The sequence below is a fragment of the Halichoerus grypus genome, chromosome X, assembly GCF_964656455.1.
Source record: "Halichoerus grypus chromosome X, mHalGry1.hap1.1, whole genome shotgun sequence".
Taxonomy (NCBI): Eukaryota; Metazoa; Chordata; class Mammalia; order Carnivora; family Phocidae; genus Halichoerus; species Halichoerus grypus.
The window spans coordinates 5,542,749-5,610,582 of record NC_135727.1 but is presented as its reverse complement, the minus strand read 5'-3'; the positions used below and the strand labels follow the sequence as shown (position 1 = coordinate 5,610,582).

The following is a 67,834-nucleotide window of genomic DNA, read 5'->3' as shown; positions in this document are numbered from 1 at the left end:
CATTCTGCAACACCCCTTCCTTCTCAGCACCAGGCAATCCCCTTTGGGGAAGAAAGCTGGGCAGGACCATCCTGAGCATGTTAGGGTCAAGGGACAACCTCTGCCCAAGCTTGAAGGCACAAGCTTCCTTGCCGGTACACAACCAGGTTTTCTCTACCACCATTTTCCAGAAATGCCTGGCCCAATCGGTGCCATCTAACCATAGCTGAAAGGACCCCATCCCCTAACCCACTGCACAAAGCACACACCCACACCTAGAGGTCCCCAGACATACCTGGGCAAAGGCATTCTGGAAGAGGAGGCTGTGGGATGCCAGCTGGTCGATGTTTGGGGACCTTACGAGCTTGTCCCCGTAACAGCCCAGAGAAGGGCGCAGGTCATCCACGATGATTAGAAGGACATTCAGAGGAGCTGTATGGGAGGGAGGAGCTTCAGTGAGATCACCTGCACTGACAATGAACCCCCAGCCACGGTTGGTGCTAGGGTACTGAGTGGCCGTAGGCTGGCCCCTGCACCCTGGACAGCCCCGCCAACCAAGCCAGGGAGGGGGAGACTAGGGTTGTGCCTCAGGGAGGGTGGGAGTGGGTGCACAGAAGAAGCTCCAGTCCCGGGTGGCAGAATTAGGCTCTGAGCATGGCCTCAAGCCTGGATGAGGGAGGGAGGGAAGAATAGAGGAAAGGAAAGAAGAATTTAGGGAGGGAGAGAAGGATGGGGGGAAGAAAAGATCGTGGGAGGGAGGAAAGGAAGGATGGATGTTATACGGAATAGTAGACGGGGCAGAGACAGGAAGTTAAGGATGGACGTAGGCAGAGGAGGAGGTAGGGAGCCCGCAATCTGAGCGAGGGCTAGGGCTGCACCTATGGTCCAGTTGCCAGGCGCCGCAGACTCCAGGGAGGCGCAGACCGAGGCCAGGACTAAGCCAAGCCAAAGCAGGCACCAGCCGGCCAGCAGCATTTCTGCCCCGGCGCGGCCACTCCGGGGCGACGGTGACAGGCTGCGGCGGACGGGCCGGACGCGGGCCCCACGTCGCCGACTCCGTCTGCGCGAAGCGGCAGCCGCCGGCCCCACAGGCCCGGGCACCGGGGCCCGAATGCTAGTGCGCCTGCGTGCCTCGTACCCGCCCCGCCCCCTCGGGGGGCGGGGCCTGCTGGCCCGCGAGGCCCCTGCGCGTGATCCCGGCTACAGAGGGCGGGGCCGGGGTTCGAGCGCCGAGCCTGGAGCGCGGACCCGGCACCGCCCAGCTGAGCCGTCCGCCTCGCAGACCCGCCAGCCCGCCGGGAACTACCGCCTTGGGGAGCTGCCCTGAGAATCTTTCCGGGTGTTTCCAAAGATTTGCGATGCAACCACTGTCCTTAACCAGCAGTTTTCTGCCTCTTTGCCTTTGCTTGTGTTATGCTTTCCACCTGGAAGCCCTTCCCTTCACCGTAAATGTCACACTTCCTCGCAGACCAGCCCAAATGCCATTCTCTCCTCCATCTAAAAGGACCCCCCTTTTTTTGAAGATTTTTTTCATTTATTTGACGGGGGGGGGACACAAGCAGGAGGAGTGGGAGAGGGAGAAGCAGGCTCTCCGCTGAGCAAGGAGCCTGATGTGGGGCTCCATCCCAGGACCCTGGGACCATGACCTGAGCGAAGGCAGACATTTAAACGACTGAGCCACCCAGGCACCCCTAAAAGGACCCCCTTTTAAAGCATTTGTTCAACAAGTACTTATTAAGTACTGCAGATATGTATACCAAGCTCTGCTGGTGGCTCAGGAATTCTAAGTCCCTGCCCTGGTGGAACTTGCCGACAATAAATAACCAAATAAAAAACGGCAGTGGGCATGCCCAGTCTGGACAAAAATAAGGCAAGGAGGAGTTGCTTGTTATTGTCTGTAGGGTGGCCAGGCAAAGCCTCCTTAGTAAAGTGACATTTGAACAGAAACTTGAAGGAGGTAAGGGAGCAAGCCACACGGATGTCTGCAAGAAGGGTGCTCCAGGCAGAGCGAGCAGCCATTGTGGAGAGCCCGTGTGATGGTGTTAGGGGACAGCACAGAGGCTGGGGTGCTTGGCAGTGAACTGGAGATGGGGAAGGCATAGGAGATGGGAGGAGTGAGGGTCCTAACTCCTTCCATGGCAAGAAACCTGAATTCACCGTCTGCCTGGGACTGAAGGTTGAGAAGGACATCACAGTCCCTCTCTTCCCATCTCTGACTCACCCCCCACCTCCCAGTGAAATTACCTAACACAATGCCAGGGAGATTGCAGATCTCTCTCTCTCTCTCTCTCTCTCTCTCTCTTTTTGCATACAGGAATGCGTAAATACTAGTATTGTTATTGGGGGCTTCCTATAACCCAGGCAACATGCTTGCTTTCTTCTCACAGCAACACTGTGAGCTAGATGCTACTACTATCATTCCTATTTTGTAGCTCCAGAAATTAAAACTCAAAGAGGCTACATCACTTAACGAAGCACACACAGGCAGGAGGTGGAGGATCAGGGAGGTTCTCCATGAGAGGCCTGCTTCCTCAGGAGGGAACCAGAGCCCGGTCATCCCAGGGAGCCTGCTGCCAATTGCTGCCCCACCTGCTTTGCTCTTTCCTCAGGGACCCGCGCGGGCGGCTGTTCACACCAGAGCCTGGAAGCCACGCTGCAGCGTCTGCCTGCACTCCCCACACCAGAGCATGCCGAGTCCCTCAGGGTAGGCCAGCTCCAGCCAAGGACCCAAGTTGTCAAGCCTCAGGTGGCACCATCAGCTGTCCCTCCTCATCCTGACACTTCCCTTGTATCAGTGGCTGCTCAGGGTCTTACCCTTTCCCTCTCAAAAGTATGGCCTTAATGTTTCAGGAAACTCTGAGCCTGATGTCAACAAAGACTCCGGTGGATGTTTAGAAAATTTCTCTTACCCTTATTTCCTTTCCTTGGCATCTGCAATACTTCCTCATAGCAACAGATGTCTCCCGTGAGCTTGTGAACTGAGGACCTCATAATATCATACTTGTCTTTATTGAAAAGCCATTAATAAATAATTATTCACCAAGCCCCAGGGTTAACCAAAGAAGGGAATGAGGCAAGTCACACACAGTTCCTGCCTCCAAAAAACGTCTGTTCTTTTGTGGACTCCTTTCAAGTTGGCAAACATTTCCTGAGCCACCCCATCCAGGCCCGTGGGCATGGGGCGGGGATATATGAGGAAGAAGGAGGCAGACTGGCCCTCGCCTGCTCCCCACCCTCCACCCCTGGGAGTGCACAATCTGTGGGGAGGACAGCAGCATAACCAGATCGCCATCATACAGGTGGACTTCTGATTTGTCAGAAAGAAAAGTTTCTCCAGAGGAAGCAGTTGGATGTGAAGACAAGTTCATGCACTCCAACATTGATTCAAGTGCCCTCTGACATACTGTTGAGTTGTTGGAGTACATCAAGCTGGAAAGCCTGTTCTGTTGAAGAGCTGGGCCTCTACTGGCAGATATGAGGGACCAGATATGGGGATATATGATGCATTTGAGATGGAGGCTCATCTGGATCTTTCTGGGAGAGTTTAGATTTGAATAAGGGTGAACAGCTAGCATTCATGGACAGCTGTGGTGGACATACCTGAAAGTAACCCCCAAGGAGTCACACCCTTGTATAATCCCCTCCCTTTGGGTGTGGGTAGAACCTGAGCTTCTAACCAATAGAATATGGCGAAGGTGAGACAGTATTTCACATCTGTGACTACATTTTGATGTACGTATAAGTCCATCTTGCTAGCACACACGAGACTTCTCCTGCTGGTCTTGGAAAAGCCATATTGTAACTGCCCCTGGAGAGGGCCACATGGCAGGGAACTTTGGAGGGTCTTTATGACCGGAGGGTGGCCTCTAGCCAACAGCCAGTAGGAAGCTGAGAACTTGGTCCTAGAACCACAAAGAAATGGATTCGGCCAACAACCGCGTGAGCTTGACAGAGGACTCTGGACTCCAGAAGGGAATGCAGCCAGGGTATGTGATGGCTACCCAATTCTGGGCAGAATGGATGGCCTCTCTGTCCTCAATCTAGCTATGGCCATAATCAAAGAAAAGACTGAGGGAAAAGGGGATGTCTTCCATGTTTCAACAAAGCCCAGGAGGCCACAGACACAGCTGAGATTGAACTTGCAGGGCAACTGGAGAGGCTTGGAGGAGGAAATGCTGAACTAGAGGGAGATACGATGCAGAAGACCTGAAAGCAAAAGCTGAAGACTCACTCTGTTGGCCACGAAGTCCCATGTAAGGAAAAAAAAAAGCAGATTTTTTTTTCCCAAGTAGTTACTTATCCCAACAGACCAAAATATGAAACACCCTCCTAAATATCAAGGCCATTCACATGGTAGCTTCAACTCACTGAGAAGTTTTTAAGGGAGCAGATTGGTTTCCCTAAAAATGAAAATATCTTGTCTCCCATGTCTCCAGATTGGCACCACTTTGTAACTCTGTGCCTACATGAGATTTAATAGGGGCATCCAAAGAAAACAGCCCCAGTCTTTCTATACCGAATATGTACAAGCAAGTAGTAAATACGTTTCTGGAATATTAAAGAAATAATTATTGGTTCCACCCTCCAGTTCGAGTTAGTGAACCAGACATAGGCATTTATCATCTTGTATGGTCTGCGTTCCTCAGAAAGCTGACTAACACACAGTTAAGTGTGCGGGATGTCTGTCGGCGAGTGCCTTTGGGAGAAATCCATGTAGAAAGGATGAGAAGGGAGCAAGAGTGGGAAGAAGCGGCAGTTGAGCTGTGATACGGGCCCTGGCTAACCCCGTGGGCCAGTCTAGAACTAGAGCAGCCCTTCAGAGTCGTCTCAAGTTAGGCCAATATGGCCAGATATTTATACATCACCTTCATAAGTCATTGGACGCAGCTACCCTGGGAGGGGTCCAAGCTTGGGCAAGGTGGCTCTCTGCAGCTGCGGCAAGCCCTAAAGGGGTGGACAGCCTTGAAGGAGGTGCCCTCTCAGCAACTGGAGCAAGAAGGCCTTCGCCGGAAGGGGGTTTAGGTGGCACATCCCTCTGCCCACCACACCTCTTCCTCCTTTTAAAATAATCATGAAGGAACAAAAACAGTATAACCTGACAGCAAGAAAGAATGGGAAAAGATGCTCAAGTTCATCAGTTCTTAGGGAAATGTAAATCAAAACCACAAAGAAGTAGCACTTCATACCCACTAGGATGACTATTATCAAAAACTCTTACAATAACAAGTGCTGGTGAGGATGTGGAGAAAAACCGGAACTCTCATACATTTGCTGGTGGGAATGTAAAATGACTCAGCTGTGGCAGAAATAGTTTTGCAGTTCCACAAGAAGTGAAACATAGAATTATCATAGGCTCAGCAGTTCTGCGCTTAGATATATACCCAAAGGGTTGGAAAACTGGTACTCAAATTTGTGTACATGCATGTTCATAACAGCACTATTGACAACAGCCAAAGCTAGAACCAGCCAAAATGTCCATCACCAGATAAATGAATTGCGGTCTAGCCACACGGTGGAATATGACACAGCCATGAAGAAGGCATGGAGCCCTGGTGCGTGCTGCAATATGGAGGACTCTAGAAGGCATCATGCTAATGGAAAGAAGCCAGACACAAAAGGTCACATATTGTATAATTCCATTTACATACAATATTCTGAGTAGGTAAATCTATAGAGAGAACACACATTGATGGTTGCCAGGTGTTGGAAAAGGGGTTGGGGAGCAACTGCTGAACATGTACGAGGTCTCCTTTGGGGCTGACAGAAATGTTCTGGAACTAGATAGAGGCACCAATTGTACAACATTGTGAATGCACTAAATGTCACTGAACTGTTCACTTTAAAATGGGTAATTTTGTCTTACATTAATTTTATCTCAATTTAAAGAAAGGAAAAGATGGAAGGGAGCCTGCAATGGCTTAAGAATTCCACCAAATTCCTTGAAGCTGCCACAGTGGAGACCAATGAAGCCACAGCTTAGAATACCTACAAAGGGACTTCAGCTAAGGAGGGGGCAAACTCAGGCTAGCCAGTCCCCCAACTCACAGAGAACAGGTATCAGAGGGTAGAAGTAAGGAATGGGATTAAGACCAGAGAGATTAATTGAAGGTTTCTTTTTTTTTTAAGATTTTATTTATTTATTTGAGATAGAGAGAGTGAGAGAGAGAGAGAGAGAGCCGGGGGAGAGAGGCAGAGGGAGAAGCAGGCTCCCCACTGAGCAGGGAGCCCAATGTGAGGCTCGATTCCAGGAACCTGGGATCATGACCTGAGCCGAAGGCAGATGCTTAACAGATGAGCCACCCAGGCGCCCCTAATTGAAGGTTTCTATGTGGATGTTAATCTCACGCCATTAGGCCCAAAAGCCAGTATTTAACCCAAGAATGGAAAAAAGAAGGGTTCTTCTCTAAATAAATTGAATAAAGTGTCTGGGGAAGACTAGGAAAGCTGAGTGGGTATTGAAACCACCAGAAAAAACCCCACCTCTCCATATTATTACATTTTGGTGGGCCCCCACAAAACTATCGGCTTACTGCTTCTTCATCTTACAACAAGGCCTGCAAATCAATAAGTCCCATGGCCACAGAGCTGCCAGTCTCATTCATAAGCATAATCAGACAACAAAGAAAGGCTAAATATTTGAGGATGGTATACAGGATGACAGAGAAATATCAAGAAGTAGAAATAGCAAAGCTGGCCCTAGAGGAAAGAGATGATTAAGGGACAGAAAAGAACAATTTAAAAAGGACAAACAAAAATACCTTTTATTGGGCAGGTTCAGTATCCAAAATCTATAAAGAACTTCTTAAACTCAACACCCCCCCCAAAAAAAACAAATAATCCAGTCAAGAAATGGGCAGAAGGCATGAACAGACATTTCTCGAGAGAAGACATACAAATGGCCAACAGGCACATGAAAAAATGTTCAACATCACTCATTATCAGGGAAATACAAGTCAAAACCACAATGAAATACCACCTTACATGTTCAGAATGGCTAAAATGAACAACTCAGGAAACAACAGATGTTGGCGAGGATGTGGAGAAAGGGGAACCCTTCTACACTATTGGTGGGAACGTAAACTGGTGCAGCCACTCTGGAAAACAGTATGGAGGTTCCTCAAAAAGTGAAAAATAGAACTACCCTGCAACCCAGCAATTGTCCTACTAGGTATTTATCCAAAGGATACAAACATAGTGACTCAAAGGGGCACATGCAGCCAAATGTTTATAGAGACAATGTCCGCAATAGCTAAACTATGGAAAGAGCCCAGATGTCCACTGATGGATGAATGGATAAAGAAGATGTGGTGCGTGCGTGTGTGTGTGTGTGTGTGTGTGTGTGTGTGTGTGTGTGTATGTGATGGAATATTACTCAGCCATCAAAAAGAATGAAATCTTGCCATTTGCAACAACATGGATGGAACTAGAGTGTATCATGCTAAGTGAAATAAGTCAAACACCATATGATTTCACTTATATGTGGAATTTAAGAAACAAAACAGATGAACATAGAGGAAGGGAAGGAAAAAGAAAACAAGACAAAATCAGAGAGGGAGGCAAACCATAAGAGACTCTTAACTATAAGGAACAAACTGAGGGTTGCTGGAGGGGAGGTGGAGGGATGGAGTAATTGGGGGATGAGCATTAAGGAGAGCACTTGATGATTTGTGCACTGGGTGTTGTATGCAACTGATGAATCAGTAAATTCTACCCCTGAAACTAATAATACACTACATGTTAACCAACTTGAATTTAAATAAAATCTTTTAAAAAATACTTTTTCTTTTATTAATATCCTCAGAAAGATTTGAGAAGATATGGAATATATAAAACAAAAACAGATTGCTGGGCCCCTGGGTGGCTCAGTTCGTTAATCGTCTGCATTTGGCTCAGGTCATGATCCCAGGGTCCTGGGATTGAGCCCTGCATCAGGCTCCCTGCTCAGCAGGGAGCCTGCTTCTCCCTCTCCCTCTGTGTGCTTTCTCTCTCTCTCTCTCAAATAAATAAATCTAAAAAAAATTTAAAAAACAAAAACAGCTATGAAAAAAATACCATAGAACAGGAAAGATCACTTGAAATTAAAACTATAATTGCAAAATTAAAAATTCAATAAAAGAATTAAAAAACCAAGTTGAGAGGAACTTCAAAAACGTACAACAGAAATCCAGGAAAGGACACCACCACAAAGTGCTGACAAGAATGTGGTGTACTTCAAACTCTCCTACTTGCTTGCGGCAGTGTGAATGGATACAACCACTCTGGAAAACTTTGTGGCAGTATACCAAAGCTAGAGCTGAACATGCGCCTACCCTATGAGCCAGCAATGCTACTCCAATGAATATACCCAAAACACATGAGTACTCATGGCCACCAAAAGACACATACAATTCAAAGTAGCATTATTCATAGTAGCCCCAGACTGGAAGCAACTCAAAGGTCCCTCAACAGTATCCAATGATTTGGATAGACCGACTGTGGTATGATCACAAAATGGAATACGATACAGCAATAAAACAGAATAAACTACCCATATGTGCCACAATATAGTTGAATTCCACAAATATGCTGACTGAAAGTAGCCAAACATAAAAAAATACCTAGTGTGCAATTACATATATATGAGGTTCTAGAACAGCAAAATTGATCTATGGTGATAAGGTCAGAATAGTGGTTACCTTTGGGAAAGGTACTGACCAGGAGTGGGGCATGAGGACATCCATAGGGGTGCTGGAGATGTTCTAATATTTTATCTGATTAGTGATTACATGAGTGAGTACATATGAAAAAAAATATGCTCTATACCTAGGATTTATACACTTTACTGTACATTATGCCTCAATACAATATGGTAAAATACAGTCTAGGAAATATGAAACAAAATATGAGTCATTTAGGAAGACCAACATCTTCTTAAGTTATAGAAGTGGAAAAGAAAAAATGGACAGGAGGAAATTATTAAAGACATATTAGAAAAAAAACTTCAGAGCTGAAGAAAAAACTGAATTCAGACTGTAATGACTTCTTTGAGTTCCTAGCACAATGAATGAAAGCATACCCAAGGTTATGCATAGTTTTGTGAAAGTTCAGAACACCAAGGATAAAAAAAGCTTCTAAAAGCTTTCAGAGATTAAAAAATTATATAAAATTTCAGTGTAAGTTCTTATATATAGCCAAACTGTCAAACAGGGAAGAGAATGAAGACTTTTCCAGACATGCAAGAATTCAAAAACTTACCCCCTACTTGACCCTTTCTTACAAGGCTTCTTGAAGATGCACTCTAGCAACTGAAGGAAGTATGGAAGAACACCATCATTACTACCACCACCATAGCTAATATATATGTATATAAAATTAGGAAATTATAGATACTAATTACATTAAATATAATTAGGTTAAGTTATTAATCGTACATATTTGTTTAGGAAATTCTCCAGTATGACAACTGTGCAGCATACCTAGAGAGTAACCAGTCCCGACTGAAACAGAAGGTTAGAGACTCTGGGAGGAAGATCTCCAGGAAATAAAGGAATTGCATCCAATAGATAATGTAACTGAGACACTAGAAGAAAAATATATGCTAAAAGCATAGAGTGCCTAAAGCAAAACAAAACACCAAAAGTCTCTAAAAGTCTCTGTCCAAATATTAAGCAACCAGTTCAAATTGAAACAGAAGTCAGTGACCTTCAAGAAGAAGAATAGGAGGGATTTCAGGACATACATAGAAAAAGAAGCTAAAAGATATTAGGGCTATGGCTAGAAGAAGAAGGCTTTTGTTCTTTCTCCCATCTACAAATAAAAATTCAGTTAGCAATTCCAGGAAAAACAAAAACTATAAAAGAAAGTCACGGTTTAATATAACACAAAGGAGAATGTGGTAAGATTTGGGACAAAAAGTAAAAGGTACAAAAGAGGAGACTCCATTTGAACATTGTCATTTGAGCAGCAAGGGGGTCATGACTAACTATAGAAATGGAATCAGAAACAAAACCAATGAACAAACAAACAAAATAAAAACAGAAGCAGACTCATAAATACAGAGAACTACCTAGAGGGGAGAGGTGGGGGGATGGGCGAAATAGGTGAAGGGGATGAAAAGGTACAAACTTCCGGTTATAAAATAAATAAGTCATGGAGATGAAAAGTACAGCATAGGGAATACAGTCAATAATATTGTAATAACCTTGCATGGTGACAGATGGGGACTACGCTTCTCGTGGTGAGCGCTGAGTAATGTATAGCAATGTCCAATCCCTACGTTATACACCTGAAACTAATATAACATTGCTTGTCAAATGTCCTTCAATTAAGAAAAGAAATGGGAATAGTATCCTAACCCTACACTGAACTGTAATGAATAATATGACCACAGTCAAAATACTGCACTGCTGTTTGCTTTTCAACTTTGAGAATCAAGCTGCAACAAAGCCCAGAAGACTTAATTACAGTTAACGAGAAATGAACAATGGAAAAGTACAAACACATCTGTGGTGGTGCTGTGATGCACTGCTCAGAACTCCCTTAAGACCAAAATTCTTATTTCCCTAGCTGGCTTGAGTGCTGTCAGCTGCTGTCAGCCCTCCTCAGGAATTGCGTTGGATAAACAGCCACCTCGACTAAGTCACACCAGTCCTCAGGAAGCCCACCTGCACATCGTTGCAAGGCCACCCCAGCTTCAGAGCTCCCCAGGGGATGGGCCAGAGCATGTTTTGAGACTGCATCACAGCCCACCTTCTCCATCCGCACAATCTCTTCCCTTCCCTTCAACAGGTGTTGATCCTGAGACAACTCCCTACAAAACTCCTGCACATTCATCTCCATCTTAGAGCCAGCGCCCCTGGGAACCTGACCTGCACCAATTGTCAGGGAGTTGGGAGGAGGAAAGGAAGAAGAGAAGTGGAGGGAAGAGCTGGCACAGTAATATCATCCTTACAAAGTAGAAAACCAGTAGTTATTGTCCCCGGTTGATGGGAAGAAAAATCAAGGTATAGAGATATTATTTAAAGATACAAAGGAGCCAACAGAAAACCTGGAAATAGTGATCTATCTATATATTAAGAGAAGGGAGAATGGTAGGGAGAGAGGAAATTGGTCATGAGTCAATAACTGGTAAATTTCAGTGATGAGCACTGGGCTTTAGTATACTACTTTATGTACTTCCCTATATGTTGGCTCAATTACTGCAGTCAAAAGTTTAAAATGTAAGAGGAAACAATGAGTGAACTATAATCTCCTCTGTCACCACAGGAAGTCAGCTGAGAATGTCTAAAGTTAACATAAAAAGTTGAAATAAATGTAAGCATAGTGTTTTACCCAGAGGCAAACTACCAGGAGAACTGAAACTAGAAATATTCAAAATGAGACTAGAGATGCTGATGGGTATGGCACGGGCCCTTTGCTTTGTATTATATGCTTTTTGTTCTCTTTGACTTCTGTTATGGGTTGAATTGTGTACCCCTACTCCCACCCCCCCAAAAAAAGATTTGTTGGAGTCCTAACCTCCCAAACCTCAGCATCTGACCCAATTTGGAAATAGGATCTTGACGAGGTCATCAAGTTAAAATGAGGTCGTTAGGTGGGACTTCATCAGACGGCGATCCCTATAAAAAGGGGAAATTTGGACACAAACACAAGCACACACAGAAGGCAGATGTTCACGTGAATGTGGAGGATTGGAGTGGTGCATCTCCAAGCCAAGGAATGGCGAAACTTGGCAGTAAGCCAGCAGAGGCTGGAAGAGGCAAGAAAGGATCCTTCCCCTAGCAGTTTCAGAGGAAGCATGGCTCAGCCAACACCTTAATGTCAGACTTCTCGCCTCCAGAATTGTAAGACAATACATTTCTGTTGTTCTAAAACACTTAGTTTGTGGTACTCAGTCACAGCAGCCCAAAACACTAATACGACTTAAAAACATTTCGAACATGATGAGATGGATGGGCTGTGCAGAAGGTCGGCAGAGGTAGAAAATTACATGCAACAGTTGGCACAACACGGGCCACGCGTGCGTGTGTTTTGTAGGGCAGGAAGGAGCAGCAGCAGGACCAGAGTGACAACAAGTGGAGAGGGCCAGTGAGAGCAGTTTGGGCGACAACGGTTAAGACTCAGGGTGTAAGAGAACTGGTTTTGGTCAGTGGGCTCCTGAAGTTTAAGACATGTGAGGTGGAGCAGATCCCAATGACGAAAAGGTCTAAGCTATGGCCTTGAATGGGGGAGGCCAAGGTGGAGAGGAAGAGAGGTTGTCAGAGGTGAGAAAGAAATCAAGGGGCTGCCCAGGTAGACGCTGAAGTCGCCCAGGATAATGGCAGAGCAACAAATCACCCCAATCTTAGTGGCTGGAAACAACACCCATTTCGTACCTCATAGTTTCTATAGGTTAGAAGTCTGGGGGCAGCTTAGCAGGGCCTTTTGCCCAGCTCAGTTTCACATGGCTGTAATCAATATGCCGGCCGGGGCTGTGTTGTCATCGGAAGCTCTGGGTTCCCTTCCAGGCTCATGCTGTTGGCAGAATTCAGTTCCTTGTGGATGGAGGGCGGAGGTCCCCTTTGCCAGCTGGCCATCGGCCCAGGGCCACTCTCAGGTCCTAGAGACTAGTCACAGTTCCTTGCCAGACGACCCTCTCATTGGTGCTCTCACAACCCAGGGGTTTACTTCTTCAAGGCCAGCCAGGGGATTGCTCTAACTTTGGCCTCTTTTGAAAGGCTCATCTGATTAGGTCAGACCCACTCAGGATAGTCTCCCTTCTGATTAACTCACAGTTAACTGATTAGGGGCTTTAATTATATCTGCAAAATCCCTTCACCTTTGCTATGTTCTATTCCTTTTAAGCAATAAGGGAGGGGATTATACAAGGACATGTACACTATGGGAATAGGACGCTTGAGGGCTATATAGACTTCTGCCTACCACAGATGAACCCCATCTTGAGCCTTAATTCCATCAGATAACAGACAATTTAATCTAGTCCATTCCATATTTTTCCAGTTACCTCAGGGTTTTCTTACTAATTTCCAATTATCATTATCAAGCAATTCAGGATTTTCTGCTTCTTGACCCCAGGCTATCACCTAAATTCTGTGAGGCACCTAAATTCTGTGAGGCAGAGTTTCATGGCATTTGGAGAGACAGCGAGCAAGCACATTTGATCCTTGTCCTTGGTAATTGTCCGTGCCAGCATCCACCGCAACGTGCAATCCCACCCCGCCCTGATGTAGCACCCCTTCATGCTGGCTTCCAATGAGGGGTCAGCCTAACCTGGTATGCAGTCCACACTACTTTCTACTGTGACATTCTTTGGAGGGTGACTCTCTCTCTCTCTCTCTCTCTCTCTCTCACACACACACACACACACACATACATTTTCAATGCCCTTCTTGGGGAACAGGTAAATCCAGCCACTTTCCCGTGCCACTTTAGTACCACAAGAAGGTCGGGGGGGCTGCCTCGGGCACGTCTGCAGCTGAGCCCTGGTGATCCGGTGTAAGGAGAATTTTAGGGCTCTGTGCACTTTCCAGGGGACGGTCCAGCAAGGGAGCACAAGTCCCTTGCCTTTGGACTTCTACTGCACTCCCACCTTTGACCCTAACTCCAGGGGCTGAGGGCAGCACACATCAGTACGTTGGTAAATACTACACAATACCTTGCCACAGCAGAATGGTGAGGATTCAGGGGAGAGCTCGAGGCTTCTCTCTCATTCCAGATCCAGGGTCTTCAGGTGGGCCCTCCTTGAGGGCAGGCTCTGTGCCTTCGACTCACTGCTGTGTCCCCGGGGCTAGCACTGTTATTGGGTTCCCAAGGATCATGGGATGAGAAGCGTGATCAGAATTATCTGGATGAGAAGACAGAGCAGCCCAGGCTGTACCCAGCCTGCTGCCAAGAAGGGCTCTCTCACTCTGCACAGAGAGGCAGGCAGGGCCCTGGTCTCTGTGAGTGTGTGAAATGGTTCTGAGGAGCCTGATGTGGGCTGTGACTGCCACCAAATATGCCGGGCACCAAGGGCCCTGGTCCCGGAAGTGGCCGTGTCAGGGTGTGTGAGGCAGTTCTGGGAATCTGTTCTCCAACCGCCTGAGGAGGGCCAGATGGACAGGGCTGGGTCTGGGCTGCCCCCAGGTTTGTGATGCAGCAGGAACAGCCTGGCCCCTAGCTGGGAGCCCAAGGGGGTGAACGTGAATCGGATCACAACCAGCATCTGATTCTGTTGAAGTAGAAGCCCCGTGGAGCATGCCCCATGGAGCATGAGGGGCAGCCTTAAGAGTTGCTGAGCTTCTACCCTGGGTCACACACTGAGCCAAGGACTTTATAAGGCAAGATGATGTTCTCAAATGGAAGGGGTTAGTCATAGTCCCATTTGCCTCTGGACATCTTGCATTATCCTGTAAGCAATCTTTCCCTTCCCTCCCCTCCTCTCTCTTTCTTTTCAAGCCCAGACTCTTCCATCTTGCTATCCGTGGATTCTGCCAGCACAGCCCAGGTTGGGTGGACAGGCAGGGCTTGGAGTGAGCAACCCTCCTGCTGTTGGAGCCAGGAAAGACTCCACCAGGGGTTGCCCAAGCCGGGGTTTGCTAGCGCAGCTTCCTAGGTGATTCATTTGCTCAAAAATACGCATTTTGTGTAAAGCATAAGCTTAAAACAAAATGAGTACAACGGAGATGCCTAATCAGATATTTGTAGGCATCGCTCTGTCACTCAGTGAGGTATGACTGGTTCTTTTCCCATTTGCGTTGCATTCATTTGGATGAGGAGTTTACATTTGGTCACTCCCTCTCTTCCTGGCTTCCCGTTCCTCTTGGATTCAGGGAGAATTTCTGCGTATTCCCCCAGGTCCAGCTTTACAAAGAACCTCAGGGAAGGGAAACAATGACAGCTCTTTGGGAATAAAAAAGGACTCTCATCATGGAAGGCTTCCTGTGCGCCGGGAGGGGCTTCTGGTCCCTGGGTCTGCAGGGAGTTCACCAGGCATTGCCAGCCTGCACTCTCAGGCTCTGACAAACAGATGCTTCTTGCAAAGGGGAGCCCACAGCTGGATGGCCAAAGTGACCCCCACTGCCTCCTGCACTTCTGAAGTAAAAGCCAGAGGACAAGTCAGACTGGGAAACACTGCAAGGCTTTGGTGATGTTCCTCCAGGGGCCCTTCTCCTGGTGTCCTATGAAACACACCTCAGGATGAATCCATGTGTTGATAGAAGGGACAGCTAAAGACAGCCTGAACTCTGACACCACCAAGGGATAAAAACCAGAAGCACAGAAGAAATCTTCGGAGGTGCACCAAATTACCACGTGCCTTGTGCGACAGATGACTTCATGAAGCTAATAGTTGACACCAAAAAGGTGGTAGGAGAGCAACTTTGCCAGCTGGATGAGGAAAATCAGCCCTAATCTGCTATGACAGGAGGTTAATTACTGACAGGGATGACATGTTTTGCCAAGAATTTCAATTCTGTCTTTACCAAGACATGACGTCTCTATTTACCACATGCAGTCATCTGCTTTTTACTTGAAGAAGTGTGGCATTTGGGAAGCAGTAGGCATTACTCTTCATGGAACTGGCGGGACGTGATTTTTCTGTGACATTGTTAAAAAGTCTGTCAATATGGGAGACTTCTCTAAGGGTCTCTAAGGGACTACTGAAAACACTCAGGGGTGGCAGGCATACCAAAGGGGGTTCTTGCTAAAGTGCATACGTTGTTCACATGTAAAGTTTTCAAAAGTCCTCAAAGTGGGGATTTCTCTCCATTGAATATTGGGGCCCAAGTGCTGTCTTTGAATCCTGGGCAGGAGCAAAGCCTTGTAACTCCCGGTCCTAGCCTTGAGTGGCAAGACGCTAAGGGGCCACATGATGATGGCGCAGCTGAAAGAGCATGGGCTCAGCCATCAGACAGAGCTGATTTCAACCCTAGCTCCACAGTGGACTTCGCCCACTGCTAAACTTCTCTGGACCTCACCTGCAAAGGTGAATGCCACAAAGAGACCACCTAGGGGCCCCTTCCCAGTCTCGAGCAGGCACTTAATAAACAGGAGCCATGTGTCGCAGGCTCTCCTTGCCTGGCTGGACTCTGGTGGCCCATGGAGACCCAGATCCCAGCCTACCCAGCCTACCCCAGCTCCAGCCCCACAGGGGCACAGCTGCAGTGATCGCTGGCTCACTTGAGCCCCACACCATGGCTTGTGAACCTCAGAGAGACGCCGGCTGGGCCAGCAAAACATGGCCAGTTATAAAGCCACAGTCTATGGCACGGGGGGCTCAGCCTTCACTCAAGTGGATGCTGGCCCAGATGCCAGGCAGGCTCCAGGGGGCACAGGTGGCATGTTCCGGGCGCCCCTTTCATGGTACTAAGATCGGGGGGGAATTCTGGTTGTCCGTTTCCTGTGTCACTTGTCTTCTCCATCAACAACAAGCTGTTTGAAGACTAAGTCCCCAGAGACACAGGCTGGCGGTGGGGTGGAATCAGCACTTCTGTGCCATCGTCAGCTGGTGCGGGGGAGGCAAGTGAGACAAAAGACCCCAACACCACGGTCTCACTTCTCTTCCCAATAACATCTTTGTGCACCAAATCCATTCCAGCCTTTTCAGCTCACTGAGTCCTCACGGCGGCCCCAGGGACTGGGCACTGCTATGGGCCCCAGCACACAGATGTTCAGACTAAGGCTTGGAGAAGGGGCATCACCGGCTCAAGGCCGCACAGCCAACAGAGCTGGAACCTAAAGCCTGACCCCCTAGCCACGATGTCCTTCAGGCTGCCACAGACAGACCCAGGCCGGGGCCCTGGTCTGGGTGGCTCAGCCTTGTGCCGTGAGGGTGATCACTGTGTATCTTCACAGGCAACCAGGGTAACATGGAGGGTCATGGAGGCAGGGTAGGCAGGCAAGAGAGGGCTTCCAGATCTTGGGCTGGCACAAAATCCTAATTTTGCTCAGGGAAAACGTGCGCTTGGCAATTCAGGGTCCACATTAATTCTAATGAGAATATTATTAGCCACCAAGGATGCGGTGAGTGAGAACTGGATGCCGCTGCCTGAAGTTTATGTCCCAATAGCACTACTATCCTCTTGTCACATGAGGAGAAGAGGGAGGCAAGCTAAGGTCTCGCAGCTTGTCGGTGACCAAGACTGACCGAGCTAGGACTCCAGCCCTGCTCCCTCACTTAGCCTCCGTGCTCAGCACTGCTTTGCTGAAGAGAGAGACAATGAACAAAGCCACGTGGGACCGCGACGCGCTACCCCGCGGTGGGCACTCGCCACGTGCCAGGCCCCGTGCTGCCTGCATCGGCCTCACCTCGCCTCGCCACCCCACCTCCTTAATGTTCACCCGTGTTGGCTGCAAGACATGAGCTCTCCAGTCAAGATGCCTCGAGGTGAAGGGAAAAAAAATCCCTGAAGAAAACAAATGGACACAACGAACAAAAACGAGACCCCCGAAGACCAGCCCAGGCAAGCTGCTTTCTGGCGTCTTACTGTCCTGTCCAGAGAGGACCACCAGGCTCCTCAGGCAGAGGTCCACGCAAGAGTCACCAGCGCAGGCTGAGCAGTGCCCTCTCTACCCCCCTCCTCCAGCCATGCCCAGTGCGCACTGGGAAAGCAGCAGCCGGGCATCTGGGGCCGCCCAGCTGCCTGCGTCGTTACCTTCATCTCAAAATCCGACTCCGAATCATACAGTACCCCAAAATCGAGGGAGTGGGCCCAGGCTCGGTGTGACTGCACTGGGAGACGGCATGGGTCTCAGGACCGCCTGAAGCAAGGCTGAGGGCAGACTATCGGTAATATAAATGACTAGTGTACACACATGCCTGCCAAGGGGCCTTCCTATTTCGAACTCTGTGTCCATCCACCATGGAGAACTGTGGTGGGTACCAAACGAGATTTCCCACCATGGTGCGGGTCGGCAGCAGGTGAGGCATCTGGCCATCCAGGCTGATCCAGGGAGGGCCTCAGTCCTGCCTAGCCCAGGGAGGGCATCCCTGCTGGCTGAAGGCTGGAGGAAGGACATACATCCAGGAACCCTGGCCCTCCATAAATCCTCATCAAATGTTGGCTCTTACTGGTGTTAGCATCACGTGTGCACACCATCTCATCCAGAACCTCGGGGCCAGATGAATTTCAGAATTCAGAAAGGTGGTGGGGACAGTCCATAGGTCAGTGACACCCTTGCATGGTCTAGCAAACGCATGGACAGCACTGTAGAGAAACATGTGACTATTAACACCGAGTGTTAATAATAAGACAAATACAGAAATAAAGAAAATTCAGGATTCTCTCAATAGCTTCATGTCATCCATTTTTGATTTTACCACCAAAAGAGTTTAGGTCAAGCTTATGAAAACACTTTTGGTTACCAAAGCTTTATGGATGATGACATTGTGGGTAGCAGATCCTGGACCTGTGTTACCTGAGGCGACAGGCTCACATCGACTCCCACACAGGTCTGGGAAGAGGCTCCAAGCTTCATGCATTCCCGGCACTGATATAGCCCTCAATTCTCAAACCCTGTCAGTTCGAGTAGGTTCACAGTGCCTCCCAATTGGCCCCAGGGGCCACTATACATCTTTGGTCAAAATCCATGCATAGCACCTGAGACCCCAACCTGTAGCTTTGGGACTGGGGGCCAATGGTGTCACTGCTATTCCTTCTCTTTTACCAGCTAGAGAGTTCTCAGCATCTGCCCATCTCCCATCAGCAGGCTTCAAGGCACAGGCCAGCACCCCCATACTCTTTCTTACTTAGCAAAGCCTTCTTGGGAAGAGATGCCTCTTCAACCACTCACTATCAGCAGTAGAATGCTTTATGGTTTACAGATTGCTCTCACAGGAACTACCTCATGTCATCCTCACCCCCATGAGGTAAACTGGAAAATGCTATTACTCCTTAGGGTAAGATTTTTATATTATGCCCATCTTTCAGATGAAGGAAATTGAGGCTCAGAGAGGTAAAGTGATTTGCTTGGACTCACACTGTAGTAGAGGGGGTGGCGCAGATCAATCCCTGGTTTTTAACCATAGAACAAACATTGTACTTCCTGCCACGCTCCCCCTGTGGAGGACAGGAGCCTGACCAGCCTCATCTAGGTAGCTTTGTGCATGTGCGCACACACTTCCCTCTGTGGGCAATGAATGCAACTTCACAGCGCATCAAAATCTCCCAAACTCCTATGCCAAAAATTGTACATTGGACCTGAATTGATGGTGCCAGGTTGGGGGCGCTCCACAAATGTGTCCGCTCCAGCCAGGAACCTTCCTCCAATTCCCTGCATGTATCTGGTCCTTTCTGGCAGCGCTTCCCCCACTTCCCACCCAAGAAGCCCCTATTTACCTTCAAGGCCCAGCTCTTCTTCTGCGAAGCTTTCTGCAGCCCTTTTCCCTATGTTAGTAGTTCCTTCTTACTCACATTTACCTAACCTCATTCTGCCTCATCTCAGGGTCCATAGCTTACGGGTCTGCCTGGGAGTTGCCTCTGATCAACCCAGAATCACACAGAGGTGAGTGCACCCCGTCAAAGAGCTTCTTTGGCTCAGCACAGATGGGTGGCCACAGACTTCAGGATGCTTTGCCTTACGATGTTGCGTACCCAGATCTGCCCTTGCTCATCAGGCAATGTTTACACCAATGCTAACAGATACCTGGTTAGCAAATGCCCTTCCTGACCCAGCAGTTATGTGATGTACAAGAGGCCAAAGCACCTCCCACCACGCCAGCCATAGGGTAGAGTGCAGCTCTGCCCCGAGCAAAGGCGGCAAAGGCGGCCGCTGCCCTACGTGGCCGCTTAGCACGTACCCATTCCTCAGGCACACCTCCTGGATGTTGAGTCATCCATTCAGTCAATATGGATTGCATGGCCTCAGGCACTGCGAGAGCCTGACCACGCAGGCCAGGCCGGATGTGGCCCCGGGAATGACGATCCTTGCTCTGCAGTTCCCTGGTGGGCTGGTAGAGACTGGGGGTCAGCATCTGGTTTGAAGGAACACCCTGCCCAACCCTGCTTCCTCCCTCCTCTAGTGGGTGTTAGACACCAATCGGTCTTTGGCATTCCTAACTCTCTCTTAGGGTCAGCTTCCTGAAGGACTTAACCTAAGACTATTGGTTCCAGAGTGGTCCAAAAAGCAGGTGGCAAGATGGGGTGGTCTAGATATGGGATTACTCTTCACCTGCCCCACTGGTAATGAGGACCCATCCCAGAGGACAGGTGGTGTGCGGATAGCCCCAGGCACAAGGCTAGAGTCCAGCTGCTAGAACCTTCACACTGGGCTGGTGGTGGAGAGTAATTTCCTGGCAGGTGAGAAGACCCAGGTATGTGGAATGTATGAAGATGGCAGCTCTGAGGACGATGGGAATGGATGGAGGTGACTTCTCTGCATGGATGGTTCACGAGGAGATGAGAAGCTTAGGGTGATTAATAAGCTGAAAATGAAGTGAGAGCCCCAGAGTTTCCTTGGTAGCTTGCAAAGTAGCCCCTACCACAGGCTGGAGGCAAAGGTCAAACTCAGGATTTGGTAGGAATGGCTGAACTTCAAAGATGGTTAAACATTCAACTAAGACAGGTCTGTCATGTCAACATCAGAAGCCCACTTGGGAAAACTTGCATCCCTGACACAAGGAATAGGGACATCTAGGGGAAGGCCCCAGAAGAGCCAGACTCCATAGATGTCTCAAACTTCTGAGTCTGTGGCAGTGGCCCATGCCTTCCCCTAAAGAGCTAGTATATCAACCACACCCCCAAGGGAGCAAAAAACTACACAGGTCTTTCCCCACAGGTGCCCTCCATCCCAGGAGGCAGGGTGACCAACCATCTTGATTTGCTATAGAACTTGCAGTACTACAACCAGAAGAGTCCCAGGAAAACCAGGAAGAGATGGGCAGCCTACTGCCAGGCCCCCAACCAGAGTGAAGTCACCATAGAACAGAGGCAGGGCATACTGAGCCTGGTCAGGGAGGAAAGGGACTAGCCCTACTTGCCCCCCACCCTGCCCCACCACCAGAACTGCAGTAGAGGCCCTGGGATGGCACTGAATGGCCAGAAGCTAGGGGCTCATGATCCATAAAGTGATGGAGGTGGAGGCCTTCCTGGGGACATAATGGATAGGCAACCGACCAAGATACAGCCCAAAATGGAGATTCACAAGAGCAAGAACAGACAGCAAGAAGCTGAATGCAGCCACCCCAATAAACAAGTCACGACCCCTTAGCCCAGCTTCTGCCCCTGAGCCAGTTTTGAGACGTGGAACTGAAATAGGGAAACTGAAGGACTCTGTAAAAATCTGCTTTTTGCTCCTTTTCCTGCCTCTATTCTTGCTAGGACCTGCACCCCCACTTTACACATGTGTCATAATGCAAATAGTGTATGTCCTCCTTGTAAAGGACAAGGAATTAATGATTTCTCCAGAATTGATAACATCTAAGGAAAGACCAGATAAGAATGACCAGACAAAGCCATCATAGGCTGATTCCAGACCACCGGTGCTAGACATCTTGACGCCAAGGCACCTGGCTCTAAGGAATAACACCTGGATCCTCGCCTTTGTTCTAACCATTCCTGGATGCCTGAGGGGACATGTACACCAGACCACCATCCTCAATAAAAACCCCAGACCCCAAACAAAGACAAGACTCTCTCCTTTCCTTTCAGAGTCTCCCAGACATTCTGTTCCTGCACTTTCTCTAGATCTTCAATAAACTCTGCTTTCACCTCCTGCTGGCTCGCGTTTGATTTCTATTCTGCGTACAGCCAGAGACCCTCCTGGCTGGTCCTGCAGGAACCCTCTGGGTCCTCAGACCTGGCCTGGTGGCATCAGAACCATGGACTAGGAAAGTGGCCAGGTCCCCAGGCAGAAGGACACGACAGCACCACGGCAAATAGACACTAGGATGATCCCCCAGCCCTTCCTAAAGGGACCTCTGGCTCTGCACTGGGTGAATGAATGCAGGGAAACAGGATAACCACAGTTCAAGGCTGTTGGGCACAGTGTCCAAGTTGACATTGATATGGGAGACTCAATACACTATGTCTCCAAATCAGACAGCTTCAGGAGGACCCCCTGTGCTGGAGCTTCTGAGCAGAGGATGTCATTGGGTCCAAGGTATGCCGGGCTATCCCTGAGCATCTGTCAGTTGGTCTTGAGCAGGGAGAGTCTGGAATCCAATATACTCCAGGATGACGTGCAGAGCTTAGTGAGATGTCTTCTGAGGAATCTTTCAGAACATGGAAGAATACTTAATGTTAAATGAAAAAGTATATGACAAAATGGTAATACAGCATGAATTCACAGAGAAAGAACTAGGGAAACATGCCCAAATGGTAAACCTTCTTGCCTTTGGATAATGCTGAAGAGCTCAGGAGCGATGGAAACATGGAAGGGAGCATCTCCCTCCCCCAATTAAAGTTGATACAGTAAGCTGTAATAGAAATGCAAGGGTGGGGGATGCCAGAAGCCTACAGAACTCCCAAGGTCCCAACTCTGTTGTGCCACATTCTGTTAGGCGCCAGACCTGACCAGTGGCATCCAAGTAGCCCACCTGTGTCTGCAGGTTCCCCATGGTACAGCTTCTTCCCATGCACTTGGAGTGTCATTTAAACAAAACCAGAAATGAGTATAGTTCTTAGGCTGGATGGACCACTTGATCTGGGCCATGTTGGGAGGGACAAAGCCGACCAAAGCTGCCCAGGGGGCAGAGAGAGGAAGGCAGGGCTAGGGGAGTATGCATCTTGGAAACGGGCCAGATGAGGATCTGGAGGTAAAATGGGAGTGCTGGAGCAGAAGAAACAAGGCTTGCTGTCTTTCCACAGCCACACGACTGCCCCAGGGCTTCTCCCATGTGAATCCAGGGCGCAGAACTAAAGCTAAGCAGTAACCAAGTCCATTACAGAGACAAGAAGCCCTTTCTCATGGGCAGAGTTCTGGATGCTGGGGCACCTCCTCTTAGGACTGCCTGTCTCAGGTGGCAGGGCTGGGGGTGGATGGCAGCCTCCGGTAGGAGGGGCCCTGGGGCACTCCCTGACCTTTGGGGTCACTTACAATTCCTAGTCTGTGCAAATACTGAGTTGAAAGCAGGCCTGCAAAGAGAGGAGGAAACCAGTCCGCGGGGGAGGAGGAATGTGAGACACAAACAACAAAGGTGATCCTAATTCCACCTTAGAATTAGGTGGAATTAGGATCCACACTTCAAAAAAAGCTCCCACTGCCACTCTTAGTCATGAGTTCGAGCCCCACGTTCGGTGTGGAGCCTGCTTTAAAAAAAAAAAAATTAAGAAAAAAAAGAAAAGAAAAAAAAAAAGGAGCTCCCACAACTCGGTACAAAAACCACAAGCAACCCAATAGAAAGATGGGCAAAGGTACTTCAGAGAGGAGGAACCAGACCTGCCAAGAAGTGAGGGAAACCAGGGATTGGGTCAAGCTGGTCCCAGATCAGTAGTGCCGCAAAACACATAGCAGGAACAAACTAGAAGCCTCTCTGGGCCTCAAAGTCAAAGAAGCACATGGGTGGGGGAGGCAGTGGCATTCTCCACCACACAGTCTGCACCTCCTGGCAAGTGAAAGAATGCGTGATAGGCTCAGGGAAGGAGAGAAGGGGAGGTGGTGCATAGGGATCGCACTGAGCAGAGAATCAGCTAGGCAGGAGAACATCAGGGCCAAAGAGGATGGCAGAGCCAGAGTGATGAGCACCAAGAGAAAGAGTGGTGGCCAGTTCCGAAGGGGCTGCTGCAGCCAGGGGCCTGGTGGACAGAGGTCACTGGACAGAAGCATGAGAAACTGCAAAGGCAAGTGCTCAGACCGGCTATCGGGGACAGGGAGCTCTGCACTGAGCGGGTGCCATGGGCTCAGAAGAGGCGATGTCCTGGGGATGTGGGCACGGCAAAGAGCCAGGGTGAAAACTGGCAAGGACTTTCTAAAAGGAACACGTGGTATATTATGGGGACAGAATCATGGTGTGGAGAAAACAGTCTCTGCAGCCCTGAGGCCTAAACTCCATGAAGATACCCTCTGGCCCTAACCTCACGGCCAGCACTCCTGTTCCTTCCAGATTCTGCAAAGAGAAGGTACGGCTCACTGGAAGACGAAGCAGTCCTCTCTGTGTGACTACCGCGTCCTGGGCACCTGGGTTCCAGAAATGAGGAAGACACACTCCTTGCCTGCGAGGAACTCGGTGCCCCTGAGGGGACCATTGACTCTTGGAGAGCAGTTAGAGCACTGGGAGGTGAGAGCCCAGTGAAGGGAGGTACGAAGGAAAGTACAGAGTGCTCCCAGAACTGGCAGAGAAGAGTGCCTGATGCTTGGGTGTGGGGCAGTACAGGGGATGCTAAAGTTATGGTTGGAAGGAGGACAGGAGTTGGTCAGGGGAAGAGGAGGTGAGCATTCCAGGCAGCAGGGAGTCTTGGTAGAGTATGTGTGCTCAGGGTACAGGGACTCCGCAGCACAGTGACCCAGTGTTGGCCTATAAGGACAGAGAGGGCTGGTGCCACTGGAAGGCCCTCCTGGGGCCCCGAGGTGATGGGGTGTATATAGGAGAGCACTCACCAGTGTTTTCAGTACCAGGTTGATGAGGACAGATGTGCAGCTAAGAAAGCAAACTGAACTGATGGCATGTGGAGGATCTACTGGCAGAGGAAAGACAGGAGGCATCCAGGCCGGTGTGGAGGCTCAGGTAAATGCCAAAGAAGATATGGTATATATATACAATGGAATATTATGAAGCCATCAAAAAAAATGAAATCTTGCCATTTGCAATGACGTGGATAGAACTAGAGGGTATTATGCTAAGCGAAATAAGTCAATCAGAGAAAGACGTGTATCATATGATCTCACTGATATGAGGAATTCTTAATCTCAGGAAACAGACTGAGGGTTGCTGGTGTGGTGGGGGGTGGGAGGGATGGGGTGGCTGGGTGATGGACACTGGGGAGGGTATGTGCTATGGTGAGCGCTGTGAATTGTGTAAGACTGATGAATCACAGACCGGTACCTCTCAAACAAATAATACATTATATGTTAAAAAAAAAAAAAAAAAGATAGCAGGAAGGGAAAAATGAAGGGGGGGAAATCAGAGGAGGAGACGAACCATGAGAGACTATGGACTCTGAGAAACAAACTGAGGGTTCTAGAGGAGAGGGGGGTGGGGTGATTGGTTAGCCTGGTGACGGGTATTAAGGAGGGCACGTACTGCATGGAGCACTGGGTGTTATATGTAAACAATGAATTAAAGACACTATATCAAAAACTAACGATGTACTGTATGGTGATTAACATAGCATAATAAAATAAAATTTAAAAAAAATATTAAAAAAAAAGCCACCAGCCCCAGACCACAAGCCTGAACTCAGGAGGTAGCAGTGGGGACAGGAAGAGGAGAATTTATTCTGATCAGGCATGTGGGAGGCAGGGACACAGGACTTGGTCACCAAGCAAATGCGGAAGGAGGGTGAGGGTAAGGGGACCCCAGGAGCAAAGCACGGCGACACTGAGTGTGTTGAGCCCCTGACTGAGAGGCAGAGGACAGGACACAGCTCTGACAGGGAAGTTGGCTTTGTCTGGCTCAGGTCAGGTCTGACGGGCAGCAGGAAACAGAAGAGGAATTTCTCTTCCCACCTGCAAAAAAGGTTCATATAAAGACCGTCCCTCAGGACCCCCGCTGGCCGTCCCAGGGTGGCTTGGAAGGAGAGCCCGCCCGGCCTTCAGCGCCCAGGTGCACGACTCAACCTACAGGTCCCGCCCTCTCCCCGCCTCCGTGCTCTCCGGGGTCCATTCTGAGGGTCACCTGAGGTCGCTGAGGACGCTGGGGCTGCCACTTTGTTGCCTACCGGTGCGGCGCCGACCGGACGCCTATGTCACGGGAGGCAGAAGGGAACTGCCTGGCCTCGGCCACTGAGCCGCCCTTGCCCAGGCCCCGCGCTGTTCCCAGGGCCCGGCTCTCCCAAGGTCCGACTCTCCCGCCGGCTGCGCCCGGCCCCGCCCGGCCCCGCCGCAGCTCCTCCGCCCGGCCCGCCCGCCCGCCCTCCCTCCGTCCCTCCCTCCGTCCCTCCCTCCCCGCTCCGCCCAGCTCCGCCCAGCTCCGCCTCCCAACCACCCCCCGCCCCCGTCCCGTCCCGCTCCGCCCAGCTCCTCCTCCCAACCAGCCGACAGTCCCGCCCTGCTCCTCCCCGGCTCCGCCTCCCTGCTATCTTACGGGTCCCACCCTGCAACTCCCCAGCCGCGCCCCGCTGCCCTGCAGCTCCTCCTCCCAGCTATACCACCAGTCCCACCCAGCTCCTCCCTAGCCGGCCCTGGCTCCTACCCCAGGCCTTCCTCCAGCTCGCCCCGCTCCTCCAGAGCACCTCCTGTCAGCATCCCCAGGCCCGCCATGCTCCGCCCTAGCCCTGCCCCAGCTCCTCCTCCCAGCTTTCCCCCAACTTGCCCTACCCCTCCCCAGCCCCATCCTGCTCCTCGCAGCTACCCACCAGCCCTGCCCCGCTCGTCCCCAGCTTCTGCTCCCAGCTTTCCCCGACATCGCTCTGCTCTGCCCAACCCCGCTTGGCATCTCCACAGCTCCTCCTCCCAGCTTTCCCCCAGCCCCACACCCCGTTGGCAGCTACTTCGCCAACCCTTCCGCCAGTCCCTCCCTGCCCCTTCCCAGCTCCAACCCGCTCAACCCCAGCTCTCCTCCTACGTTCCCAGCAGCCACGCCCTACTCCTCCCCCAGTTTCGCCTTTCCAGAGTCCCCCACCCTGCCCTACAACTGCCCAGGTCCTCCTCTGCAGTGATCTCCCAGCTCTTCCCAAGGCTCCACGTCCATCTCCACCTCAGCAGCCACGCCCTACTCCTCCCCCAGTTTCGCCTTTCCAGAGTCCCCCACCCTGCCCTACAACTGCCCAGGTCCTCCTCTGCAGTGATCTCCCAGCTCTTCCCAAGGCTCCACGTCCATCTCCACCTCCCCAACTTAATCCCGCTCCTCCCCAGCACTGCCTTCCCAACTTCCTCAGCTCCACCCCGCCCAGCTCCTCCTCTCAGCTCCGCCCTGCTACTCCCCAGGTCCTCATCCCCAGTGGTCCCCCAGCTTCTCCTGTGGCTCCGCCCCAAGCTCCGCTACCCCAGCGCTCAGATCGCCCCCTGCACCTCCCCCCGGCTACACCTCCTCAGGCCCACCCTGCTCTTCGCACAGCTCCTTCTCCGCAACATTCCCCCCAGCTCTGCCCTGCTCCTTCCCTGCTCCTTCCCGCTCATTGCCCGAGCTCGTACCCAACTCTTTCTCACTCGCCGCGCTCACTCCTCTTGCAGGTGCGCCCCAGCTACTCCCCCAGCCCTGCCTCACAGCTCGTCGTCCCCCAGCTCGTTCCCACAGGTCGACCCCCACATACTCCTCCCCCTGCCCCGCCTCCCGTAGCCCCGCCCACGGAACAGCCCCCCAAGCTCGCCTCGCCCCGCCCCTTCTCCCCCACCCCATTTCTTCTCTAACTTCCGGTTCCGCTCGAGCCGCCGGCGTCTACCTCCCGATCCACCGGGATCCTCCCCCGCGAGTCGGGGCCGGGTGAGTCCACACACGTCTCCTAGCGGCCGGGGCTTCCGCGCCTATGTGCGTGTGTACGTAACTGCTTGGCTGCGTGCCTACGTGCTCGCGAACGGGCGTGGTCCGTCCCTCCGTGTGCGTTACGTGGGTTCGAGCCGGCGTACGCCCCGCAAGGAAGGGGCGCCGGCGTCTGTGCGAGCCTGTCAGGTGAGGGACCGCCGACGCCTGTCACCTGTGTGCGGTCCCCGGTGCCGGGCCGCGGCGATGGCGGGAGAGCCACGACGCGGGCCGAGCGCTCTGTCCGCTCTCCGCGGCCCGCGTCGTCTCCTGGCCTGGGCGTGGGAGGCGGTCGTCCAGGCGCTGGCGGCCTCGCCGGGTCACGCGGAAGCGGACGGTCCCGCCTGGTGGCCGCATCCGGGTCAGCCAGGGGCGCCCGCGACTCGGTGCCGGGAGACCCGCCCGCCACAAAGGGAGCCAGGAAGCCCCTGCTGCTGAGGCCTGCTGGGCCCTCCGCGGGCTGGTACCTCTGGGCTGGGGTTTTCCGGGCCTTTGCGGGGGGTGGGGGGGGGGGTCTGGAAGCACGCGCAGAGCTGCCCAGGCCACCCTTCCCTGTCCCCTCCTCCAGCCACAGTCACACGCCCGCCATCCTTCTAAGTGCCTGTACAGGCAATGGACCTGTGCACATAGAAACAGGAGCACGCTGGTCCACGAGCACCAGTCCTCCCTCACTGCGTCCCTCCCCGCCTCCCCTTGGCCCCCAGGCTGTGACCTACCTGAGGTCCCAGGCTGTGCGGTGTTCCCCTGGTTACCCGTGGCACTCCTCCCAGTGGGGCCTACTCAGGATTTTATTGAGGGGAACGGGATCGTAGGGCCCCCAAATCCTTCCCCTGTGACAATGTGAGGGAGTGGTGTCATCTTTCTCCTGTTGGATAAGGGGTCTGCTAGGCTGTGAGAACAGGATCCCTTACATGAGAATTTTCTCAGCTGCTGGCTGGGGCATCATGTGATTAGCAGAACCAAACCTTGAGTGAGGTGTTTCCCATCCGATGGGCCCGCCTGAGTCCCAGTGGTCCCCCATCCCTGCCGAGTAGAAAACCTGTTCTGGCACATTAGCCAACATTGTCCTCTTGTACCTAATGACTTTTTCTTCTCCCCCCCTCCCCACTCCAGTCCTTGTGCAGGTGAAGAAGCCCAGACAAGTGGAATAGCGTTTCCTCGTCAGACCACAAAGCAGGTACTCTGCGTGGCGAGACAGGAGGGCAGCTTCACAGTTCCATCCCTCTAGGGGTTCCGCCCACACAGTTCAGTTCTCCTTGTGTCTTTGTGGCCCTGATGAGACAAAGGTTGGCCAAGAAACTGAATGAGGCAAACCTGCAGTCCAGTGATATACCGTCGTAGAAGAAAGAGAAAGGGCCAGGCCACGGGGGGATATCCAGCCTCCCTCGTGAATAATCCGGACCCAGTGAACAGGGCGACCCTTTGTCACCCATCGGGTTGGCAAAGCTTAAGCAGAGTCACGATGCTCAGGGCCGACAGTGGAGTGGGGAAGTGGACCCCTTGCCCGCGGTTGCTGGAGCGTACACAGGGGAGCCTTTGTGGAAGGCGGTCTGCTGGCCTGCATCAGCATCTCAGATGTGCGTGCCGTGACCCTAGCCGCCTACTAAACGTGTCCTCTGCCAACGGGCGGCTGTGGTGATGTCCTCTGTAGTGGCAGAAAGTGCGAAGCAGTCTGTGAGTCTCCGCCAGTAAGGGACTAGTCAGCAAATTGTGGGACGGGCAACCACGGGATGCCACACAGGCAGTGAAAAAGATGATAGGTGAAGATGTACAGACATGAAGGAATGCGCCGGATGTGCCCTTGATGGAGAAATCATTGTGCACCCTGTGGAGATGTCCAGGACAGAGCTTACACCTACCCCTGAATTAGCCTGCCAGGGTGGTTGTGTCAGACTACCACAGACTGGGTGGCTTCAGCAACAGGAATGCATCGTCTCCCGTTTCTGGGGGCTGGAAGTCCGAGCTCAAGGCCTCGGCTGAATTTGCCTCTTCTGAGAGCTGGGAGAGAAGGTGTTCCATCCCTCCCCGGCCCCCACCTTCTGGTGGTTTCCTGGCCATCTTTGGCATCCCATAGCTTGTAGATCTCTGCCTGTGTCTTCACATGCCTGTCTCTAAACTTCACCCTTTCATATGGACACCAGTCATACTGGGTGAGGGTCTGCCCAGCTGAGCTCATTTGAACTCAAAAGGTCTGTAAGGACCTTTCCTTTATGTATAAGGTCACGTTCTGAGGTGCTGGGGATTGAGACTTCCAACACACGAATTTGGTGGGGACATAATGCAACCCGGAACGACCTATGAAAGCCCTGAGGGAGGGATGAACTTGGACTGTTCCGGGGATGGAAGGAAGGCCTTTGTGGCTGCAGGGTGGTGAGTAGAGGGGTGAAGGGAGCAGACAGCGGGGTGGGGGGTCGGGGGGGCAGATCACGTGGGGCCTTTAGGCCCTGGCGAGAAGTGTGGATCTGTCCTGGACGGGACAGGAGGCCCCTAGAAGGTTTTGGCAGGGGAGTGACACGATGGATCACTCCTGTACCAGAGCCACTCTGTCCTCGGCGCCGACCCGGGAGTGCCGCGCTCCAGCGGCGAGGCAGAGGGTGATCGGGAGACCGCTCGAGAGGGCAGCGGGACCTTGGGAGACTGAGGCTGGGATTGTGGCCGTGCAGACGATGGAGACGGGTCAGGCTCTGAGTGGGTTTGGGGACCGGCGCCCACGTGATGGGAGTGCCGGGTGCAGGAAAGGGAGCGCAGCGGCTGCTAGGTCAGGGGGACTGGAACAACAGATTGGTGGTGAAACCACTTGCCGAGGTGGAACGGAAGCGGATTTGGGGTGGCGGTGGTTGGGGACCTGGGGCTGCTGGCTGTGGAGGGTTGAGACGAAGCGGGCATGGCCTGTGTGAACGGGGGCAGAGCGGGCGAGCGTGCGATGTGCAAGCCTGAGAAGAAGGGAACGAGAGGTGGTCGACCGCGTCCGGGCTGTCCGGCCACGAGTTAGATGAGGACGAGACAGGCGGGTCAAGGGTGTGTTCGTGGAAGGTGGGGTGCGGTGCATGGCGAGGAAGTAGAGGCTGCGAGTGTAGACGGCTGTTCTGGGGGGACCTCTTGCTATGCACAGGTTTGGAGAAGGCCGCCGCAGGAGCTGGAGGCCTGTGTGGGCCCCGGGGGCGGGGGGGAGTCTTTGTCCCTGCGGTGAGGGAGGCACGGGTGTGGCTCTCTGCAGACGGGACCGCCTACTCACGGGGGACGGGAGGGAGGCTGCCTGAGCAGGAGCATGACCGAGCCGGGCCCCGGAGTGAGCCAGAGTGCTAGACCCCAGAGCACAGCTGAGGGCAGCTCGGCCGGAGAGACAGACGCAAGGCAGCGGGTCTGGACGTGGGGACGGGCAGGACGGTGGATTGGGAAGGGGGTGAACGTGGGGGAGCTTTTGTGATCACGGGGCCTTGTCTTTGAGAGTGGATGTGTTTCCTTAAACAAGAGAATGTCATTGAGGCCAGGTTTATGTACTTGAGGAACTGGGAGCAGAGATGAGCCGGAGTAGGTGGTACTCATGGGCTCAGTGTAGAGCCCCAGGCCCGATGATGATGATGATGATGATGGGAGCCACTGTTTGTAACTGTCCTGTTAGGTGCCATGTACTGGGCTGGGTGCCCTTGGCACCTTGTCCCCGATCCTCACAGCCATGCTGGAGACTGAGGCTCCGTGAGGTACCAGCACCCAGCTGAGGTTCAGGCCCGGGGCCCTGCTCTTCCCACTGCACGGCTCTGTCCTCCCGTGAGGAGGGGGGGCCCGCCCCCCCCCGCCCCCCGTCCAGGTGCAAGGGCAGGGGGTACATGCACTCAGATCCCCTTGCAGTCATGGGCCATCTGTCTGTTCCTCGGCACCTCCTTCTCAGATGCAGAGAGGGGTGATGGTAGCGCCGCTGTACCGGGTGATTTGAGGATTGAGTCCTATGGTGTGTGGTTCGTGCCCCTCCCCTGTGCTTGGCGTAGAGACAGTGCGTGCGCCCCGGGACCAGTTGATCCTGCTCTTGTATTTCCTTTCTCTAGGCTCAGCTCGGGGTTGGGGGTGTCTGTTGATAGTGAGAGCAGTGGGGCAGGAAGGGGTCAGAGGAGGGTGGCACCCAAAGGGGCCGGGGCCATCTGAGATCGCGGGGCGCCCCCAGCGCCGAGCTGAGGTTAGATACCAAGGATTTGTGCTCCGCCGCCCCAGGACAGGAGCCCGGGGATGTGCAGTGTGTCAGCGGTGGCAGGGCCAGGGACCCGAGTGGGTTGGCGGGAGAAGAAGCGAAGCCCAGGACTGGCCCTGTCTGTGCCGGGAGAGGGCTAGAGCCGGCTCGCTGAGTCGTTAAACCCAGGGGCCCGTCCCCCTCGGTGCTCTCCTGGGGCTCCGTGGCCTCCGTTGTAGCACTGACCACGTGCTGTCCTGGCCATGCCTTTCTCTAGCTGTCTCCACCGTCGTCCGTGAGCTCGCCCAAGACTCCATCTGATGGACCAGTCGTCCTGATCACCGGCCCCTTCCTTTGGGCCTGTCGGTTGACTGTGTAGTGATAGAAAGAAGGAGCCAGGGCTCTCGGCTGCCCCACCGTCCAGGTCAGTGGGGTCTCAGGGCAACCCGGGGGACACTGGGGAGAGGCCTTGCCCGCGGGTCCTGAGCTTGGAGCGCTGGGCGTGATGCTCATTGACATTCGTGGTTCCGTGTTCCCGCAGGCCAGGGGAGGCCCCAGGAGCTGTAGGGAGATGAAGTTCGGCTGCCTCTCCTTCCGGCAGCCTTATGCGGGTTTCGTCTTAAACGGGGTCAAGACCGTGGAGACGCGTTGGCGTCCTCTGCTGAGCAGCCACCGGAACTGTACCATCGCCGTCCACATCGCCCACAGGGACTGGGAAGACGCCGCGTGGAGGACGCTGCTGGCGGAGCGGCTGGGGATGGGCCCCGCTCAGATTCAGGCCTTGCTTCGGGCAGGGGAAAAGTACGGCCGCGGCGTGATAGCTGGCAAGTGATGACAGGCCACGTGCTGCTCAGACGCCTCCAGGGGCTACGCCGCGGGACCTAGCTCGGGAGTTTTGTGGCTTGTTTTCTTTTGAACTGCTTGGTGTGTGAGCCGAGCAACACACCGTTCGGAGGGGCAGCAAGGGGCCGTGCGCTGGGGGTGGGGGGGTTGCCGAGGTCCCACGACCTCAGGGGAACCCTGCGTCCGCTCTGGGCCTCAGTTCCCATTTTTGATCTGAGAGGCAGGGACGGCTTCCGAGTCTCCACGTGGCATTTGCCTGTGGGTGTGTATGCGTACACCCGTGTGTTTGTGCACGAGTGTGTGTGCGTGCGCGTACCTGCGGCAGAGACCGTGGGAGGCGGAGACCGCAGGACCCGGGGTGGGTTGGGGTAACCTCCAGATTCAGGCTGCTGCCTGGCTTCGTGGGCGATGCCCCACCCCCACCGTCCCCGCATCCCGGGTAAGTTCCCTGCGCCCTCGTTGGGTCAGGTCCCACCGCCGCACCTGCCACCTGCCGAAGTGCTCGGGGACCTGATGGCCTGTTCCCCCTGGCGTCTGGAGCCCTTCTGATCTCCGCCCGCTGCCCTGAGCAGTCTGGCTGGGACCAGCCCATCGTTTGGGTGTGGTCGTTGAGGACAAGGCCCTCCGCTTCTTTCTCTCCGTCCCTCGGCCTCACCCAGAATTCCCTGAACAGAGTTTGGCACGTCGCAAATGCTCGGCCAGAGGGGCCCCGTGTACTCCGCGGCCCCTTGGTGAGACCCTCGTGGTCTCTGGTGGTTGTAGCTTTCGACAGCCGTGTTCTCCCAACAGGCGGGCCTCGGTTTCTGGAAGGAAAAACCAGCGCGTGCTTCTCTTTGTGCACAGGGCTTGTTGACGTTGGGGAAACGTTGCCGTGCCCAGAAGACTTAGCTCCCGATGAGGTCGTGGAACTGGAAAACCGAGCTGTGCTGACCAGCCTGAAGCAGAAGTACCTCACGGCGCTTTCGAACCCCAGGTGGTTGCTGGAGCCCATCCCCAGGAAGGGCGGAAAGGATATCTTCCAGGTAGACATCCCAGAGCACCTGCTCCCCTCGCGGCAGGAGGCCTGAGGAGCGTGCAGGGTTACGGAGAAGCCAGCTAAGTCACGACCCGTGAGCTGACCGTCGTGCCGCAGGCGGGGACCGCAGCTCTGGTCTGGCGGGGACCGCAGCTCTGGTCTGGCTGGGCCCCGCCGCGGAGAGCGCTGCCGCTGCGTGCTGTTCGTGGACACAGATCTCTCCGCTCCCGTGCGGGGGACGGGCCGGCGGGACTTTCCTTGTGAGCTGCCCGTCTGGGCTCCTCGACAGGCTCGAGGACTCTGAGCTTCAGGAGAAAGGGAAAGCGGCCGTAAAGGCCTCTGCACCGTGACTAATTTGGGTTGCACCAAGAAATACGTTTCGGGGCGCCTGGGTGGCTCAGTCGTTAACGTGTCTGCCCTTGGCTCGGGTCATGATCCCGGGGTCCTGGGATCGAGCCCCATGTCCGGCTCCCTGCTCCACGGGGAGCCTGCTTCTCCCTCTGCCCCTGCTTGTGTTCCCTCTGTGTCTCTCTGTGTGAAATAAATAAAATCTTTAAAAAAAGAAATACATTTTAAGAGAACTGGTTAGTGTATCCCCCCGTCTTCGTTCTGGTCAAAAGTCGGAGAGTGAACAGCGTCCAGGGGATGTTGTGGGAAGGCTGGGAGCCGGCGCTGAAGGAAGGCCCGGGAGGGAGTGGCCAGCCACGGACGGCCCCGTTCACGGTGACGAGGACGTCAGCCTGAGAAACAGAGCACCCGTCCGGCCTCGCAGATGACTCTTGCTCTGTTGTAAAAGCGTCCCTTGGCCCATGAAGTGTGCGTGTTACACACATGGCACGGCTGCTACGTGTGCAAGGAAAGGGTCCTAAATACAGCACTGATGGAAAAGTGATAAGTTGCGTTGTTTATTTTGTGGGAAATCTTTTGTTGTTGGTTTTTGTGTGTTCCTTAGCAAAGGTTCTAGTGGTTGTCACCTATGAGGATGGTGGGCCACCCCCGCCCGCAGCCCCCACCCCCACCCCGCCATTGACTGGAACGGCCTGTGTCTTCTGAGCTCGACTAAAGGGGTCCTACGTCCCTGCTTTTCGGTGGGCCTCTTTGGAAGGCCCCTGGCCCCCGCGCTAGAAGCACTCAGCTGCTGATCAGAAACTTGCTGGCATCACAAGGGGACCCACGAGGAAAGCCCCTCCTGTCTCAAGCTTCGTGAATGCTGGAAAGGGGGACAGCGCCAAGGTCAGGAGTGAGGCTGTTGTCTCTCCTGACCGGCAGGCAAGGCTCAGGCGACCAGATCTTCCTGGGCCTGCCTCAACACTCCTTAGCCAGCTCCTTGGCCGAGTGGGTGAAAATGCTGCCGCTTCAAAGAAAAGAGGGCCCACGGGGGCCAAAACCGGTCCTGGGCCAGGATTCGCAGCCTCCTCGGGTTTATCCGATGAGGTGTGTGTAGTATCGCAAGTTAGAAAGAACACAGACTCGCCGTTGTCATTGTTTATTTACTCCTGCGGAGTTTTGCTTTTCTTTATTAAAGCCAAAAATAGAGTCAGGGCTACACAATGGTGATTTTTATCTGTCACCAGTGGCCTGTGAGCTTAGGGACCCGGGTTGTCCTTGAAGTGTTCACAGAGTGCACACTTGTAATCTGAGGAGCCCTCCTGCTCCTCGTTCTCACTGGGGGCCTCGTTTGGGGACATGAACAGAAGGGCAGCCAGCAGGATGGAATAACAGCTGTTGTACAGCAACATCACTGACTCAGAATCGGGGTAGGCCGGGGGGGCAGTGGGCAGCTCCCCCGCACCGTCCCTTCCGGCAGTAGCCGGGGGCACAAACATCACATTCCTGGAGGTGCCCTCCCCACTTGGGCCCCCCTGCCCACTTGGGCCCCGGTCTGCCATGGCATATGTGGCTATGCTGCTCAGGGCCCAGATCTCAGAGAAGGCAAAGGCCCGGGTGCCACTGGGTCCCTGAACATTTGGGGCTTCTTCGGGGTCCGCCTCGTCCTCTTTGGTGGATTCGTTGTGATGGATTCGTGGGGAACGTCTTGTCGCTGCTACCTGCTTCTTCCTCTTCAGAGGTGTTGCACTGCTTCCTGGCCACCCGGTGCCAGTTGTCAGGTTACCTTTTCCCTGAATATTCTCGAGCAGCACGGGCCTGTCTCGCTGGAAGTTGGAGTTGCGGTACATCTGAAACGAGAGTCATCCTTTTAGTCATTCTGGAAGGAAAGAATCGTGTTCCCGGCTGCTGCCGCCGTTGCCACGGCCACCGCGGCCACCGCTGGCGCCACCACTACTCCCTGCCCCTCCCCCCCCCCCAGGCAGTCATAATGGCCTAGATAATGGTCTAGTTCTACTATGGAGGAAAGGTCCTCTGCGGCTGCCTGCGAGGTTCCTCACGCCCTAGAGCCTGAGCTCACCACCCACACAGCATGCATAGGTTAAGGTGTTCACACACCTATCTGACGTTCCCTGGCTTCTGTTTAGGCATAGAGGAATATGTTAATAAAATATTAATAAGAAATTAAACCCTTTCGGGAGATCCTTCATCTGGGTCTACTGGGAAGCTGTTGGAAGGACAGAAAACGGGGGAAACGCAAGGACTCTCTACGTTACCATCATCCTCTTGTTCCCCGGGGCGTGAACCGAAGGGTCGTCTGGGCGTATTTTGCTGAACCCGTACAGGTTCATTAGGCGGATGAGCCCCTTCAAGCTGTCAGTTTCGAAGATTCTCTCTGGGCCCCTCCGGTGAAGAATCTCCCTCTGGAAAAGGTCTTCATCGATGATCACGGTGTCGCCGTCATCATTCCAGCGCACGGACGTGAAGGTGTTGTCCTCCACGATGCTCCAGAGCTTCCTCGGGAAGGAGAGCCCGAAAATGTTCTGTCCCACATTGGCGGCACCCAGGTTTGGGGCCTGTGGCTGTGGGTTGTCTTGGGGATCTGGATCTCGGCTCACAGCTGGGTCCTCATGCTTCTCTAAAACCTCCCTGGAATCCAAATTTGGTTCCAGGGAGGAATTAGATGGGACCTCTGTTGCTGCCTCCCCATCACCAGGTGGAGGCAGCTTGACTTGGTCTATCTTGTCGGTACTCTGACCAGCCATGGAGCTAAGTCTAGATCGGGAGCATTTTCACCCCGAGACCATCTCACTAGACTCTCGAGTCAGAAATGCCTTCGGCCAGTACAGGGATGCCCAATATATACTGTTCACAGAATTCTGGAGTCTTGTAGTGGGGCAACCGGGTGCCTGGGTCATCGCCCTCTTTATTTGTCATGTGATGTCACAAAGGTGACTCTGAGCTGGTCTGGAGAGGGAGCCCTGGCCAAGTGTGGGGGAGGGGAGGGGTACAGGCCCCCAGCTTCTCTCTTTTCTACAAGTATACAAAAGTATGGTTTGAGTTCCCCAGGAAGGCTCCTGTCTACAACCAGGAACATTGTTTCCCGGGGCCAGGCCCTGGATGGGTAGAGAAACCACAGTCCTAGGTCCACTCCCACTCCCTGAGGACGTGGGGGGGGGAGGGCGGGTACCTGTTCTTGGCCTCTCTGATTAGCTCAAGGGCCAGGCCCTGGTTAGCCCTGGCTTGGCTACCACCGAGTCTGCCCGGGTCAGATGGGCCCCTGGGAGACTGTATCTCTCAGAAGATGGCAGTCCCTAGCGGTCTGGTTGGCCTAGTCTCAGTTGGTAGCCCCCCTCTTCTTCCTGCCCCCTCCCCCTGCACTTCCTGCTTTGGTCTCTTTCACCTGCTCCTGCTGGTTAGTTGGTCCTGCTCAGATGGGCCTGAACCAAGAGCCCTGTTTTCTTGCCCCTGGGTCAAGTCGTCCCCAGAGTAGGGCTGTGCTAGAGCACGGTGAGAGCGCTCCTCTCGTTCCTCAACCTCAGTGTTACCCACAGCACCTCAGACACACGGCTAACCCAGAGCGCCAGCGCTGTCAGTGAATGGCCGCCTCCTCTGCCGAGCTCGAGGGTCTCCTGTTGAGCTCTGCTTGTCCCCAGATCTCATCCCTCGCCAGATCACAGTGGGATTGTCTTTAGTTTCCATTTCTTCCCTATAGAAACTCTCCTCGTTGCCCGAGATGTGCTCACTTTGGGGACACTTGTGCTCGCCCTTTGCAAATCTCCTCCCGCGGACAGGTGGATTCAGCCTCCCTTGAGGCTGCCTCGAAAGCCCTCTCTCCTTTCTTCAGTAGAGTGGTTTGGCTTCAGCTCTCCCAGATTTCTGGCCACCCGCTTCCAAATTGGATCTCCCTTGGCACTTCCCCTTTTAATTACTTGATTTTGGGGTTTAGCATGTTTTCTGTTTCTGTTGAAACAAAGCATTTCACGGACCCACTCCCATGCCAGCGCTGCTCCCCTTGCCCACCCCCACCCTGACTCCTGTGTCCCTCTCCTGCCATGACCTTGATGGTAGATACCTTGAGTAATGTCATTTGCTCTGGGGTTACTTTTCAAAGGGCCTGTTTTATACAGTCTCACTCCCCAGGAAAACTCCTGCTTGTTTAGCTAGACGTGACCAGAGGAAGCCAATATGCAGTATCTGAAAATAGAGGAGAGTCTGGGCGTGGGATGGGACAAAAACCTAAATGAAAGTCATCTTCACCATAGATGAGAGGATGGGACCGTGGTTGGAGGGATACATGTTCCCTAGCCACCTGGACAGCTTTGTTCTTAATCTTCACTCTGGTGCCGTGGAAAGGCCCCGCCTGCGAGGATCCTAGCTCCTTGAGCCAGCTCTGCCACCGAGGAGGGTCATTCGCCCTCTCGGAGGGTCAATCCTTTGTGTCTAAACAGGGAGCGCCAAGAGGGTTCGAGAGAGGGTCTCCCGAGGGGACTTTCCATCCAAGGGCTGGGACCCTCGATGGAGCCCCCAGGTCTAGAATCGGGCTGGCTTCGTGGTCTTTGTGCTGCTTGACAGTTTACCAAGTGTTCATTCCAGAAGTCAGTGTGTGCTGTGGGGGCCTGCCTCGAGAGGCTAAGGATTTACACGGGAGCTTAAAAAAGGGCCACCGTTTAAAAGCCATTGGTGGCTTCTCAGAAGGGGGCTCCTAGAGTCTCTGGTTAAACAGCCCAGCTTCCTTCAGTTGCGTACCTAAGAATTTTCTCCTCAATGAGCTCTTTAAAGAATGAAAATGATATTTTGCTGGGGCCTTTGCGAGCCCCTGAGCTCTGCTGTTTACTTAGAGGGACTGGACCGTGTGTGTGGGGGGGGGGGAAATGGGGAGAGATGACCAGTCGGGAACCCACGGTCTGGCGCTCCACAGAGATCAGGCAGTGATGTGATTTGACTTGATTTAGGCACCGTCGGGTCCTAAGTCTGGTGTAGGACCGTTGCCTAACGTTCTTGGTCTCGGGTCCCCAAATCTCCCGCTGGGGCTCAGCATCTAGGACAGCAGGCTCATCTTGTCCCCTGAAGAGGAAATAGCCACAGTGCCGTCTTCAGTCTAGTTGAAGGGCATGATGGAAGTTTCAGCCTCCCTCAGCTAAGCCTTCTCAATCCCAGCATTTCACCCCCAGGACCTGTGGCTGCCACTCAAGACAGTCTTTCTTAGACAGCTTCCATGCTCAAGACCCTTGGAGAGAAATGACTGCTCTTCGGTGCTCCAAAGGCCCCAGACGTGACCGGGACGGGTGGCCGCCTTACACGGGGCCAAAGCCCCAGTCAGGCGACTCGGCAGAGCACAGCTGAGGGGGCTGCGAGGACAGCCACCCCGAAGGGACTCGCCACAGCTTCTGCGCAGCCCTGTGGCCATCGAGAAAGGGGCCGAGCGCTGGGCTATGGGGCCCGAGGCCCGGAGCCTCCGCCCAGCGAGCCTGGCTCTGTGGCCTTGCCTGCCGCCCCTGCCTTCGGGCCCCCGTCCTTCAAGCCATCCGTTGCTCCCTGGGTCCCGGGAGCTGCCCCCTTCCTGGTCTCCATGCCCCGCAGGCACCGCCCTTCCCCTGCACTTGGCTCAGGTCCCAGCTGACGGGACTCTCTCAGCCACCGCTCAGAAGGAACGCATCTGTGGCTAGACGCAAGCCCTGAGACATCCATCCCAGGCCTGCCTTCTCCCGCCCCCCCTGGCCCCTGCTCTCACCTTCCCCGGGCCCGCGCCCGCCAGCCCAGAAGCCCTCCGGCGCCTCTCACTCACGGTGTGTGGGGCACCAGCCGCCGCCGCGGTGCCGGCCAGCACTGTTCTCTTACACACCTGGAGCTCCTGTCAGGGGCGGACCCCAAGCTGCCCCCTCCTGTGGTGCTGCCTCCCTGAGGCCCCCCTCTGGGGCCCGGGCCCCCTCAGGGCTCCCCTCCTGGGGCACCCATGTCCAGCCCAGCTCCCACATGCAATCCCAGTCGAGATGCTCCTGTCTCCCCCTCCAGACTAGGAAGGCAGTCCTTGAGGACAGCAGAGACCACCATGTGAACCTGGTCCCCGAAAGTTCTGTGCCCCCCAGCAGCAGCTGGGCGGCCTTTCGCGTCCTGGAAAACAGCTCTGTGTTGTAACGGGGCGGGAGGAGCCGTCAGCGAGGACACCTGCCTCACCGTGGCCGTGCTGAGCACTCCCTGGGGTCTGGGCCATTCACTCGGGACCACGGTCCCTCGGGCAGGTATCAGGAAAGGCCCAGCCGAGGCCGTGGCAGGTGGAGTCAGGGGCCCAGGTTCCACCTGAGCAAGTGGAGCCAGGCCCTTCTGTCTGCCCTGAAGCCATGAAGCCCCCCCCACCCCCGTACGCTGGGGGGACGAGCAGCAGAGGAGGCTTCCTGGTCTGGCTGGTGTCACACTTCTGTAGCTTCCGAGGCTCAGGGGACAATGGGAAGCATGTCCTTAGAGGCTAAACATGGCCCGGGGCCGTCGAGTAAAACGTGCCTTTCTAAAGGAGCCACGTGCAAGCTTGCTTCCCAGCCAGCCTCCCTCCCTGGCTGTACACAGCGGGGGGGGGGGGGGGGGGGGGGGGGCGGATTCTCCCGGTTCCCACCGGCTTGCCTTTCGGCAGTCTCTCAGACACGTCTCCTTCAGGGACCTTCTCCCACCGGGAGCCCGGGCGTTACAGTCACTCCACCACTGTCTCTCTCTGCTGTGAACTCTGAAGCTTGGAAACAGAACCCGTCTCCTGGTGCTTTCTGCCTCCTGGAGCCCCTGGAAAAGGAGGACCACGTGGGAGGGAGAGGCAGCCTGCCGAGAGACAGAGACTTTGAGAGACTGGAAAAGCAGGGTTCAGGCCGTGTTCCCAAAATGAGCCAAACGGGTCCTGTGTGCGCGGGCCCCTAGGTGGTGGATTTCATCACGGCAGACTGCCTCCCGTGGGCTCCAACGGCCCCAGCACCCAGCTCGAATTTTCTTTCATGTTGACGATTGCTTCAAATGTAGCTCAAAGCGGCACACTTGGGGCCGTTTGGAGGCTGCCTGCTTGCCATACCCCACCAGGCCTCACCCCACGTCTGCTAAGAATACAGAAGAGAGAGCTTTGTGGTTCTCAGACCCCGAGCCAGTCCCCCGAGCTGCTGAGCTGAGCCCCCTCCCCGAGCAGGTCCTTCCCTGGCCTTTGTCCGTCAGCCCACGGGGCCGCTGTAGCCAAACGCCACAGCCTGAGCGGCTTAGGACTACGGGACATCGCTGCTCTCTCTCCTGGTGCTGGAGGGGCAAGGGGCCAGCAGGGTGCCAGCAAGGTGGAGTGAGAGCCCCCCTCCTGGTGCACAGCTGCCACCTTCTCGCCGTGTCCTCTCCTGGTGGAAGGGGCTGGGGAACTCTCCGGAGCCGCTTTTACAAGGCGCTACTCGCATCCACGAGGCTTCCACCTTCTTGACCTAAACACCTCCCAAAGGCCCCACCTCCAAAGGCCATCATGTTTGGTGCTTAGGATTTCAACAGATGTATCTGGGGGAGGGGGGGCGGGACTCACCGAGACCGGAGCACTCCCATCCTGCATCGAGCCCCCCTGACAGTAAGCCCGTGGGCAGTCTCATGCTGTGAGGGGGCTCCCCTGGAATGGGACTCTGTTCAGGCGCCACCCAGGAGAGCCGCTTGTGTGTTGCTGCCTGTCCTGGTCTTGTCCTCTTCCTGGATCAGCCCCCAATCCCTGGAGCCCCCTGCAGTTTGCTCATGAGCTCTTGGGAAATCACAGGTCTGACCCTTAGAGGCTGATGTTGATCCAAGGCGAGGTGCAGGGTTTTTAGCCCAGCTCGGGGGGACGCGAAGGATGGCAAGGCCAAAAAGGCTTGGGAAAGCGTCTGCTCGTCACGGGGACTTGGGCAGCCGCTGTCTGGCCTGGCAGTGTCTCGACTTTCTGAAGGAAAGCCACTGACTTTGTGAGACCCCGAACTCACAAAGCCTAGTTGGCTGCCTTGAACGCTGAGCCCAAACCTGCAAGCGTGCACTGTGGGTGGGCCTGTTCGGCCTCAGCACCAGCTGTGCTGAAAGGAAATCAGGCAAAGCTCCACGAACAGATCTGGAGCTCTGGGATCCTTGCAGGTTTGGGACCCTCCCTCTGGGGGGGGGGGGAGGGGTCCAAATCTGTCCGCATATCTTGGGGGCCGTCCTGGACCCCCGTCGCGGTCCCTTGCAGATGTGCACGATAGAGGGCCTGTTCTCTCCTGCGACCAAGGGAGACAGAGCTGCCCAGGGGCGTGGCATTTCCGACACAGACCAGTGAGTGCACTCCTGACTCGGGATGCCCACGGAAGCCGCACGTCCCTGGGGGGCCCATCACCGGGACCGGGAGGCCTCCATGCGCTCTGCACAGATCCAACGCAGGCCCCTGTGCCTTGGACTCATCGTGCAGGCCTAGCCTGGCTAGTTGTAGTCTGCAACAAGGACTGCTTGCCTGGGCCCCTCGGCCTGCTCCTGCCGCACCCACCAGGTGGGGAGGGTATTCACTCAGCCTTCCCGGGAAGGCCTTGCTCTTTTCTCTCCCCCTCACGTGATAAGCGATCGGGATGAAAAGGGTTATGGACACCTGTTTCAAAAACTGCCAGAAATTCAGGATGTCGTCATCCTGACCACCTCTTGACCCTGATGAGTCTTTTCGGTTCCCTTCTATGACAACGCTGGTCTGTGAAAATGCTTTAGACCCTCTTGCACAGGAGCCCTCCAGACAAGAGGGTCTGGGGGAGAAGAGGGGCGGGGGGACGAAACAATGCAGTTTGATCACTGAACAGACACACTCATTTTGGAACCATGGAGGAAAGACAGGCCCTACACCCGGGACGTGCGGGGCAGGGGGAGGGCTCTGTGATCCTGGTGTTTCAGGAGCGCGCCTGGAAGCTTGCCCCCTCCTGAGGAACGCTCCTGTGCTGCCCCTGGAGCTGCCACAAGGCGGGCAATCGAAAAGGACAGCCGACGGCCGAGGCTGCGAGCAGCCGGACAGCAGCGTGACACAGCTGGGGTGGCTCCGGCAGCGCGGCCACCAGTCACCTCCCTTCTGCCATTCTCCACCCGGACACAGCAGCACGTTCCACAGGGTAAGGGCCCAGTCCTACCAGGAGGCCCACGCCACTCCTGCCCGTCCCAAGCCCTGGGCTGTTCTGGGTGCTTGTGACCAAAAGGCCCTAAAGCAGAGGTTCCCAGGACCCCGTCCGCCGGTGCCCTGAGCGGGCTGGAGCAGCTCACAGACAGGCACACAACTCACTCACTAAGACCCCCGGCTGCTTGCAAACGGATGTAGCTCAGGAACAGCCAGACGCAAGAGCTGCGTGGGCCACGGGATGTGGGCAGGGGTGCGGAGAAGCTTGCGTGCCCTCTGAGTGCGCCCCTCCGCCCACGCCTCCATGTCACCCACCTGAAAGCTCTCTGAGCCTGTCCCTTTGGGGTTTTATGGAGGCTCCCCCACTCAATCGCCATCCTCTCTGCCCTCCCCCGTGGTCAGGGGGTGGGGGAACTGAAAGGTCCCACCCACTAACCCCCTGGCTGGTGCACTTGGCAATCAGGCCCCCTCCCTAGGTGCTTCTCAAAGTCACCTCATGGACATAACAAAAGACACCTTCATCGCTCTCCGGGCTTTGGGATTACAAGAGGGTTTGGGGAGCTCGGAGTCAGGACTCTGGACCAAGACCAAGTATATATGAGAAATGCATTTTGGTCATTGAATGACCAACCATATATCTTCATTATGAATCACATGAGCATACCTGCATTTCACCTATTAGGAATCCTGTTGCCGTGAACATGGGTACACAAAGCAGTTTTGAGACCCAGCTTTCAAGTCCTTAACTGTACGCTCAGAATTGGGATTGCTGGCTCATACAGTCATTTCCATTTCTAATTTTTTGAGGCCCCGTCACACTCTTTTCCACAGCAGCTGTTATCGGGTTACATTCCCACAAAAGTGTACAAGGATTCCGATTTCTGCACAGACCCTACGTTGGAAAGGCAACAAAACTCTCTTTCTTCTGCTCAAACTTTCTGATGCCGTTGAAAGGTAGCAAACACCCTTCCTTCCTGTCACAGGAGAGTGCTCTGTCTTCTCCAGGATCCAATGGCTATTCTCAGAGCAATTCTCCATTTCAGACTATGCTCCGACACCCGAGGTACCCCTTCTCCAAGTAGGACCGCCGTCATACCCCAGCTTCCCGGGGACCAGCCACACAGAAGCAATCACAGGGACCAGACACGCCCAGCCGCCAGGACTCAGGGCATTTCCACTGCAGTGCTCGCCCCGGGAGCCGCACCCCCTCGCCCTGCCTCCGCTTCTTCTGCGGGTCTCAGGACACCCCTCCCACCTTCCTGCCAGGACTGCGGCTGCTAGACACGGTCCCCTATGGCTGGGACGTGTCCTGCTTCTCCTCGTGTCCTCACTGCTCACCCACAGGGCCTTCCAGAGAGCAGAGCTCAGCCCAGGTCTGGGAATCAAGGAGCCAGTGAGCAGGGCTCCCTCTGCGCTGGGAGGACGTTTCCCCCCCTTTCTGGAAGAACCAGGCCAATGCACGAGCACGCGTGTGTGTGCCTTTGGCATTTGCAGAATGACAGACAGGAAGGCATCAGAAGCAAGAACCAACAAACTTTTCCTTTTATTTCTCTATTTCCTGACCCCATCACTTCACTCCTCCTTTCTTTCGCCTTTTCAACCCATCGCTAGACCAATGCCCTGTGATTTTGGTCCGGAGCGCAAACAAGGAGGCAAGGGGTCCCAGATGGTTTCCAGGACATGACAAAACTCTTAACTCTTGAACGGGGTACGGACAACTGCCGCGGGGTGGATGTCACTCACACACTCCGCCGCTGAAACGGATGAAACCTTCTATGGCAAGGAACCCCACAGGACAGCTTCCTCAAGGACACCAAGCTCTGGACGTGGGAGTCATCCCAGGGAACAACCAGCCCCATCCCCAGGAGGCTCCTTGCCCTGCTTTCTTCCCCCAACCCTCCCTGGCCCTGCACTCCTTAAAACACCCAGGGCTCTGTCTTCACGCACACACACAAACACACACAGGGAAGGACCAACAAGCGGCCTCACTTCAAGCCCAGCATCCTGGAGGAGAAGCTGCCGACCCCACCAAAGCCTGGAAAGGGCCTGGCAGACGCGGGGGCTCAGGCCCCCTCTTCCTCATCTCTCGCAGCCCCTTCAGACAGGGCCAGGGAGGAAGCCGGCTGCCCGAGATTGAGCCGGAGCAAATACTCCAGCATTTGCAACTTGCTGGTTTCGGCGTGGGCCCTGGGACCCCACAGGAACTCGTAGCGGGCAGGGTCGCTGCCGGGCACCTGCCGGTACTCCACGTACCCTTCCTGCACCCAGACGTTGGTGAGGAGCTCCCTGGGCTCCCCATAGATGACGTGCTCCTGGCCGGCATACACCCCCATGACCCCCAGCGCTTCCCACACCTGCTCCTCAGGGGCATGGTCGTCCTCCAGGAGGATCACCCCCAGGAGCACCACCAGGAGGCCGGTCTTGGGCATGCCCTGCTCACCGCTCAGCATCCCATCCCAGGTGAGGCCCAGGACGGGGACCAGGATGTAGGAGTGGTCGCCGGGGTCCACTTCCTTCACATCCACGCCAAAGACCTGCTGCATGCACTCGGTAGCTTGGCCCAAGATCACGGGGAAGGCGTCCTGGTCATCCTCGCCGACGATCTCCAGCATCTCTGCCTGGCTGGTCGGCTGCTGGGTGCGATACTTGAGGAGCAGGAAGGCCACCAGGTTGACTACCTTCATGTGGAGTGCAGTTTGGAGCAGGGGCTGGGCCACTTCCGGCTCCAGCCCGGGGCCGGGCCCCTCCTCGATGGATGAGCTGGAGCTATCTTCAGACAGGCTCCAGGGAGTGGCTGCCGCGGCACTGGGGGGGGGGCGGGCACTCGGAGGGCTCTGGGGAGGACTTGGGGACCCAGCGGCAGACCCCTCCTCTGGGGTAGCAAAGAACAGGGCAACATAAGAGGAGGAAGAGGAGGAGGAAGAGGAGGAGGAAGAGGAGGGGGAGGAATAAGAGGAGAAGAAAGAGGGGAAACTGGAGGAGGAGGACGGGGAGGGGGAGGGGGAGGAGGAGTGAGACAGGGCCTCCTCGTCCTCCTCAGCCCCATACAGCTGTGCATCTACCAGGCGCTGGGCCTCTTTTGGGTCCTGAATGTCTTCCTCAAACTTCCGGAGCTCATTCCTATCACCCAGAGGCATGATGACTTATGTCTGGCAGCAGGCACCCGGTGTGGGCAGGTGGGGGCGAAGGGACCCAAGGGCCTGGGAGAGAGACGGAGTGTGAGGAGCCTCAGCTGAGGAAGGCACCCTTGGCAGCTCTGACAACGGTGACTCCGGGTCTCCATGTGGGCACTCTCTGGCCTCACAGGGGTCTCTCCCCGTGGGCCGCCTGTCCTCTAAGAAACTCAAGGGGGAAGTCAAGGGCCTCCTGTGCCCTGTGACCTTAGGACTCCTGCCTCACACCAAAGCCTTCGCCTCCCAGTTCCTGAGTCCCCTGGAGGAGGGCAGGACGGGGCACCTCAGGGTGCAGACTGGGAATGCAGCCCAGGGTCCCCGGGGCAGACAGGAGGGCTGGGTCTGACTCTGTGAGGTCCCCACTGCCGGGGACGGGGGGGTGGTCCCCACTCTGCGCACTCGGGGGACTCACCTCTGCCCTGGCAGGGCCTGGGCCCCACCCCTCTGCTAGCCTGAAGCAAAAGTCTCAGAACAAGACCACACAGCCCTGAGACTGAACAGAAGGAAGTGAGGGTGTCCACATCTGACCACACCCACCCAGGGCCTCCCAGGTTCCTGGGAAGGGGAGGCTGCTGAGTCCTTGACTCCTGCCAGGGCCCAGGGCCCAGGATCCTGCCTCCGCTGACCTGAGCTCAGACCCTCAGCAGACCAAGGCCTTTGCCTCCCTGAGAGCAGGGATCTGGAAGGAAGAAGGGGCTCAGCCAGACTGGCCCCGCCCAGAGTTCCCAGGGCTGACAGTAGGGGCAGGCCAGGTTTCTGGGGGGTCCCCTCCTTGTTCTGGCAAGTGGGGTCCACTCTCTTCCCTCGGGGTCCTCACCTGGGACTCCTGTCTGTCACCCAGGTGGGCTTCCTCAGATAACCTGATGCTGTCCTCTCAGAGCATGGTCCTCGCCTCCCTGAGAGCTCCAAAGAGCCTGAAAAGGCACCTCGGATACTGTGATTTATAAGTAAATATAGGTTTGCTCTTTGTCCACAGTTCCTGGCTCTCTGCTCTCAAACTCTTGGAATTTCCGGAGTGTGGGGAATGATAAATGTGTCTTTCGTTAATGTCCAGGAGGTGACTTTGGGCAGCACCTTTGGATGGGGGCTGGATGCCAGAACCAGCCAGGGGGTTAGAGGGTGGGAACTCTCAGTCCCCCCACCCACTGACCACAGGAGAGGGCAGAGCGGGGTAGCGACTGAGTGAGGGAGCCCCCATAAATCCCCAAAGGGACAGGCTCAGAGAACTTTCAGGTGGGTGACATGGAGATGTGGGGGGAGGGGCGCACTCAGAGGGTATGGAAGCTTCTCCGCACCCCTGCCCTCCCGTGGCCCACGCAGCTCTCGTGTCTGGCTGTTCCTGAGCTACATCCGTTTGCAAGCAGCCGGGGGTCTAGTAAGTGAGTTGTGTGCCTGAGTTCTGTGAGCTGCTCCAGCCCGTTCAGGGCACCGGCGGACGGGGTCCTGGGAACCTCTGCCTTAGGGCCTTTTGGTCACAAGCATCCAGAACAACCCAGGGCTGGCCAAGTGACCACTGAATGGTGGGACGCTCTTGTAGGCCTGAGCACCTACTCTGTGGAATCTGCTGCTATCTCTGGATAGAGTGTCAGAGCTGCCTTGAATTCCTGGACTCTCTGTGGGTGTACGAGATTCACTGTCGTGGGGAACGCCCCCTCCATCTTGCAGTTGGTACCAAAAGGTAACTACACCACATCCAGGCCCCCACCCACAGCAAGATCACAAAGGGCTGGCAGGGGGGCCCGGCCCCCCTGTCCTGGGGTGGGGAGTCCCTCAATCTCCGAGTAGGTTACTCTTTCTTCCTGCCAGGGCCTGCCCTTCCTCCCGGCCCCCAACCTGAGACAGAAGCCATGTGCCCCTGAGACCAAGACCTCAGCTCCCCGAGGACTCCCCACCTTCCGGCCCATGGGACAAGTGAGCATGCCACTTAGGGCCACCGCTGACTGTTCCTTCCAGGGCTGACACCAGGGCAGAGTTGGACTCTGTGCAGTCCTTTCTTTTCTGAGATGGGGGCGGGGGTAAGGTCAGTCCTCCTTCAGGGTCCTCATATTGCTGCCTGGGGTGATCTTGGGATCCTCCCTCTGCCGCCTTGATGTTTCCCACAGGCCAAGGGCCTCACATTCCTGAGAGCCCCCAGGCCCAACCATGTGGCAGAGGTGCCACATCCAGCCATCCCTGCTAGGGCCTCCCTGGGCTGAGAACAGGGAAACTGGACTCTATATAAGGTCCCTTCTCTTTTGAAGTGGGGGGAAACGTTCATACCCTCCATCCTCCCAAAGGGTCCTTTTCTTGAGTCCTGGCCGATCTTTGAAGTCTTTTCTCTGCTGACCAGGTATGGCTCCCTCTGTTGACCTCAAGTCAGCCCTCTGAACAGAATCTCACCTCCCTGAGAGCGGGAGGGAGTGGGTGCGCCACCTGCGGCCTTCCCTGCCTCTGCTCTTTGAGGAGGCCAAGGGGGGGCGAGTGGGGCCCACCCTGCCTGCATGGGGAATGCCCTCAGCACCCTCGAGGTGTGCATACTCATTCCCATCAGGGCCTGCAACTCTCTCTTCTGACCCAGAGCATCCTGCAGAGCATGTCCCTCAGAACCTGAAGAAAGGTGTGGGACGGCTCCTCAGGGCGCAGCCCGGGCAGCAGAGGCCTGAAGTCCCGGAGCTGACAGTGCGCTGCGTCGGGCTTGGGTGCTGAGGGGTCCCCTCTGGGCTGGGAGGGGCGAGCCCCTGGCCCCATGCTCAGAGCACGTACCTCACCTTGACCACTGGCACTCACCTGCACCTCCCCTGCTCTGGGACCTTAGAGGCTCCTGCCTCAGACCTAGGCCTCAACGCTGAGTTCTTGAAGCCCCTGGAGGACAAGAGGAGGAGTCACTTCAGGGTGCACACACAGAGCACGGCACACGGGGCCCAGTGGGGCAGGAGGGCTGGGGCGGACTCTGTGAGGTCCCCACCAGTCCAAGCTGGGCGGTCCCCTCCTTGGCCTCTCAGGGGACTGCTATTTCCCCTGGCAGGGCCTGGGCCCCCCTCCCGCAGCCTGAGGCCAAAGGGTCACAGCAAGACCACGCAGCCCTGAGACTCCACAGAAGGTAAGCGAGGGGGCCCACATGTGCCCACGCCTGCCAAAGGTCTAAGGGCTCGGCACGGAACCCCAGGGATGGCCAAGCTCGGGGTTCCATCGGTGCCGGGATGGGCGCACCTCTCCGTCTATACCCTGACCCCACGGAAGGCCTGGGAAAACTCCCTGTGTTGACCTGAGGCCACCCTCCTGGTGCCGAGGCCTCATCTCTGGGAGACACCAGAAGGAAAGTCAGGAGAAATAACTTGGCCCACCGATCGCCCGTCTCCCCATGGCTGACAGAAGCGGCAGGGTAGGCCTGGGCCCTGAGGATCCTGCTGTGGGAGGCATCCCCTCATTTCTCACTTCTCATCTCCCCGCCCACCGACTCCTGGCCACCCCCCCCCCGCCCCCCGGCCCCAGGGCCAGAGCCAGAGCCAAGGCCCCTGACTCCTCTGCTACATGAGTCCAGACCCTCAGCCCCAGGCCCTCCCCTCCCTTAGACCAGGGATCTGGAGAGGAGGAGGGGTTCAGCCTGACAGGCCCCACCCAGGGTTCCCAGGGCTGCCAGGTAGGGGCTGGCCAGATTTCTGGGCCATCCCCTCCTTGTCCCAAGGGGTGCATTGGGAGCCACTGACCCCTCCCTCGGGGGGTCCCCACACTGACTCTTGGCAGGAGCAGGGACTCCTGTGTGTCTCCCAGGTGGGCTTCTCCAGATGACCTGACTCCGACCTCTCCCAGCATGGTCCTCACACTCCGAGAGGAGGGTGAGGAGGCAGCAATCCACGCCCTCCCCCTGCACCCCACCCAATTCGCAAAGAGCTGAGATCGGGGTTGGCCTCTCTGTCCTGGGGCGGGGGTCCACTCTTTATCCTCAAGGTGCTCATGTTTACTTTCAGCAGGACCTGGAACTATCCCTTCTTCTAACCACAGGATGCATCCTGCAGGCCAAGGCCACCATCTTTGTGAGACCCAGAGGAGAAAGTGGGGCGCTTACTTTTCTTGACACCTGGCCTGGCCTCGCAGGACTGACCACCGGGGCAGGACTTCATTTGGGACACCTATGTCTGGGTGGGGGTCAGCTCAGTGCTCCCTCAGAGTCTTGGGACTCCACCCTCTGCTGACCTGAGGCCACACTCCTCAGACCAAGGCTCACCTCCTTCAGACCCTGGGTGCAGACGTCAGGAAACACTTCAGCTGCTCCCCCCACCTTGGGGGACATGGAAGAAGGAGCCCAAGGGCAACAAAATCATTGTCTGTTTCAGGCTCTACGGTCTTCAGCTCTCAGCCTGCATCCCTCCTGGACTCCAACAAGACCTGGGGCCCTGCCCTCTGCTGTCCCGAGTCCTTTCCCCTCTGACCGCCCCGCACATCCCTGAGAGCCAAGGCCAAATTCGGAGGTGCGACTCAGGCGGACAGCTGCTCAAGGGCCTCCCATCGATGACTCTGTTCTGGGGTCCAGGGTCCCCTCAGTTCTCCCTGAGTGTTCTCACCTGGATTCCAGCAGGATCTGAGCCCTCCCTGCTGCTGACCTGAGGATCCGCCTCTTACCCCAACCCCCGGCCTCTCTGAGACCCGGATGTGGATGTCTCGACGCGCCACTCGTCCTCCTCCCGCTCAGGGGCCTCCCAGGACTGACTCTGTTCTGGGGTCCAGGGTCCCTCATGTCCTCCCGCCGGGTCCTCACATGCAGTCCCATCAGCTCCTGACCCCCCGTTTTTTAAACCAGGCCCCCAGCCTCTGTCAGAACTGGATGCGGACGTCCTGACACACTGCCTGTGGACTTGGCACCAACAGGCCTACCGGGGCTGACAGCAGGGGCAGGCTTCAGTGCGTTGTCCCTGTTCTGGAGTCCAGGTCCCTCCCTGAGTCCTCCCTCAGGGATCTCAACAGGAGCCGCAGCACATCTGCTGATCCTCTCTCTGCTGTCCCCAGGCCTGTTGCCTCAGACCAAAGCCTCACTGCCCTGAGAGCCACGGGCAAAGACTGTGGCCATCACATCACGCTACAAAGTCCAGGGATTCCCTGAGAGGGGTTCCTTCGGGTCCCTTAGCCCTATCCTCTGTTCCCCATCCGGACTCCCTGGATGGCCCGTGCCCTCATCCCTGCTCCTGAGGGCCACTCCTTACAACAAGCTCTCAGTGTCTCTGGGACCCAGAGCAGAAGGCAGGACGTGCCTCATGTCAGCGTTGTCCCACCCTGGGGCCTCCCAGGACTGATTCCCTACTGGGTCCAGGGTCCCTCGTTCCTCCCTCTGGTTCCCACCTTGACTCCTGACAGAACCTGGGCGCTCCTCCCCCCTCCCCCCGCCTCCCGCCCCCCCCCCCCCCCCCGCGCCTGCCAACTAGAGACCCTGCTCCTTACACCAGACCTCCTGGCTCTCTGAGACCCCGAACCTGAAGTCGGGACTCACTTCGCATGCCCACGCCCCCCAGAGATCTTCCTGGACAGACACTATGGCCCAACCTCTGTGAGATCTCCTCTGTCCTCCCTCAGAGTTCATACCTTGACTCGGGTTATCCCCTGGGCCCTCTTCTCTGCCCACCTGAGGGAGGCCCTGCTCCTTCTGCCAAGGCCCCCAGTGTCTCTGAGACCCGGATGCGGAAGTCCGGACTCACCACGTGTTCCCATCTCCCCTCATGGGCCTTCCCTAACTGACGCTGTGCTGGGGTCCGGGGACCCTCAGTCCTCCCTCTGCATCCTCACCATAAAGCCCAGCAGGACCTGAGCCCGCCCCTCTGCCCACCGGAGGGAGGCCCTGCTCCTTCTGCCAAAGACCCCAGGTCTCTGAGACCCGGATGCGGAAGTCCGGACTCACCACGTGCTCGATCCCCTCCCCCACGGACCTTCCCTGACTGACGCTCTGCGGGGGTCCGGGGACCCTCAGTCCTCCCTCCGCATCCTCAGCGTGAAGCCCAGCAGGACCTGGGCCCGGCCCTCTGCCCGCCTGAGGGAGGCCTGCTCCTTCCGCCAAGGCCCCCAGTGTCTCTGAGACCCGGATGCGGAAGTCCGGACTCACCACGTGTTCCCATCTCCCCTCATGGGCCTTCCCTAACTGACGCTGTGCTGGGGTCCAGGGTCCCTCAGTCCTCCCTCTGCATCCTCACCATAAAGCCCAGCAGGACCTGGGCCCGCCCCTCTGCCCACCGGAGGGAGGCCCTGCTCCTTCTGCCAAGGCCCCCTAGTGTCTCTGAGACCCGGATGTGGAAGTCCGGACTAACCACGTGTTCCCATCCCCCCTCACAGACCTTCCCAGACTGACGCTATGCTGGGGTCCAGGGTCCCTATGTCCTCCCTCTGCATCCTCACCTGAACCCCAGCAGGACCTGGGCCCACCCCTCTGCCCACTTGAGGGAGGCCCTGCTCCTTCCGCCAAAGACCCCAGAGTCTCTCGGGAGACCCGGATGCACCAGTCCGGCTGCACTGGCCGCGTGTCCTCATCTCACCCGGAAGGCCTCCCCGGACTGGCATCACAGGGGGGCTTCTGCTGTGGTCCCCTCTGTCCTCCCTCAAGGTTCATCCTTGGACTCCCCTCCCGTTCGTGCCGGGGCCCTCCCCTCTGCCCACTAGAGCATCTGCTCCTTCCACCAGGCCCTCAGTCTCTCAGTGACTCTGATGCGGAAGTCCAGACTCACCACGTGTTCCCATCTTTCCCCCCCGCCCCCATCATGGACCTTCCCTGACTGATTCCCAGCAGGACCTGGGCCCGGCCCTCTGCCCGCCTGAGGGAGGCCCTGCTCCTTCCGCCAAGGCCCCTAGTCTCTCGGGACACCCGGACGCACCAGTCCGGCCGCACTGGCCGCGTGTCCCCATCCCGCCCAGCGGCCGTCCCGGACTCACCCTGGGGCCCGACCTCGGTGAGGTCCCCTGTGTCCTGAGCTCGAGAGTCCCTCGGTCCTGGCCCCGATCCATCCCCACCCCGTCCCCACCTGGACCCCCTGGGGCTCCCTGTGCCCCCGCCCCTTCCCGACCTGGCATCCTTCCCCTCTGACCAAGGTCCTAAGCTCCCTCAGACCCCCGAGGCGCGTTTCACCGGACGGACGCCACCTGTGGCCACCCTCCCCGGGGGGCCCCCAGGGCCTGGCCGCGGCAGGGCCCGAGGGGCTGGACCTGAGCGCCGAAGAGTGGCCCCCACAGTCCTCCGTCTGCCCCCGGAACCCGCTCCAGGGAGGGCCCGGGCCCGTCCCTCTGGGGACCCGTGTCCTCGGTCCTGGGCCCCGGCGGGAGGGGCTCAGCGGGACGACGCTGTCCCCGCCCGGGGTGTCTCGGGGCTGCCGGCATGGGCCACCTGGCTCCTGGGGGTCCCCCCACTCTGTGCTCCCTCACGGGTGGGCCTACCTGCACGCCTGGCCTGGCCCGACCGAGATCCGGCCTCCCACACACGGAGGTCCCGGCGTCTCTCACGCCTCCGAGGCAGAAGTCGGCACTCGTCACATCCGGACCCCATAGGAAGGGGTCCCCTCGGGCTGACAGCACGTCGGGCGGACATGGGTTCCGGGGTGGGCTACGTGGGGGCAGGAGAGGGGAGCGGGCAGGCCGGGGGCCCCTCGGTCCTCCCTGGGCTCCTCACCTGGACTCTGGCAGGATGGAGCCCCCGCACTCGGCAGCCCTGAGTCTGTGCCCCTTAGACCAACGCTCTCAGTCTCCGACATCCTTGAGCACTTGAGGGATGGTTGGCGGGGCTTGTGCCTCCCCTGCTCACAGGGCCCGGGGTCTCTCAGGGCCGCTGGCAGGGACACCGCAGGGTTCGGTGGCCCCCAGTGTTCTGGGACATGTGACCTCTCTGTCCTCACCCAGGAGGCCCTCCTCTACCCTTGTGTGGCACACACAGTCATGGGGCAGATGCCTGATGTGAAGCTGTAGTGCCCTTGACCCTGGGGCAGGGTCAGAGGAGAAGCTCTCCTTCCCAAGGGGTCCCTTGGCCGGCGGCCAGACTTCAGAAACATTCGGTTAAAGATTTAGTTTACTGAAGAGGCTGAGCAGCTGCAGGAGGTTTGGGGTTAGGTCCTACGTTTTTAGGGTTATCCACTATTGCAGGGTCTGCTGCAGGCAGTTGTCCTTTGTCGTGCGCCATCATCGTTAGAAACACGCTGTCCATCTCTACCTAGTGTGTGTACGACCTAGGTTTATATATGGCGTGTGTACATGATATGTGCTTAGGTACACGCACATGTACGTATCACATAGGTATGGACATCGACAGGTAAATATGCATTTATGTTCTGGTTATAGATGCATTTTTATAGGTATGTATTTATACATGAGTAGACTGTGTATATACTTCCTTTATGAAAGACTAACTGCTCATACTATATGCATTTGGTTTTGATACTCACTATGCTATTTCCGGTCTAGTCTTTCTATCCTCTTCCAATAATTTTTTGAAAGGGCCATCCTCACCTAAGAAGCTGATCTTAGATAGCTAAAGCACAGGATCCAGAACCATTTGCCTCCATCACTGCCATGTTCTCTGCTGTCCTGATACTTCCCCAAGGCTACTGGCATGTGTCCTCTGAGGTCGTGTGTCAGATCTGTGCAAGGAAGTAGGGGCAGAAGTTGAAAATCATTCCCAGTACCCATGTTTTCAGCTGCATCCAGGCAGCCTACCTTCCCTCCCCACACCCCTGCTGCTCCCCACGTCCCCGCCCCAGACACAAGAACCTGCTCAGCATTCTTAAGTGTCCCCCCAGGGCTTTCTCCTGTTTTGTTGTTCAAGTACTGCTGTTCATACTGTGTGTCTTTTAAAAGACTTTACATGTTTTAGAACACATTTAGGTGCACAGAAACAGGAATGTACACAGATTTCCCACTTATCAACTGCCACACACCTACATAGACTCCCATAATATCAACATCGCCCACCAGAGTGGCACAGTGGTCATAACTGATGAAGGTCCGTGGACTCATCATAATCACCCAATGCCCATAGTACCCACTAATGTTCACACCTGGTATTTGTTTTCTATGGGTTTGCACTAAAGTAGGATGACACGTATCCGTCAGGACAGTATCAGACATTTTCACGACTCTGTCCATTCCTTCCTCCCCACACAGCCCTGGGCAACCAGGGATCCTTTTACTGTCTCCCTAATTTTCCCTTTATAGAATGTCATTGAGTTGGAAACATACAAAATGGAGCCTTTCCACACTGGACCATTTCACTTCGTAATACGCATTTCCGTTTTCTCCGGTTCTTTTCATGGCTTGATAGCTCATTTCTTTTGAGTGCCCCGTAATATTCCATTATCTGGATGTCCTAGAGTTTATCCATTAACCAACTGAAAGACATCTTGGTTGCATCTATGCTTAGGAAATTAGGAGAAAAGCAGATATAAACATCAATGCGAAGGTTCTTGCGAGGACAGAAGTTTTCAACTTCTTTGGGTAAATACCCATATGGCTCCTGGATCATATGGTAGAATACGTCTACATATGTAAGAAACAGCATCATTATCTTAAAACTGGTTGAACAATTTTGCATACCCACCAACTGAGGATGAGAATTTCTGATGCTCCACATCACCCCCAACATCTGGTTTGTCACAAGAGGAGTGACGGTTGGCGAAGGTTGATAGTGGGAGAGTATATGAATAAGTCAGCCAGTTGATGCATGAGAATACATGACAGGAAAATCTGCACACATATATATGTAATCTCCACGTATACACCGTTATAGTGCAACACTATACACGCTGGGAGACCTTGCCTCCTTGTTTGGGCTCTGGACCGAAATCACAGGGCATTGGCCTGGAGATGGGTTGGAAAGGAGAAAGAACGGAGCAGGCAAAGGACGGGGGTCAGGAACTGGAGAAATAAAATCTTGTGGGTTCTCGCTTCTGATGCCTTCCCGGCCATCATTGTGCAAACGCCAAAGGCAAGTGCGGGCGCGAGTGTGCACACGCACACAAACACACACACAAACACGTGCTCCTGCATTGGCCTAGTTCTTCCACAAAGGAGGGGAAACCTCGTCTCAGCACAGAGGGAGCCCTGCTCACTGGCTCCTTGATTCCCAGACCTGGGCTGAGCTCTGCTCTCTGGAAGGCCCTGTGGGTGAGCAGTGAGGACACTAGGAGAAGCAGGACACGTCCCAGCCATAGGGGACCGTGTCTAGCAGCCGCAGTCCTGGCAGGAAGGTGGGGAGGGGTGCGCTGAGACCCGCAGAAGAAGCGGAGGCACGGTGAGGGGGGTGCGGCTCCCGGGGCGAGCACTGCAGTGGAAATGCCCCCGGCCGGGCCTGGCCCGGGGGCGGGGGGCTGGGGTGACCAGAGGGTCCCCGTGATTGCCTCTGTGCAGCTGGTCACCGGCAAGCTGGGTGGCGACACTGCCAGACTCCAGTCTCTGCCTCCGTGTCAGGGAAGGCGGGGGGCAGGGTGCGAGCCTATGTGTGAGGTGCACGGGCACGGGCTCAGCGGGGTGCCGGGGGCGGGGCCCCAACCTTGCCGGGCGGGGTCCAGGTGAGGAGCCCAGGGAGGACCGGGGGACCCCCGGCCTGCCCGCTCCCCTCTCCTGCCCCCACGTAGCCCACCCCGGAACCCATGTCCGCCCGACGTGCTGTCAGCCCGAGGGGACCCCTTCCTATGGGGTCCGGATGTGACGAGCGCCGACTTCCGCCTCGGAGGCGTGGGAGACGCCGGGACCGCCGTGTGTGGGAGGCCGGATCTCGGTCGGGCCAGGCCAGGCGTGCAGGTAGGCCCACCCGTGAGGGAGCACAGAGTGGGGGGACCCCCAGGAGCCAGGTGGCCCATGCCGGCAGCCCCGAGACACCCCGGGCGGGGACAGCGTCGTCCCGCTGAGCCCCTCCCGCCGGGGCCCAGGACCGAGGACACGGGTCCCCAGAGGGACGGGCCCGGGCCCTCCCTGGAGCGGGTTCCGGGGGCAGACGGAGGACTGTGGGGGCCACTCTTCGGCGCTCAGGTCCAGCCCCTCGGGCCCTGCCGCGGCCAGGCCCTGGGGGCCCCCCGGGGAGGGTGGCCACAGGTGGCGTCCGTCCGGTGAAACGCGCCTCGGGGCTCTGACGGAGCTTAGGACCTTGGTCAGAGGGGAAGGATGCCAGGTCGGGAAGGGGCGGGGGCACAGGGAGCCCCAGGGGGTCCAGGTGGGGACGGGGTGGGGATGGATCGGGGCCAGGACCGAGGGACTCTCGAGCGCAGGACAGAGGGGACCTCACCGAGGTCGGGCCCCAGGGTGAGTCCGGGACGGCCGCTGGGCGGGATGGGGACACGCGGCCAGTGCGGCCGGACTGGTGTGTCCGGGTGTCCCGAGAGACTAGGGGCCTTGGCGGAAGGAGCAGGGCCTCCCTCAGGCGGGCAGAGGGCCGGGCCCAGGTCCTGCTGGGCTTCACGCTGAGGATGCGGAGGGAGGACTGAGGGTCCCCGGACCCCAGCACAGCGTCAGTCAGGGAAGGTCCGTGGGGGAGGGGATCGAGCACGTGGTGAGTCCGGACTTCCGCACCCGGGTCTCAGAGACTCTGGGGTCTTTGGCCGAAGGAGCAGGGCCTCCCTCCCGTGGGCAGAGGGGCGGGCTCAGGTCCTGCTGGGCTTCATGGTGAGGTTGCAGAGGGAGGACAGAGGGTCCCCGGACCCCAGCACAGCGTCAGTCAGGGAAGGTCCGTGGGGGAGGGGATCGAGCACGTGGTGAGTCCGGATTTCTGCATCCGGGTCTCAGAGACACTGGGGTCTTTGGCCGAAAGAGCAGGGCCTCCCTCCGGTGGGCAGAGGGGAGGACCCAGGTCCTGCTGGACTTCACGCTGAGGATGCAGAGGGAGGACAGAGGGTCCCCGGACCCCAGCACAGCGTCAGTCAGGGAAGGTCCGTTGGGGGGGGTGGAGGATGGGACCACGTGGTGAGTCCGGACTTCCGCATCCGGGTCTCTGAGCGACTGAGGCCAGGGCCTGATGAAAGGAGCAGATGCTCAGGTGGGCAGAGGGGAGGGCCCTGGCGACCCAGTGGCGGGGGCGTGGCGTGGGGAGGACAGAGGGGAGCCCTCTAGAAGCCCACCCATGATGTCAGTCTAGGGAGGCCCCCCTGGGCGGGATGGGGACACGAGCCCAGAGCGGCCGGACTTCTGCCTCTGGGTCTACCGAAAACCTGGGGTCTTTTTATTTTTTTTAATTTTTTTATTGTTATGTTAATCCCCATACATTACATCATTAGTTTTAGATATAGTGTTCCATGATTCATTGTTTGTGCATAACACCCAGTGCTCCATGCAGAACGTGCCCTCCTCAATACCCATCACCAGGCTAACCCATCCTCCCACCCCCCTCCCCTCTAGAACCCTCAGTTTGTTTTTCAGAGTCCATCGTCTCTCATGGTTCTTCTCCCCCTCCGATTTCCCCCCCTTCATTCTTCCCCTCCTGCTACATTCTTCTTCTTCTTTTTTTCTTTCTTAACATATATTGCATTATTTGTTTCAGAGGTACAGATCTGAGATTCAACAGTCTTGCACAATTCACAGCGCTTACCAGAACACATACCCTCCCCAGTGTCCATCACCCAGTCACCCCATCCCTCCCACCCCACCCCCCACTCCAGCAACCCTCAGTTTGTTTCCTGAGATTAAGAATTCCTCATATCAGTGAGGTCATATGATACATGTCTTTCTCTGTTTGACTTATTTCGCTCAGCATAATACCCTCCAGTTCCATCCACGTCGTTGCAAATGGCAAGATCTCATTCCTTTTGATGGCCGCATAATATTCCATTGTGTATATATACCACATCTTCTTTATCCATTCATCTGTTGATGGACATCTTGGCTCTTTCCACAGTTTGGCTATTGTGGACATTGCTGCCATGATGTCAGTCTAGGGAGGCCCCCTGGGCGGGATGGGGACACGAGCCCAGAGCGGCCGGACTTCTGCATCTGGGTCTCCCGAGAACCTGGGATCTTGACGGGTCGAAGGAGCAGAGCCTCCCTCAGGCGGGCAGAGGGGCGGGCCCAGGTCCTGTCGGGCTTCACGCTGAAGTTGCCGAGGGAGGACTGAGAGACCCTGGACCCCAGCCCAGAGGCAGTCCCTAGAGGCCCGAGTGGAGGACGGGGACACCCCGTTTGTGTTCGTGCGTGCGCTTGTGTGTCCCCACTTGCCCATCTGGGTCTCGCAGAGGCTGGATGCCCCGGTGCCCGGGAGCGGATCCGTAGGCAGTAGAGACAGGCAAAGGCAGAGGCACCCAGGGAGTCGTGGTGGAGATCAGAAGAAGGCCCGGGAGACCTGGACGCCCCATCTCAGACCCCGCTCTCAGCCCCGGGGAGCCCTAGGCTTCGTGGCCGCAGGAGTTGGCCACAGACTTATCCCGGTGGGCTCAGGGCAGGGAGGGCCTTGGTGTTGGCGGACGGCCTAGGGACAGCAGACGAAGGGGCCTAGGACCTGCTAGGGCTCGAGGCGAGGACCCCCAAGGGAGTCCCCCGGGAGCCCACAGGACCGCGGCCCTGATTCAGCCACCGCAGTCTCCTGGGATGGGTGAGCCCACACGGTGCATGGCCACTTTGGCCTCAGGGCATCCGAGAACCCATGGCCATTTGGATGGAGCACTGCCTCAAGCATGGGGGTGGGGGGGAATGGCCCACGTGTTGCTGGGTGGAAATGCGAGGACCAGAAGGAGGACTGCGGTTTTGGGGACAGCGAAGAGATTCGGTCCCGGGAGGCCCCGGGGCCAGATGATCACACAGGGCGTGCCCTGACTTCCCAGCCACATCTCCCAGAGCCTGGGGTCTGGGTGGAAGGAGCAGGCTTCAGGGCTGCCCAGGCTGACCCCGGGCCTGCCAGGTTGGAAGGGGAGGACTAGAGGGAGGACCGACTGGGCCGCACTAAGTTCAGGCCAGGGAGGTGGCTCCTGTGGAGGAGGAGCCCATGCCTCCTGTCCTGAGGTCCACATCTGGCTGTTAGAGACTGAGGGCCTGTGGTGAGAAGGAGCGGGCCTGGGGTGTAGCGGGCCTGTGTGTGTGTGAGGGTGGAGGGTGGGGTCGGGGGGAGCGGGGCACAGGTCCGGTTGGGAGTCAGGGTGAGGACCCTGGGGGAGGACTGGCCGTACCCCCTCCACCCCATCTCAGCAAAGAGGCCAGTGCACTGGAGTCTGGCCGTGCCCGATCCAGGCAGGGTCGGTCAGCGGTGGCCCAAAGTGGCATGCGTGCTCACTTGTCTCATGGGCCAGAAGGTGGGAGTCCTCAGGGAGGTGAGGTCTTTGTCTGAGGGGCACATGGCTTCTGTCTCACTTTGGGGACCTGGAAGAAGGGCGGGCCCTGGCAGGAAGAAAGAGGATTAGCGTCCTGGGGGTCTGAGGGCACCCCCACCCCAGGACAGAGGGGCCGGTCCCTACTGCCAGCCCTTTGGGATCTTGCCGGGGGCTGAGGGTGGGGGATGTAGACGTGGCCGTGAACAAGGACGTGGTGGCCCCTCACCCTCCTCTCGGAGCTCTCAGGGAGGTGAGCCCCACGCTGGGAGAGGTCGGGGTCAGGTCATCTGGGGAAGCCCACCTTGGAGACACACAGGAGTCCCTGCTCCTGCCAAGAGTCAACATGGGGGCACCCGAGGGAGAAGTGAGTGACTCCTAACCCACCCCTCCGGACAAGGAAGTGATGGCCCAGGAATCTGTCCAGCCCCTACCTGGCGGCCCTGGAACCCTGGGCAGGGCCTGCCAGTTTGAGTCCCTCCTCCTCTCCAGATCCGTCTTCTCAGGATGGGGAGGGCCAGGGCCTGAGGGACTGGACTCAGGTAGCAGAGGAGGCAGGTGCCCTGGCTCTGGGTCTGGCCCTGACTGTTGGGGGGAGATGAGAAATGAGGGGATGCCTCCCACAGCAGGATCCTCAGGGCCCAGGTCTACCCTGCTGATTCTGTGAGCCATGGGGAGACGGGCGATCGGTGGGCCAAGTTCTTTCTCCTGACTTTTCCTTCTGGTGTCTCCCAGAGATGAGGCCTCGGCACCAGGAGGGTGGCCTCAGGTCAACACAGGGAGTTTTCCCAGGCCTTCCGTGGGGTCAGGGTATAGACGGAGAGGTGCGCCCATCCCGGCACAGAAGGAACCCCGAGCTTGGCCATCCCTGGGGTTCCGTGACGAGCCCTTAGACCTTTGGCAGGCGTGGGCACATGTGGGCCCCCTCGCTTACCTTCTTTGGGGTCTCAGGGCTGCATGGTCTTGCTGTGACCCTTTGGCCTCAGGCTGCGGGAGGGGGGCCCAGGCCCTGCCAGGGGAAATAGCAGTCCCCTGAGAGGCCAAGGAGGGGAGCGCCCAGCTTGGACTGGTGGGGACCTCACAGAGTCCGCCCCAGCCCTCCTGCCCCACTGGGCCCCGTGTGCCGTGCTCTGTGTCTGCTCCCTGAAGTGACTCCTCCTCTTGTCCTCCAGGGGCTTCAGGAACTCAGCGTTGAGGCCTAGGTCTGAGGCAGGAGCCTCTAAGGTCCCAGAGCAGGGGAGGTGCAGGTGAGTGCCAGTGGTCAAGGTGAGGTACGTGCTCTGAGCATGGGGCCAGGGGCTCGCCCCTCCCAGCCCAGAGGGGACCCCTCAGCACCCAAGCCCGACGCAGCGCACTGTCAGCTCCGGGACTTCAGGCCTCTGCTGCCTGGGCTGCGCCCTGAGGAGCCATCCCACATCTTTCTTCAGATTCAGCCCGACACAAACGCCATGTCCCTGGGTCAGAGGAGTGAGCTCTGGAAGCTGGAGGAAGACCCAGGCCCGGCCCAGGGCCTGGTGGAGGCACAGCTGTCCGGGGCTGGGGAGGAGGAGGCCCCATGCGCCCCCTCCTCCTTCTCCACCTCCGCCTCCTCCCAGTCCACCGTCCCATCTGTCTCCTGCTCTGCCCTTTTTCTGGTCCCCTCGGAGGAGGGGTCTGCTGCTGGGTTCCAGAGTCCTCCCCAGAGCTCTGTGAGTGCCTGCCCCTCCCCCAGTGCCCCGGCAGCCACTGCCCAGAGCCAGCCTGACCAGGGCTCCAGCAGCCCCGATGAGGAGGGGTCGAGCACCTGGGAGGCGCCCGAAGAAGCCCAGCCGGGGCACCAAAACGTAGTCCAGGGGAAGGTGGTCGACCTGGTGGAGTTCCTGCTCCTCAAGTATCGCACCAAGGAGCCGACCAGCCAGGCAGAGATGCTGGAGATCGTCGGCGAGGATGACCAGGATGCCTTCCCTGTGATCTTGGGCCGAGCCTCCGAGTGCATGCGGCTGGTCTTTGGCGTGGATGTGAAGGAAGTGGACCCCGCCGACCACTCCTACATCCTGGTCCCCGTCCTGGGCCTCACCTGGGATGGGATGCTGAGCAGTGAGCATGAAGTGCCCAAGACCGGCCTCCTGGTAGTGCTCCTGGGGTTTATCCTCCTGAACAGCGACCATGCCCCGGAGGAGGAGGTGTGGGAAGCGCTGGGGGACATGGGGGTGTATGCTGGCCAGGAGCACGTCATCTATGGGGAGCCCAGGGAGCTCCTCACCAATGTCTGGGTGCAGGAAGGGTACGTGGAGTACCGGCAGGTGCCCGGCAGCGACCCTGCCCGCTACGAGTTCCTGTGGGGTCCCAGGGCCCACGCCGAAACCAGCAAGTTGCAAATGCTGGAGTATTTGCTCCGGGTCAATCTCGCGCAGCCGGCTTCCTCCCTGGCCCTGTCTGAAGGGGCTGTGAGAGATGAGGAAGAGGGGGCCTGAGCCCCCGCATCTGCCAGGCCCTTTCCAGGCATTGGTGGGGTCGGCAGCTTCTCCTCCAGGATGCTGGGCTTGAAGTGAGGCCGCTTGTTGGTCCTTCCCTGTGTGTGTTTGTGTGTGTGCGTGAAGACAGAGCCCTGGGCGTTTGAAGGAGTGCAGGGCCAGGGAGGGTTGGGGGAAGAAAGGAGGGCAAGGAGCCTCCTGGGGGTGGGGGTGGTTGTTCCCTGGGATGACTCCCACATCCAGAGCTTGGTGTCCTTGAGGAAGCTGTCCTGTGGGGTTCCTTGCCATAGAAGGTTTCATCCGTTTCAGCGGCGGAGTGTGTGAGTGACATGCACCCCGCAGCATTTGTCCGTACCCAGTTCAAGAGTTAAGAGTGTTATCATGTTCCGGGGGCGCCTGGGGCCGCTGTTGGTTAAGCATGTGCCATCGGCTCAGGTCATGATCTCAGGATCCTGGGATCGAACCCCACATTGTGCTCCCTGCTCAGTGGAGACTCTGCTTGTCTCTCTCCCTCTGTGTGTGCTCTTTCTCAAAAAAAAAATAAATAAATAAATACCTTTAAGAAAAAAAGAGTTTTGTCATGTCCTGGTCACCAGCCTGGACACCTTGCCTACTTGTTTCATCTCTGGACCAAAATCACAGGGCATTGGCCTAGGGATGGGTTGGAAAGGCGAAAGAATGGAACAAGCAGGGGACGGGGGTCAGAAGCTGGAGAAATAAAACTTTGTTGGTTCTTGCTTCTGATGCCTTCCCAGCCATCATTGTGCAAATACCAAAGGCAAGCACGCGCACACACGCGAGCTCGTGCATTGGCCTGGTTCTTCCAGAAAGTGGGGGAAACGTCCTCCCAGCACAGAGGGAGCCCTGCTCACTGGCTCCTTGATTCCCAGACATGGGCTGAGCTCTGCTCTCTGGAAGGCCCTGTGGGTGAGCAGTGAGGACACTAGGAGAAGCAGGACACGTCCCAGCCATAGGGGACCGTGTCTAGCAGCCGCAGTCCTGGCAGGAAGGTGGGGAGGGGTGCCCTGAGACCCGCAGAAGAAGCGGAGGCACGGTGAGGGGAGTGCGGCTCCCGGGGCGAGCACTGCAGTCGAAATGCCCCCAGCCGGGCCTGGCCCCAGGGGCGGGGGGCTGGGGTGACCAGAGGGTCCCTGTGATTGGTTCTGTGCAGTTGGTCCCCGGGAAGCTGATCTGTGACTCTGGCCCTCCTGGGGAGGAGGAGCCCCCATGCCCCCCCTCGTCCTTTTCCACCCACCCCTCGGGACAAGGAAGTGATGGCCCAGGAATCTGTCCAGCCCCTACCTGGCAGCCCTGGAACCCTGGGCGGGGCCTGTCAGGCTGAGTCCCTCCTCCTCTCCAGATCCTTCCTCTCAGGACGGAGAGGGCCAGGGCCTGAGGGTCTGGACTCAGGTAGCAGAGGAGGCAGGTGCCCTGGCTCTGGGTCTGGCCCTGATTGTTGGGGGGAGATGAGAAATGAGGGGATGCCTCCCACAGCAGGATCCTCAGGGCCCAGGCCTACCCTGCCGCTTCCGTCAGCCATGGGGAGACGGGCGATCGGTGGGCCAAGTCATTTCTCCTGACTTTTCCTTCTGGTGTCTCCCAGAGATGAGGCCTCGGCACCAGGAGGGTGGCCTCTGGTCAACACAGGGAGTTTTCCCAGGCCTTCTGTGGGGTCCGGGTATAGACGGAGAGGTGCGCCCATCCCGGCACCGATGGAACCCCGAGCTTGGCCATCCCTGGGGTTCCGTGACGAGCCCTTAGACCTTTGGCAGGCGTGGGCACATGTGGGCCCCCTCGCTTACCTTCTGTGGAGTCTCAGGGCTGCGTGGTCTTGCTGTGACCCTTTGGCCTCAGGCTGCGGGAGGGGGGCCCAGGCCCTGCCAGGGGAAATAGCAGTCCCCTGAGAGGCCAAGGAGGGGACCGCCCAGCTTGGACTGGTGGGGACCTCACAGAGTCCGCCCCAGCCCTCCTGCCCCACTGGGCCCCGTGTGCCGTGCTCTGTGTCTGCTCCCTGAAGTGACTCCTCCTCTTGTACTCCAGGGGCTTCAAGAACTCAGCGTTGAGGCCTAGGTCTGAGGCAGGAGCCTCTAAGGTCCCAGAGCAGGGGAGGTGCAGGTGAGTGCCAGTGGTCAAGGTGAGGTACGTGCTCTGAGCATGGGGCCAGGGGCTCGCCCATCCCAGCCCAGAGGGGACCCCTCAGCACCCAAGCCCGACGCAGCGCACTGTCAGCTCCGGGACTTCAGGCCTCTGCTGCCCGGGCTGCGCCCTGAAGAGCCGTCCCATATCTTTCTTCAGGTTCAGCCAGACACAAACGCCATGCCCCTGGGTCAGACGAGTGAGCTCTGGAAGCTGGAAGAAGCCCCCGGCCCGGCCCAGGGCCTGGTGGACGCACAGCTGTCTGGGGCTGGGGAGGAGGAGGCCCCATGCCCCCCCTTGTCCTTTTCCACCTCCGCCTCCTCCCAGTCCACCGTCCCATCTGTCTCCTGCTCTGCCCTGTTTCTGGTCCCGTCTGAGGAGGGGTCTGCTGCTGGGTTCCAGAGTCCTCCCCAGAGCTCGGTGAGTGCCTGCCCCTCCCCCAGTGCCCCGGCAGCCACTGCCCAGAGCCAGCCTGACCAGGGCTCCAGCAGCCCCGATGAGGAGGGGTCGAGCACCTGGGAGGACCCCGAAGAAGCCCAGCCGCGGCACCAAAACGTAGTCCAGGGGAAAGTGGCCGACCTGGTGGAGTTCCTGCTCCTCAAGTATCGCACCAAGGAGCCGACCAGTCAGGCAGAGATGCTGGAGATCGTCGGCGAGGATGACCAGGATACCTTCCCCGTGATCTTGGGCCGAGCCTCCGAGTGCGTGCGGCTGGTCTTTGGCGTGGATGTGAAGGAAGTGGACCCCGGCGACCACTCTTACATCCTGGTCCCTGTCCTGGGCCTCACCTGTGATGGGATGCTGAGCAGTGAGCAGGAAGTGCCCAAGACCGGCCTCCTGGTGGTGTTCCTGGGGTTTATCCTCCTGAACGGCGACCATGCCCCCGAGGAGGAGGTTTGGGAAGAGCTGGGGGCCATGGGGGTGTATGCCGGCCAGGAGCACGTCATCTATGGGGAGCCCAGGGAGCTCCTCACCAATGTCTGGGTGCAGGAAGGGTACGTGGAGTACCGGCAGGTGCCCAGCAGCGACCCTGCCCGCTATGAGTTCCTGTGGGGTCCCAGGGCCCACGCCGAAATCAGCAAGTTGCAAATGCTGGAGTATTTGCTCCGGGTCAATCTCGCGCAGCCGGCTTCCTCCCTGGCCCTGTCTGAAGGGGCTGTGAGAGATGAGGAAGAGGGGGCCTGAGCCCCGGGGTCCGCCAGGCCCTTTCCAGGCTTTGGTGGGGTCGGCAGCTTCTCCTCCAGGATGCTGGGCTTGAAGTGAGGCTGCTTGTTGGTCTTTCCCTGTGTGTGTTTGTGGTTGTGCGTGAAGATAGAGCCCTGGGCATTTTAAGGAGTGCAGGGCCAGGGAGGGTTGGGGGAAGAAAGCATGGCAAGGAGCCTCCTGAGGGTGGGGCTGGTTGTTCCCTGGGATGACTCCCACATCCAGAGCTTGGTGTCCTTGAGGAAGCTGTCCTGTGGGGTTCCTTGCCATAGAAGGTTTCATCCGTTTCAGCGGCGGAGTGTGTGAGTGACATGCACCCCGCAGCAGTTGTCCGTACCCAGTTCAAGAGTTAAGAGTTTTGTCATGTCCTGGAAACCATTTGGGACCCCTTGCCTCCTTGTGTGGGCTCCGGACCAGTATCACAGGGCATTGGTCTAGCGATGGGTTGAAAAGGCGAAAGAAAGGAAGAGTGAAGTGATGGGGTCAGGAAATAGAGAAATAAAGGGAAAAGTTTGTTGGTTCTTGCTTCTGATGCCTCCCTGTCTGTCATTCTGCAAATGCCGAAGGCACACACAGGTGCACTCTTGCATTGGCCTGGTTCTTCCAGAAAGGGGGGGAAATGTCCTCCCAGCACAGGGGGAGCCCTGCTCACTGGCTCCTTGATTCCCAGACATGGGCTGATCTCTGCTCTCTGGAAGGCCCTGTGGGTGAGCAGTGAGGAGACTAGGAGCAGCAGGACACGTCCCAGCCATAGGGGACCATGTCTAGCAGCCGCAGTCCTGGCAGGAAGGTGGGAGGGGTGTTCTGAGACCCGCAGAAGAAGTGGAGGTAGGGTGAGGGGGTGCGGCTCCCGGGGCGAGCACTGCAATGGAAATGCCCCTGGCCCGGCCCGGGGGCGGGGGCCTGGGGTGACCAGAGGGTCCCTGTGATTGGTTCTGTGCAGCTGGTCCCCGGGAAGCTGATCTGTGACTCTGGCCCTGTTTGGAGATGGGGTGCCTTTGGGGTGGGAGCAATGTCTGAAATGGAAAAATGCTCTGAGCGGTTTGCTTTGAATTCTGGAGAAGGCCGAGTACTCTCCTGTGGCAAGAACGGTCAGTGTGCTGAGCCCTTGTCACATGCCTTTTGAACACAGTGATGATTTAGTGGCCGTATTCCTGTCATCTCCAGTGGTTCTGTGAACGACCGTCTCTTTCCATGAGGGAATGCAGAGGTACGGACAGCCCCGTTCTACCTGGACTGGGGGAATGCCCGCTGTCTCCTAGGCCCTGAGGATTTATTTGGGTCTCCCGGATTTCTCCATGGCCAGTCCTAAACAGTGGCTGGGTGTCAGTGGGAAGAAATGAGGGCATCTCAGAGGTCTGAATGGAAGAGAAGCTCAAAAGAGGAATCGAGTTGCTCTTTTCCTGTTCCTGGGGGACCTTTGAGGTAGTTGCAGCCAGCGGGGCAAGAACCCGTGCCCCACCCTCACCCTAATGGAATGATCTGTCCTCCTGGACGTACGTATGCAGAGAGCGCGTTCTGCTTCGTTTCTCTGAGGTTCCACTTGAACTCCAATTCTGTGATACGTCTCGGCAACGGAAAATCTTTAGAGGAGGGAGTGTGGTGGGTGGAGGTTACAATGACCCTGGACAGGTCTCCCAACCACTAAAGGCCCTCCTCCGCCAGTGTGCACGTCTTCTGGCCTCTTCCCAAAGGGGGCAGTAGCAGAGACTCACCGGT

The 67,834-nt window shown here is 56.5% G+C and overlaps 6 protein-coding genes and 1 long non-coding RNA gene across 14 annotated transcripts in view; 3 read left to right on the top strand and 4 right to left on the bottom strand.

Moving 5' to 3' along the window:
- The window catches only part of IDS (iduronate 2-sulfatase), a 22,776-nt gene extending 21,687 nt beyond the window's left edge, over positions 1–1,089 (bottom strand). The window contains exons 1-2 of the mRNA XM_078064240.1: positions 858–1,089; positions 275–411 (exon numbers count right to left, since the gene is read on the bottom strand). Of these exons, the coding sequence (XP_077920366.1) occupies positions 275–411; positions 858–954 (234 nt within the window). The 5' untranslated portion in view covers positions 955–1,089. The remainder of the gene's footprint in view (positions 1–274; positions 412–857) is intronic.
- A 24,158-nt stretch (positions 1,090–25,247) lies between these two features.
- On the bottom strand, positions 25,248–27,491 carry LOC118541270 (uncharacterized). Its single transcript, XR_004920017.2, has 3 exons — positions 27,383–27,491; positions 25,709–25,773; positions 25,248–25,539 (listed from the first exon to the last, which is right to left on the bottom strand). It is a non-coding gene; the product is annotated as an uncharacterized LOC118541270 (long non-coding RNA).
- Positions 27,492–27,501: 10 nt separating this feature from the next.
- EOLA1 (endothelium and lymphocyte associated ASCH domain 1) lies at positions 27,502–34,076 on the top strand. Of its 8 annotated transcripts, none has more exons than XM_036100883.2 (5): positions 27,502–27,640; positions 28,604–28,663; positions 31,930–32,076; positions 32,194–32,476; positions 33,339–34,076. In XM_036100883.2, exons 4-5 carry the CDS (start codon positions 32,224–32,226, stop codon positions 33,560–33,562), a joined length of 477 nt encoding a protein of 158 aa, XP_035956776.1. In that variant the 5' UTR covers positions 27,502–27,640; positions 28,604–28,663; positions 31,930–32,076; positions 32,194–32,223; the 3' UTR covers positions 33,563–34,076. The 8 variants fall into 8 exon arrangements, with proteins under 8 accessions (XP_035956776.1, XP_035956773.1, XP_077920367.1 ...); XM_036100880.2 differs by having other exon boundaries at positions 28,604–28,667; XM_078064241.1 differs by lacking the exon at positions 27,502–27,640 and adding an exon at positions 27,805–27,953.
- A 1,020-nt stretch (positions 34,077–35,096) lies between these two features.
- LOC144380542 (heat shock transcription factor, X-linked member 3-like) lies at positions 35,097–36,602 on the bottom strand. The gene is made up of 2 exons (XM_078064869.1): positions 36,114–36,602; positions 35,097–35,687 (listed from the first exon to the last, which is right to left on the bottom strand). Exons 1-2 carry the CDS (start codon positions 36,600–36,602, stop codon positions 35,097–35,099), a joined length of 1,080 nt encoding a protein of 359 aa, XP_077920995.1.
- An 8,392-nt stretch (positions 36,603–44,994) lies between these two features.
- Positions 44,995–46,068, bottom strand: LOC144380541 (melanoma-associated antigen 8-like). Its single transcript, XM_078064868.1, has 2 exons — positions 45,950–46,068; positions 44,995–45,736 (listed from the first exon to the last, which is right to left on the bottom strand). Exons 1-2 carry the CDS (start codon positions 46,066–46,068, stop codon positions 44,995–44,997), a joined length of 861 nt encoding a protein of 286 aa, XP_077920994.1.
- A 15,703-nt stretch (positions 46,069–61,771) lies between these two features.
- On the top strand, positions 61,772–62,776 carry LOC144380540 (melanoma-associated antigen 10-like). Its single transcript, XM_078064858.1, has 2 exons — positions 61,772–61,851; positions 62,035–62,776. Exons 1-2 carry the CDS (start codon positions 61,772–61,774, stop codon positions 62,774–62,776), a joined length of 822 nt encoding a protein of 273 aa, XP_077920984.1.
- A 2,316-nt stretch (positions 62,777–65,092) lies between these two features.
- On the top strand, positions 65,093–66,097 carry LOC144380539 (melanoma-associated antigen 8-like). The gene has a single exon (XM_078064857.1). It carries the CDS (start codon positions 65,093–65,095, stop codon positions 66,095–66,097), a length of 1,005 nt encoding a protein of 334 aa, XP_077920983.1.
- The last annotated feature ends 1,737 nt before the right edge of the window (positions 66,098–67,834 follow it).

Bases quoted from the DNA above. Each gene is read 5' to 3' on its own strand.
- EOLA1 (XM_036100883.2), top strand. From the start codon at position 32,224: ATGAAGTTCGGCTGCCTCTCCTTCCGGCAGCCTTATGCGGGTTTCGTC. The intron at 32,477-33,338 runs GCAAGTGATGAC...CTTTGTGCACAG, and splicing joins CGGCCGCGGCGTGATAGCTG to GGCTTGTTGACGTTGGGGAA.
- LOC144380542 (XM_078064869.1), bottom strand. From the start codon at position 36,602: ATGGCTGGTCAGAGTACCGACAAGATAGACCAAGTCAAGCTGCCTCCA. The intron at 35,688-36,113 runs GTAACGTAGAGA...CTCTCGTTTCAG, and splicing joins CGGGGAACAAGAGGATGATG to ATGTACCGCAACTCCAACTT.
- LOC144380541 (XM_078064868.1), bottom strand. From the start codon at position 46,068: ATGCCTCTGGGTGATAGGAATGAGCTCCGGAAGTTTGAGGAAGACATT. The intron at 45,737-45,949 runs GTCTCACTCCTC...CCCCCCCCCCAG, and splicing joins GAGGAGGACGAGGAGGCCCT to TGCCGCGGCAGCCACTCCCT.
- LOC144380540 (XM_078064858.1), top strand. From the start codon at position 61,772: ATGTCCCTGGGTCAGAGGAGTGAGCTCTGGAAGCTGGAGGAAGACCCA. The intron at 61,852-62,034 runs GTCCGGGGCTGG...CCCCTCCCCCAG, and splicing joins GGCCTGGTGGAGGCACAGCT to TGCCCCGGCAGCCACTGCCC.
- LOC144380539 (XM_078064857.1), top strand. From the start codon at position 65,093: ATGCCCCTGGGTCAGACGAGTGAGCTCTGGAAGCTGGAAGAAGCCCCC.